General features: G+C 42.9%; 1 protein-coding gene across 1 annotated transcript; it reads left to right on the top strand.

The window, feature by feature from the left end:
- The first annotated feature begins 18,657 nt into the window (after nt 1–18,657).
- Nucleotides 18,658–60,115, top strand: LOC147437528 (pentatricopeptide repeat-containing protein At4g13650-like). Its single transcript, XM_086487047.1, has 3 exons — nt 18,658–18,815; nt 18,929–19,017; nt 56,919–60,115. Exons 1-3 carry the CDS (start codon nt 18,726–18,728, stop codon nt 58,294–58,296), a joined length of 1,557 nt encoding a protein of 518 aa, XP_086343173.1. The 5' UTR covers nt 18,658–18,725; the 3' UTR covers nt 58,297–60,115.
- The last annotated feature ends 11,974 nt before the right edge of the window (nt 60,116–72,089 follow it).

The following is a 72,089-nucleotide window of genomic DNA, read 5'->3' as shown; positions in this document are numbered from 1 at the left end:
CTCTACACATCAATGTAAATACCAAAATTTTCAAAATTATGGAAGGCAGTTTTGCAACAACATTTTTGAAGTGAACAGGTTCGGGAAGTTGACTCTAAACTTATTTTACATACAATGGCTTCCAACATTCACAAGGGTTCTTCTTCTTCAACAAGGTCCACAATTATTGTAGAAAATGATACAAAATTTCCTAAGTGTGGAGATAGCAACACAACCACTCAACCAAGAACATCGAAAACCATGATCATGGCATATTTGGTATCATTGCAAGAGATTGTAAACAAACAAGGTGAAGACTTACGGGCACTTGCGATGGAGAATGGCCAACTAAGAGTCCTTATGGTTGGGAATGAGAATCTTAAGAGGACATTTGAGATGCAAACAACACGTTTGATGCAACTTGAAGAGAAAGTCAAGGAATGTAAATGCTCTCTTGTGGACTTGAATGCTTTGAAGGAGCGCATGAGCAAGGTAGAGCATGACCATGTATTGAAACATGAGAAATTTGACACCATGAGCCGGGATATATGTGACATGGAAAATGTATGTACAAACAAGTCTTGGGCTAATGTATGTGGTAGCAATGTGATTCCTAATTCCTCCCTCATGCAAGCTATGGCTTAGACAAAGAATGTTGAGAATGTGGATGTAGAGTAGTTGAAGGAACAGGAGCGACGTTCCAAGAACATTGTTATTCGTGGAATTCCCAAAGAGAAGTTAGAGAGACCTCCTCCTCTTGCCATTGTTATGAAGATTTCTTCAAAACCGAGTTTGGCATGCTAGGAGTTATGGAACCACATAGAATGGGTACGTAAGGAGCTCTTTGCTCGGGAGAACTCCCAATTGTATGCACCATGCCAGATGAGACCAAATAAAAGATTATCCTTGATAATAGTTGGATCTATTTGAGGCATGCAAAATGTTCTGTACGTGAAGATCGCAATACTAAGCAAAAAAATATGCGTCGCAAGGCACATGAGGAGAGGAATAAGAAAACCTACGAGATCTCTCATGAAGACATTGTGCCCAAGGAGGAGGCAAATCCCTCGAGCAAATAAGAATGTGTGGCCTATGAGGCTGAGTTACAATTGAAAGTATTCTTTTGGAGTTCAATGGATACCCATGAAATGTGGGGCTTGACATTGATGAACTAACAAGCAAAGCCGATGTTGTACTTCTTCTTGAAACTTGGGAGCTTGATACACAAAGGATCAACAACTTGGTGGAGGACTACAATGTACATTCATTGATGTGGTCAAAGAATCTCGGGCAACAAAGAGGGCAAGGAGAGGTAGCATGTACGGTTAAGAAAGGAATGAAAGATTTTGTATCAATTCTGAAAGATGACAAGCACAAACATCATGTATGGCTGAAAATTATGACACCAAAAAGAGCACCCATTTTTATAGCTCGTTGCTATATTCCTCATCATAAAACCCCATTTTATGCTTTCATAGAGATCAGCCATTTTTTGATTTAGAGGAGGATATTGCTTATTTAAAAGGCGAAGGTGATGTTATTGTGTTTGAGGATATGAATGCTCGCACAAAAACATTGCAATATGATACTCAACACTTTGAAATGCCATACATTTTAAAGCGAGTTGGAGGAAGTTTACTTGTATGATCGTACTTCATTGGATGAGAAAGAGCCGGATCACTATGGAAAGTTACTTTTGCACATGTGTTATAGCATGGCTATGCTGATCGGAACCAAAGGATTCACATGTAGAAAACATAATGGGGATATTGTTATTGACTATATGCTACTCTGTGAAGCCATCATGTATCACATAAAGAGTTTTCGCTTGGCCAATGGAACCCAAAATCAGACCATTGGACCTTATATATTGACCTTGCATGTGGGGAAGCAACTAAGCATGATAATCTCAGCCAAAGGGAAGAGAAGTTATCACTATGTATGAATTTCAAATGGGCACCTATGTACATTGAAATGGTTGAGCAAAAGTTATGGATGACAAAGCATCAATATGACAAACCATTGAAACTAAATGGGAAACTTTCAAGAAAGTTATTTCTTTGCTACGAAGAATGCTTTTCCATAAACCATGTCCATGGCATCAACAAAGATAGATAACACAAAAGGTGGTTTGATAAAGAAAGTCAAGATGCTCGAAAGTCCTTGATAAAGCTTGATGCAACTATGGACAAAGAAAACTATCTAAGTCATTTACATACATACAAGGCACTGATTCAAAAGAAGAGAAGAAGAAAGCAAAAAAAAATCAAGTCCAAGAAAAGGCACGTGCATGTGGAAGATTTTGGAGAAACTTGAGGGACAAGCGGGTTGAGAGTCTTGGTAACTTGAGTCTTGTTGATATGTACACACATACCATGTAGGCAACTATATGAGCAACCAAATGTTAGAAAAATGCCATTTTATGGTTCACTCTTTTTTTACTATTGAGGAGGATGCGGTGGGCTCAAAAAGTTGGCCACTTGCAAAGCGGGCGATCTTCAAGGTATCAAGCCGGAAGGATTAAATGGATGGGAGATTTTACACATGAGTGGATGTGATATGTTCAACCTTGCACTTCAACATGGTACGGCTTATGATTGGAGTACTAATTGGGTCAAGCCTTTGCATAAAGGAGGGGATGTAAAGAATGTAAATAACTATCGGAATAAATGATTGGGTCTCTTATGGCAAAGTTGTTTGGGTGCATAATGGAGATAAAATTGAGTGATCAGGCTGAAGATAATGGCAAACATGCAATAGGACAAGTGGGTTTTTGTTGACGCCATAAGACCATTGATCATCTTGTTACTCTTTGTGTTCTCATGGAGTAAAGCTGGTTGAAAGGCAAGCGATTGTATTGTTGCTTTGTGGAATTTAAGAAAGCCTTTCATATGATTCCACGTAACAATTTGTGGAGAAGAATGGAAGAACTCAAAGTGCCAAGTGAGTTTATGCTTGTAATTTCTCGAATCAATTGCGCATGGGAAAAGGAATTTCCAAAAAATTTGCAAGCACTATTGGGGTTAAACAAGGATGTCCATTGTCACCAACTCTCTTTGGTCTATGCATCGATCAATTGGAACAAATAGTACTTGACTTTATGCAAGAAGAAGGCATTGAAGAGATCACTATTTGCAATGCGGTAATCATGCTTTTGTTGTTTGTGGATGATGTAGTGCTTCTAGCACACACTTTGCACAAAAGCTTATGGTTGTCCTTGAGAACTTTTGCTTGCATAGTGGGCTGATTGTGAATGAATCCAAAACAAATGTTATGCTTGTGAAAAACAACCATAAGGAGAATCCATGCATTGTGTACAACAAGGAGACACTTGAAGTTGTTGAGATCTTTAAGTACCTTGGCCTTGAGGTTCCGACCAAGCACAAGTGGCATGAATGTGTTGTTTGGAAGCGGGAAAGAGAGCGTACTATGCATTTGAGAACATGTGTAATGCGGGAAACATCAAGTGTTGGGTTCTCAAGAAGTACCTTTTGACACATTGGTGACACCGTTTTTCTTTATGGAGTTGAAGTGTGGGGCGGAAGCAAAAGAGTTTGAGAATGTCGAAAAGCGTTTTCTTACAAACTTTCTCCAAGTTAAGACACAAACACCATATATGCTCCTACTTCTTGAGTCGAGATCTCTTCTATTTGAGTTTATGGACATGGAAAGGGGTTGTGGAGTACATGATAAAGATGCGTCAAAACCCCTCACATCGACTTCCTACAATTGCATGGGAAGCAAGCAAAAAAGTTCAACAGACGCATAAAAGCAAGATCTTGAGCACGAGATGGAAAGTGGTTTGGGAGATGGGATGCATTACACTTGCTGCATGATGCCTCAATTGACTCCCAATGGAATGAATCTTTTCTACAACGCCAATGTATTACGGCTTGGGAGGAATCCGGTGTGTTACACTTCATACATTACACCACCCATATTGCCCCCAACTACAGAACCATGTTCTTTGATGAAAGAGGAAACCATACTCACCCTTACATGCTTGAGATTATCCCCTTGTCAGTGATATACAATATCATAGCCATTTGGCTTATCTCCCACTCCCTTAAATGGGAGACAAGGCATTGAGGCAATGGAGCAGAGTCAAATCAATCGTGCATATTATGCTCACTGCAAGTTTGAGAGTCTTACCACAAACTACTAGAGTGCTCATATTTTGGTCAAATTGGAACTTGCTTCCCTCACATTTTTAGCCATGACTTAGTCCTACACACTTTCCTCTCCCAACCACAGTGTGGGCTCTCCATTGCGACTCTCATCACCACAATTTTGGAGCATCGAGAGTCACTCATCAGCCACACACATACTACATCACATGTAACTTTGGTCCCATAGGTCATATTTGACCTCTAAGGACGAGAATAAAATCTATCCCTCTCTCTCTCTCTCTCTCTCTCTCTCTCTCTCTCTCTCTCTCTCTCTCTCTCTCTCTCTCTCTCTCTCTCTCTCTCAATGCTTGCCCTTTAGGGTGATGGGCAACCTACAAACTTTGACGCTCAAATTTTCTTACTTAAGAATTGCAAGTTATAGGGAAATCCACTTCCTTGATCAGATTTTAAGCAGTGAGCAACTTTAAAAAGAGAAAGAGAGAGAGAGAGAGAGAGAGAGAGAGAGAGAGAGAGAGAGAGAGAGAGAGAGAGAGAGAGAGAGAGAGAGAGAGGTTCAAATTGTTCAACGTAAGAGTCGTGGGAGAGGTGAATGGTAGACAATAAAAGAGTATTGCAATTATTTATAACATCCATTATACTGACTCTGCAAAGAAATAAGGTGAAGAACATTTGTCGCCCTTGGTGTTGCTAGAATTATGAAAGTGGCAACTATGTACTTTCCTTGACCTTGTGGCTATCATTTCTTGCTAAGGCCAACTAAACAAAGGCTTCACCACCCAAATCATGAATGCAAGTAGCCCCTATAAGCTCCTTAAACATCACTACATGGTCTACCCTCAACCTTAGCCCTCTCTCCCTTCCTAAGAAAGTTGAAAAATATTTTCCATTTGATAGGTGTAGCTTCTTCTTGAGATTTTGCAATTTCACCTTGTTATAGCCATGCTAGTATTATAATGACCTGCATCACCATTATAGCTGAATCAATCTCAATGCGTGTGACGACATTTTCTCAATGGTGTGTTCAAAAGGAACACTCACATCTATGGAGTCAAAAACTGAAGGTGAATCTAAGCCTACTAAGGAGCCAAACGTTTCCATAAAATCCAATATCTACCTTATTCCACTTACAATATGAGCAACTTGGTGGTGGGAGGGGTTATTCAATGAGGGCATTGGGGTGACCTAGTTATGTAGATTAGATAGCCAACAACTAGAGCATTTGGGACATCCATACATGAAGACTTGCAACGAATTGTAGTTACAATACATGGGGGCATCAAGAGGCACTCAATGCCATGCGATATGTGCAAAGCCAATTGCCATTGAAGCATATCGAGGTGCCAAAACCACAACATAGCATAGAGACGGAACCACATTGGGAGGCAGCATCAAGGTCAACAATTGAGGTAGGCACCCATACAAATGTAACCAACCTTCCCTATAGTGATCTGTAACATGTTCTAGCTATTGAGAGCCAGTCTCCCCACAACATCGCAAAGGCACTAGAGTTGATGAACTAATGAGCAAAGTTGCAACATTCAACAAGTCTTCTAAAAATTAGAGGTAGTGTGGTGATGTTAGACTACAATGGTGTTTGAGCAAAAAAGAGGATTTGAGAAAGAGCATTGAAGCAGCTTGTGCTACTATTGGTGCTCACATGTAGTTGAAGGAGAATATTTGCAAGACTTAGAAAAAAAAAGCTCTAGAAGGTAGAGCCTCGCGACATCATAACAATTTGGCAGCAAGAAGTTCAATGCTTATAAACAAATTGCTAGACAACATAAAATGAGTTTTAGAGAGAGAGAGAGAGAGAGAGAGAGAGAGAGAGAGAGAGGACAACATTTTTGTCGATCCAAGTATTTGGTATAGCCTGGAAGAGCTCTAGTAGGGAATAGAAGGAAAGAAGTTAATGTTCATAACATTGAAGTGTGCCCCAATTACCATTCTTTCCTTTAGCATATGGCCCACTAAACTTCTTCATGAATGCTCACCAACTTTCTAAGCCATAAATACCCTATTCTCTCAAGCCTCCTCAAAAGGTACTTTCCCAAGAGAAGTATGTACAATATCATTGTACGCATACTCTATAAGAGGTAGGTACTTCTATCATTGAGAACATTGATCTACTTCCATGACACAGGCTTTTAGTAGATCAAGAATTGTTAGATTAGTTATTTCACTTTGGTCATCAGTTTGTGGATGATAGGCTGAAAGAGAAATTTAATCTACTTCCTAGATTCTCAAAGAGACCCTTCTAGAAATTACTGGTCATTCTAGGATCTTTGCTCGACACTATGGGTGTTGGAAAGCCATGATGTTTGAAAATTTGAGAATTGAAGAGGGTTGCCATTTGATGTGCCTTAATAGTCTTTTTGATAGGCATAGAGTGTGTTTTCTTGTTAAGCCTGTCGTATGAAACAATCCAAGTTGCTTCCCTCGATCGAATTTCAACTTTGGATATACCACGCATTTTGAAACATACTCTTGTATGTTTACTTTTCATGGTAGACCAGCAGAAATACATTTCTACTCCTTGAAGAGTAGATTATGGATTCCCTCTTTGCCCCGCATAAGGAGAAGTATGGGATTCATACATGATTTTCCTATTGTATGGGTGAGTAACACATAGCCTATTGCCGTTTGGAAGCTAACCATCCTTCAAGGTGAATGGTTCTTTTTTCTTCCCTAATACAAAGGCTATAATTACATACTTAAAGTCTCGGTCAGTAGCATACTCATCTATCATAAAAGATAGATCATTGTGAGTTGCTATAGACACCACATTTACCCTTGGTCATTGTGAAAGTGCATCAACCACTTGATTGTGCTTGCCAACAATGTGAGCAATATGAATTTTAATTTGCAAAAGATAATTTTCCTGCCTCATTTGTTTTTCGGAGATCTTGGTTTGCGTCATTAAGTTCCTGAGGCTTTGTAATCCATTCGTAGGATGAATAGAGTCCCCAAGAGATAGTGCTTCCATGTGTTTAGGGCATATAGAATAGCTAGTAGCTCTTTTTCATATTTGCCCAATACTCACTTATTGAAGTTGAGTCTTTGACTCTTATATGCTATGGCATGCCCTTCTTGAAGCAAAATAGCTCCAAGGCAATTACCACAAGCATCACACTTTATTGCAGGGATATGGTGTTCCCCGACTCATGAGCATCTATGTACATGCTCTTTTCCCTGAAGGTGGAGTAGATTCTCCTTTTAGGGAACATGTTGGGAGCCATGCGGTTAAACCATGGTGCCCCAACGATGACATTCTCATGTTTGAGAGGGGAAATGAAGAAATCCTTTTTGTCCACATAGCTTTGGACATGAAGCCTTAATTTTCCAATTAAGGAAGTAACTGAGACGTCTTGTCCCTTGATAGCTCCATTGACTTTCAATGCATCTCCCATTTCGTGGGCTTGTATGCCTAGCTTTAGTGGTCAACTTCGTGGATATGAAGTTGTGAGTTGAGCCAGGGCAAACAAAATAAAGGCATCATTCTCTTCCATCTTCTTCAAGCATAGGAAAGGAGAAATCCTTGGCAATGAGCATCCTCTTTTGGAGCTTCAAACATAGAGGCTCTACGAGTCTCATTGTGGGAAATTCTATTGGGGCAAGGACAATAACCATGGCCTTGCTCCCCACACTTAAAACATTTCTGGTCCTTACAAAAAGCTTCTAGCTCTTTAGGAGAGAGTTCATATTTACCTTTGTAAACTCCCTTCTCCTTGGATCGATTGTTGTTGTTGTTGGAATAGCCTTGGTAAGAATTTTGGGCATTGGTTTCCCCTTGACATCACTTTTGTCTTTATTTTCCATGGGCTTGACATTCCATCTAGCCCCTTGTTGGAAATTGATGTGCGAAGCAACCATGGTGTGGTGGATTACTTTGGTGATAGAACCAGACCGTTGAGAGTTGACATACTCAGCCATCTCTTTGGGTAATCCCACACAGAATTGTTGCTGTTGCTCGGCAAAGTCTATCTTTTGAAAGATAGTAGCCTTGAGATGTAAATCCCAAAACTTGTCCACATATTTGTGGATAGACTCATGAGAGAGAAGCTTTAAACTTCGCCATTTTGGTAAGAACTTTGTCCTTTGCATCACTTGCAAGGAATTGCTTCATGATGGAAACTAGTAGAGTTTTCCATGTCTTTGGGGCTTCACCATTTCCACGAAGGCTAGTCCACCATTGACGAGCCAATTTTTGGAAGTGCATAGCTACATGGCATAACTTGGAGGACTCCGTGAAGCCCTCGTCTCCAAAGGCCCATCAAATTGTTGGATGAAGGCCAATATTTTGTCAGTAGCACCAAAGGTGCCATCATAGGTGAGAAAAGAGATACTCTTTCCTCCCTCTTTGAACTTCTTTAACTTTTGTGACCTTCACCACGCAGGGTAAGATTTGTGATGTCCTCCCCTCTTATATTCTCTAGTAGAATAGCCATAGCTTTCATCAGTAGAAGAGGAAGGAGAAGAGAGTGACCTCTTTCTTGCCCTTTTCTTCCTTGGTTTCCTCTCTTCCCTTTTGGAAATGAGGAGGAGAAGGACTACGTGTTAACCGTTTCCTCTTGGGAGGAGTTGGCGATCATTTACTCCTTCTTCGTGGAGCCACATCTTCAGAGGAATTTAGGGATTCATTGCTTTCTTGATCTTTGGATTCCTCCTCTCGTATGGGAGAGAGTCTTCTTTTGGGGGTCTCTTCAAGAGGCCTCGTAAGCTCTCTCTCCTCTTGGAGAGGAAAGGAAATCCCACAAGCAAGAAGTTGTTGAGTAACTTCGGCTTGCAAAGTGGGGTTGCCCATAGCTTGTTGCAACCTAGTGACAATATAATTAACAAACATGGGGGCATCATCATTAGCACCTTCATGTGCAAAATCAAAGTTATCAATGTTCATTCTCCTCTCTTGGTTATTGTCAGCCATGCTAATTAAACTTATGTGTTTACTTAGTGTATGCTTTGGCAATTCAAAACCTTAGTTGCTACTCCTCTTAGCCTTTGAAAATAGGCACTTAAGTATCTACACACACAGCTCGAATTGGTTAATTATAGAGAGTAGTCGAGTGAGTCTAACATAGCAAAGTTGTCGAGGGATAGCTCCTTTTGGACTTCTTATGGCTCAATAATGGTAAAGCCGTAAGCAAGTCTAAAAAGACTCCATTATTAAGACCAAAGCTCCCGAGGTGTGCACCATATCCCACATAGTGGGCTCAACAAAACCGATAATAGATCCCAGACCCACTTACCCTAATATAATTAACAAAAACAACCATTAATAGGCTACTTAAGGACCTCTCCTCTTAAGCAAGAAAAGAGAAACCAAATGTCTGATACCAATGTAATGGAAATTGCCTATGAACTTTGAGAGTAGCGGAATCAGGAAATTAGGTGAAGCACTTTTGAGAGATTCTTTGTGAGCATAGCGGTTGAACTTAATTGATGGAAGCAACATAAACATGGTACTTGGTTAACTTGGCATGAACAATACTCTTGCAAGAGAGAGAGAGAGTTTAGAGAACATGATAATAGTTGAGGACAGGATTCATATGGAGCCGGTCCCCCCTCCAATAGGCATTTGTATTATAGTTACTCCCATCAAGAGAGACTTGGTACAATACAATCTTTGTGTTCCTTGTAACTAGGTGATGCAATGAAGATGGAAAGCTTCGTGCATCACAAGCATAACATAAACTTGAAGAAAGCATTAACTATCCCAAGCCTCAGTCCCAAGACCTCAAACACCTTCGAAGGTGGAGAGAGCTAGCGGGGAATGAGGACAGAGAAGAGGAAAAAGAAACATTCCATAGGAGAAAGAAATAGTTCCTAACTTTGAAGGAGTACGAGCGGAAGTGCGACGCGAGAGAGAGTGCGAGAAGAAGAGCACGACGATATGGTGAACTCGCTCTACTGTAATGTGTAGAGCATAGTGAGTTCTTATTAGGTTTTTACAAAAGAATATGTGTACATACCTGGCGGCCCGCCCACTTACCTGGGCGACCACATTGGGCTTTATACCCCAACAACCTCCCACTTAAAGTCCAATGTGGTACTTTAAGTGTGAGAGAAGCTACTATACAAGCTAATATACAAGAGATGTAGAGAAGTGATGTACTACCCTACACCTAACTGCTTGCGAAAATGCGCAAAGCTCTCTGAGGGAAGTCCTTTTGTAAGTAGATCAGCAGGATTTTCTGTGGTGTGAACTTTGACAAGCTGAAGTTGCTTATCCTCGAGCATTTCCCTGATGAAATGATACTTCACATCCACATGCTTTGTCTTTGAGTGATAAACTGGATTGCGAGCCAATTGTATAGCACTTTGACTATCACAATATAACACAGGCATCTCTTCTTTGATTCCCAAATCTGTTACTAGTCGATTAAGCCAAATTGATTCTTTGCATGCCTCTGATGCTGCAACATATTCAGCCTCTGTAGTAGACTGAGTAACACAATCTTGTAATCTAGAACGCCATGATACTGCTCCACCAGCCAATGTAAAGACATACCCTGACGTAGACCTTCGGTTGTCTAAGTCACCTGCATAATATGAGTCTGTAAAACCCTTTACACTTAGCTCCTGACTCCCATAGCATATACGCATACTCTTTGTAGCTTTCAGGTATCTCAATATTCCTTTCACTGCCTCCCAATGTTTCTTGCCTGGGTTTGACATGTATCGACTTACTACTCCCACTGCAAATGCAATGTCTGGGCGAGTAGCAATCATTGCATACATCAAACTACCCACTGCAGACGCATATGGAATCTTATCCATTTCAGCATGTTCTTCCTCAGACACAGGACAATCTTGTTTGCTAAGTTTCACATCTGGTGGCAATGGAACACTCAATGCCTTTCCCTTCTCCATATTGAAACGTTGCAAAACCTTGTCAATATACTATGTTTGAGATAACCAAATCAACTTCTTTGATCTGTCTCTCTCAATGCGCATACCAAGTATTTGACTTGCCTCACCCATGTCTTTCATGTCAAACGATTTTGCCATCTTTGACTTCAAAGCTGAAATTTCTTCCAAGTGCTTGCCAGCAATCAACATGTCATCCACATACAAAATAAGGATCAGCCAAATGCCATCCTTAGCCTTCTTTGTATATAGACAGTGATCGAACTCACTACGTTTGTAGCCTTGAGAAAGCATAAACTTGTGGAATTTATGGTACCATGCCCTCGGTGATTGTTTTAAGCCATAAAGACTCTTTAACAACTGGCATACCCAATCTTCCTTGCCTTTCTCAACAAACCCATTTGGCTACTACATGTAAATTTCCACATCTAAATCACCATGCAAGAAAGCTGTCTTGACATCCATTTGGTGCAACACCAAATCTAATATGGCAACCAATGCAAGAAAGCATCTCAATGTAGTCATCTTGACCACCGGAGAGAAGACTTCATCAAAGTCAATGCCTTGTTCTTGCTTAAAGCCCTTGGCAACAAGCCTTGCTTTGTACTTTGGCTGACTATCATGAGCGGTGATCTTATACCTGTAAACCCATTTACAGGGTAGAGCCTTTTTGCCCCGTGGTAATTTAACTAGCTTCCATGTCTGGTTTTTATGCAGAGCTGTCATCTCTGACTGCATGTCTGGTTTTTATGCAGAGCTGTCATCTCTGACTGCATGGCCAATGCCAATTCCAGGAGTCCTTCATTTGCACTGCTTCCTTGTAACATGAAGGCTCATTGCAATCAGTCAACATGACATAATTCATAGATGGAACAAACCTATCAGGAGGTCGCGTGACACGTCCAGATCTACGCACAATAGGTGGCTCAGGCTCAGCCACAACCTGTGGTTCCACTCTATCCTGTCCTTGCTCCTCTTGAGCCCTGACATTTTGTCTTGCACGTGCAGGTCCATCTTCTTGGAAGACAACTCTTCTAATCTCCTCAACCCTCTCCGGTTTAGAATGATATTTGGATTCATTAAAGTGAACATCATTGCTACGGACAACCTTTCTGGATTCGGGATCCCAAAGTCTGTACCCCATCTCACCAGAATTACCATAGCCTAGAAAGATGCACTTTCTACTCTTTGGCTCAAGTTTGTTCCTAAATTCCTTTGGAACGTGAGTATATGCCTCACAACCAAAGACTCTGAGATGCTTGTATGAGGGCATTTTTCCTCACCATACCATCTCTGGCATTTCGGGCGATCCCACAGGATTTGGGGCCGTGTCTTCGCCTGTCGAATTTCACTCCAATCTGAGCTGGTGACTCTAGCCTCCTGCAGTGCTGCCCCGAGCCTCGATCTGGGCTCTGATACCAGTTGAAGGAGTACGAGCGGAAGTGCGACGCGAGAGAGTGTGCGAGAAGAAGAGCACGACGATATGGTGAACTCGCTCTACTGTAATGTGTAGAGCATAGTGAGTTCTTATTAGGTTTTTACAAAAGAATATGTGTACATACCTGGTGGCCCGCCCACTTACCTGGGCGACCACATTGGGCTTTATACCCCAATAAACTTATCATTACTCTTCTTGCTAGCATATATAATAGCATAGTAATGAAGATGGAGAAGATGGCAAGCTTAAGCATTGAATCATGACTCTTAGTTGGATTTGCATTCCATAGCCAAGAGTGTTGGTGTAGGATTTCACTCTCACAAGCTTGGAGAAGGAGGTGTGTGTGTGTGGAGTATATCCCCCTAGCACCCCCCCTCCTTGCTTTGGGTGAAATTTCTACATCTTGCAAGCTCATTGGACCCCTCTCCCCCTAGCCAATCACATGCAGCATGCAGTCAAGTACATGGGTAGTCTTTTGACAAGTGTCCTCCTTACCCCTTCAAGAGAGAGAGAGCTTGAAAATATCTAGATATTTGTTGGATGAAAGTAGAAGCTCATTGGACCCCTCTTTAGCCCAACCAATAGCACACCATGTGGTTAAGCTTAGTGAGAGTCTGATATGTGTCCCATGTGCTCTTTTAAAATTCCCCTAACTTTGAGAGTTTTATGCATAGGAAGTTTCTCAAACAACTTCTTCATTAAGTGTGTAGGTTCTCCTTTTGACTCAAGCATCTTACCCCCCATGCATAGGAATATTCTCAAGCAACTTCCTCATTAAATGTGACAAGTACCTCAAGTACCTTAGTCATCAAGCATGACAAGCACCCTAGGTGGAGTTCCCACCTCAAGCACAACCCTAGCTTGCTTAAGTTTAGGTCGGGTTCCCACCTCAAGCACAGCCCTAGCTTGCTTAAGTTTAGGTCGGGTTCCCACCTCAAGCACAGCCCTAGCTTGCTTAATTTTAGGTCGGTTCCCACCTCAAGCACAACCTTAGCTTGCTTAAGGTTCCCACCTCAAGCACAGCCCTAGCTTGCTTAAGTTTAGGTCAGGTCCCACCTCCCTAGTTTGCTTAAGGTCAAAGGACTTTTAACACTAACCATTGGAGGTCTTATATGAAGCTAACCCTAAGGTCTTTTAATCTTCATTAGTTAACCTTGATCTTTGAAAAACCATCTCTCATTTGGGCCCCTTTACCATTGGCCCCGTGTTGAGATAGATCTGTAAGCACATGTCTATATTCTAACCCTTGTTCCCGTTTATTATCCCATATTAAATGATCAATTTAATATGAGAAAATCATTTGGGTTGGTTAGATATTAGATATTTAATGACATCAAATACCTGAATAGTGCCTTTATTTTGGGTTTTTTTTGGTATTTTCACCTTGATATATGGTACATGGTGTTGGGCTAAACTATTTAGCTTACACTCAATACGTGACCAACCTTAAAGCCATCATACCAATCATGCACCCTTATGTGCATGTATGCATCCCACTACAAAAATTTTCCCAATCACATGCTATTCTGTAGCCACATGATATTTGACCCTTCTCGCACATATGATGGAAATCACTTTTTAGCATTAAATGCCACCTTCCATCTGAGCTTATTTAAGGCCATAATGCCTAGCTTGTAATGAACCCTCTTGAATCTTATCAATCTACTTATTCTGCCATTTTGTACTTGTGTTGCTTACATCAATTATTAGATTATTATACTAAATTAATGCTCTAATTATGAATGTGACTAACCCTTTTCCACCTTACTAAAAACCTTACACATGGGTAAACAAATAGATGATATGTCTTGTAGTTCTTGTAATTGTCGTGAAATATCTTTGAATAGATGGATATGTTTATGATAATGATTATTGAACTCATTAAGTGTGATACTTAATGTCACGGATATAATATTTTTTGCCAAATTTGAGTCCATTGTTTGAGCGACATGTATCGGTTCTAGCTAACATATGCAAGGAATGCACTTGAAAGTTGTACTACGTGCTTTGGTGGCCGCATTGCATAGTAGTCCTGAAACACCAAGGGTTATGACGGTATGGAAACCATCGAAAAATAATCCACTTATTGGATAACTAAGCATAGTCATAAATAGTAATACCTATAACTACTTGCATGCATCTGAGTTGGAGTAGTGGGGTCGATTTATATCAACCATGTCAAGGGAATTGAAGGAAACCCATCTCAGCAGGGATACGATTTTTTTGATGAGCTGGTACATCTATTAATAGAAAGCTATGGTGCTATATAAGGGTGTTGTGTAGAGCTCGATATGATGCAATAACAATCTACCCTTTGCCACTCTTCTGCAGTCGACCTGTTGGCGCGCTTCAACATATTGTCACAACGTCAACCCCTCGCATTTAGTACAAAGCCTAATATTGAGGCCGAGAGGCATCGTGATGGAGACTTCCACAAGCGCAATTAGTCCTTCTAACCAGGTAGGGGATACACCCTACTATCATATGATAGACCCTAGTAACTCATTTAAGGGAGGTGATAGAAAGTGGTCTAGGTGAGTTGGACAGTGATAATAACGAGTGGTTGATGATGCTTGGATACATGTCTACCCAAGAGTTCGGGAGCAGACTCTAATATGTTTTTGATGTTGGATGGTGGCATGTAAAGTTCTGAGCCTTGGCTTTCTATGGGTCTCCTTATGTCATCCTCCAGATTGTTGAAGGTTCGAGTGTAAATTGCTAATCAATCTATGAGAAAGCTATGGTTCTATGGTCGATTGAATCATTCTAATGTGTTTTATCTTCATTTTTCCATTCATAGTAAGTACAGTTTGTCATGAGAATTAATATGATAGGGTTTTTAAACATAAACACACACACACACACACACACACACACACACACACACACACACACACACACGTGCATGAACGAATGAACAAAAAAGCCGCTACAATGAGCAAAAGGAGATTTATAGCACATGAATCTTCTTTAGAAAGATCAACATTTTGGTTTTCTCACTGTAGTCGTACACATGTAGCACCCTCACCACATGAGCATGTATCCATGTGAGATTTCTATGTTCCTTTATCCACTTCACATAGCAGTATTTGGTTGACGTAGATATGACACACCAACTTAAACTACACATTCCAACTAAGCCAACCACATATTCCACTCCACAACCCTATGAATGCATCCATCAATTTATAACAATGAGGATTTAGTTGGCTCACAATCAACCTAATAGGCAAAAAACCAATTAATACTTGTAAGTATTAAATAGTCTGAGAAGTTAGTAAAAGATGAAAAGAATTGAAATATTCCACATTGCAATCCAATAACATAAAGAGAGGGAGAGCTTATAGTAAGTGTCTGGTTGAACCGTTGAAGAAATTGGAGCAAGAGTAGATCCCCACCTTGCCATGTCAACAATAAAGTTCATAGTAAGCTTGACTAAATTGTGAGAAGTGACCTTGTCACAAAATTTGCATCAGCTCATAGTTGGGATTTATCTAGCTCTATGATAGTATTGCAAAGCTTTACTACAAACTAACTTTGACTTGGTGTTTGTCTTGTGATCGCTTTAGCTTCAATGTATCTTCCCACTCTTAGTCAATGCGCCCTATGCCATGGATGGCTTTGAGGAGAGGAGGGCAACCCGAGACATGCTCCTCACTTTCGTCTTCCTCCCATCATCATCTTTTGTTGCCTTACCATGGTAAATCTCCATGATGAGGTTTGTATCTTGCAAGGGCTTTTGCTTGGGTGGTTGGGTCAGTTCTCTTTCAACTCCCAACCTGCTACACTATATTCTCTGACGTACTCATATGCAGATTGTAGTGAGTCTGCAATATGTGGGTGACTTTGGGCACAAAAAGACACATTCAAATGGACAAGATGAGGTACACAAAAGGAGAATCTCCTACAACCCCTCTCATGGTCAGAATTTACAAAATCCATGAGACTTGGGAACCAGGTTGCATTTAGTAAATGGAAAAGGCACAAAAGGATGGCGGATGTCCGACCAAAAAGGTTGGCAATGTATAGTAGAGTGATGCCATGAAAGCTTCTCCCTTCGAGGTGCTAAGAGAAGAGAGATTACAGATGTATGAGGTGCAAAGACGTACCTATTTTGCATAGAGAGAGTCAACTACAAAAGAGGTGCTATCGTACTCTCCTTGGGTTGAGGTGAAGGTGTGACCAAAACCCTCCTCGCTTTGAAACAACCATTTGTAAAGTCCTCCACGAATGCTGCAACCATACCTTTGAGCCCCCGCCCATTGGTTGTATTCAACAGGCTGCTGAATACTTTGCAAAGTGGGGGGAGTAAATAGAGTAGGTGTTTCATGATCTAGAGTGTTCAGCTTAGGGGGCTCGAATTGGTGCTCCATGACCTGCAGATTGGCAGCCTGGTCTATTACCTTGAGGTTTGGCCAGGGAGTGGATGATAAGGGAGGTGGCAGGTGATTAGGGATATGGTGAGAGCATGGAGCTTGGAAGCAGCATGAGATTTTTGGGCAACTACAGAGTAGAGAACCATTGAGGAGCAAGAGATGCCCATCATGCGCAAAGGAGCGATGGCTACATAAGGCCATAGGGAGCAATTGCCTAACTGAGAGAGAGAGAGAGAGAGAGAGAGAGAGAGAGAGAGAGAGAGAGAGAGAGAGAGAGAGAGAGAGAGAGAGAGAGAGAGAGGTGTGGAGAGAGAGAATTTTCCTCTCACTCGACCGGGGTTTCTCCTGCTCTAACCCTTTGTTCATACTTAAAACACAGCACCTCTACTGGGGCTTCTCCTCCTCTTCTGCACGGCCACGGCTCAAGAAGACCCCCCCAACCTCTCTCTCTCTCTCTCTCTCTCTCTCTCTCTCTCTCTCTCTCTCCACACGCCTCAAGGATACTAAAATTTGGTTTGCAGAAGATCTCACACCCGCCAAGCTCAAACAAAAAAAGGTAGAACTCTAGAAGATGCAAGAAGCACGCACAATAGGGAAATGGGCAGTCTATCGAGGAGGGAAAGCCATTATCCAGGAGTTTCGAACTCCCAAGCCGGCTCCCTCCTCACCTTCCCCTTCTTAGTTTTGTTCATTTTAGCTCTTCCTTTTGACACCTCTTTGGACCCTCAGTCCTTAACTGAAATGTATCGCATGATCCTCCCGTTTAGAAGAACACACTTGTAATGTTTTGATTTCGGTCCCATGGGTCATATATGACCACCGCGGACGATAATTCAATCTCTCTCTCTCTCTCTCTCTCTCTCTCTCTCTCTCTCCGTGTCTGCGCTAATGCACGTTGCGATCTTCATATAGCTCGATCATTGAACGCTAAGCTATAACTACCACCCTCAATCTTCACAAGGCTCGAAATTAGCATATATAATCAAAACTGCTAAGTTTGTCCCTGGATTCTTGTTCGGCAGGCCCACCAAAATTTTCGCAAGGCTTGAGAGAGAGAGAGAGAGAGAGAGAGAGAGAGAGAGAGAGAGAGGTGGGAGGAGGTGACACTTGTCCCCAAGTCCGTCAGCTGTATTAGATGTACTAGTGTGGCCGACGACCTTCGACCGTCAGGTGACACCTGTCCCCAAGTTCGTCAGCTGTATTATATGTACTAGTGTGGTCGATGGCCTTCGACCGTCTCTCTCTCTCTCTCTCTGTACGTCGTTGTGTTGCCGCAGCTTGCAAGAGACACTCTCGGAGGGAGCAGCTTTCGATGCATGGGTGGTGTGGTAGGGCCTCACCCCATTATAAATAGTATATGTTAGATTAGAATTGCATTTATCAAATTGATTCAATAATCTTCACATTTGAAGCACGAGTACGGCGAGCGGCCTCTCTCTCTCTCTCTCTCTCTCTCTCTCTCTCTCTTTTGCTCCCCCTTTTTATCCCCTGCTTGGCATTTAGCCTTCAACTCGCAGACGTTGACACGTGTAAAGGGTACTCGGACTGCTGTTATAGAATACATAGTGCGGCCGGTCGCCTTTGGCGGCTTCTCTCTCTTTTTCTCTCTCCCTCTTTATCTCATGCACAAGCGTTTCTCAAGGTTTTGAAATTTAGCCGTCATATTGCAGATTTAGACACGTGTAAAGGACTCCCCCCTTCTGCCATATTATGTTAGTTTAGATAGTTTAGATATACATCTACACTATATATTAAGGAGAATGGTTTTTCAGTGCCACGTGTCGCAAATTCCTTTATCCGGCTACAGTGAGGACAGTGCGCACGCAGTGGGGGAGAGAGAAAGAGAGAGAGGTGGCCGAAGGCGGCGCCGGCCACACTAGTATAGATTTAAAAGTGCAAATGTTTGCAAACTGGCCTGAATATTTCAAATGAGCTCATATGCAGCGCATTGCTGCAGAGGACGTCAGGCGCATTCTCTGGTCTTCTCTCCCGCGCCCGTCTCATCTCGCTCACCTCAAACGTGCCAAGGTATCCCCTCTTTGCGCGCGCGCGCGCGTGCGTGTGTGTGTGAGAGAGAGAGAGAGCAGGGGGTTGACTATGCCAGCTCGCGTGTAATGGTTAATTTTTTCTTGTCGTGGCAGGGAGAGCAGTCGTTTCCAAGCTTCCTGGTTGACCTGATCGGAAAATCTGCACGCTCAAAGCCACTTGTAGCGAAGAGCAATCGTGTCAGGTATTTCAGTGACATTACTATTCTCTGTACTTTATGAAAGGCTGGAGCATAATCATCTTTTTATCCTTCAGTATTCTGCTGGGTTCAATTGGGTAGGCCCCTTAATGCATACAAACATGTATGAAATTTTGGTCTCAATAAACAGCTAAATGACAAGTTTGTCTTTTATCCCTGTCATCAGCATGCTGTGATCTCCTTTGCTCTATTAAAGGTGACTCTTTGCTATGCTGTCACTCCACGGTGAGATGTCATCTATGCAGGCTGAAAGAACTCTGTAAAACAGGTCTAGTATCTCCTACTCCAGCCTTTAGCATATGGTCTCGATGCTGATACATCTTAAGGAAGAATGAGCCTAGCTGTCTTTGATCAGGAGTCTTCTTTAGTAACCGGAGACAATAGTCTGTCCCACCAAACGAAGATGGGGTAGTGGGCTCGTATATAATTGTAACAAGCACATAAGCATGACATCTTAAGCAAGAATCTGCCTAGTGGTCTTTGATCAGGAGTCTTCTTTAGTAAACAGAGAGGGAAACTCTGTCCCACCAAACAAAGATGGGGTAATGGGCTCAAATATCATTGTAACAAGCACATAAGCATACAAAATGAGCCTAAATCTCTACCTCCCACTTGCATAGTCTGCATATTCTATACTCTCTTGGGATGCTCGTCGCTCGACCCACTTCAATCTCTAGGAGGTGCACGGAGACCCTGAGCTATCGAATCATCACTCAAGCTATGTGGTAAAATAATAGATGCATGTAGTGTAGATGCTGAATCAAACTGACTTGTGGCAACACAAGAAACTAGTCCCTGTAATACAATGCAAGTGCCACCTCCCCTGCCCCCCCTTGCCACCTATACAATATGCCTTGTGGGCAATAGCTATAGGTTATAGGAAAAATCAGACATCGGCCATGCCTGCTACAAACTGTCTACGTGTCAAATCACTGAAGACCAACAGGGTTAGGACCCCTTGAGCCTCAGCCTACAGATCTCGGCCGAGCGGCCTAAACCCTAGCAAAAGCAAAAGAAGGAGAAGTCCTCACCAACTTATAAATTCTTGCCGAGTGGCCTAAAGATACAAGGGGGTTACGGTTTAAAAATTCTTGCGGAGTGGCCTAAACCCTGAAATACAGCAAAACTCTCTCTCTCTCTCTCTCTCTCTCTCTCTCTCTCTCTCTCACACACACACACACACACACACACACAAAGATTTCATAGAGCTGATGACGTGGCTGACCTGTACGGATTGGCCCGTGATTTGCGCAGGGATGTGCTGACGTGGCTGCTCTGTAAGACAGCCCTCCGGGCGTGTGCTTTTGGACCAGATGCTTTTCATGTTATTTCTTTTGGATGGGCCTAGGGCGTAAATAAGCCCTATGGGCTCTCTTTGGATTCTACCGCATGGAAAAGGAGAGTAGAGCCACTGAGTTGTACTTTGTCAGAGCAATATAAAGAAATACCAAAAGGAGCGCCATTGTCTGGGGCTGTCAAGTGCAGCGGAAGTGTTCAAGGATTTAGCTCGGATCTAATACTCTGCACAAACACAAGAGACACTTTACTTCACTTGAAAGAAGTGAACTGAACTGAATGAAAGAGAGAGACACATGAGAGGGAGAAAAGAGATGACACCGAATGTCGGGTCCCAAACCCTCAAGGGCCCCCTTGCTCTGTTGCAAGAGCAAGTACTTTCTTTATTCTTGCACAATGTTGATACAATGACTAAATGCTGAGATGCTGATGCTAATGGTTACTGATGCTATTTGTAAGCTGCAGCGGAAGTGAATGTTGAACTTTGCTCAAGATGAGTGCTCCGAACTGTGCTCAAGGTTCTTTTTACTTACGGAAGGGAGAGCCTTCCGTTCATTTAGTGAGAGAGTGCAATGGACACAGACAAAGTGGTAAACATTGTGAATGAAGGTGCATGAAACTGAGAGATAGAGAGAGAAGAATACGACACCAGAATGTTGTCAAACCCTCCTTCGAAGGCCCCACTCTCTATCGCGAGAGCGATCTACTATTGATTGCACAAATCTCTACAATGCTTGGACTTACCGACGATGTCGACGACGACGAGATGGGCTGAAATATGAAAATGCTAAGGGCTAAAATCTGCAAATCTTTATCTGCTGAATTCTAACTCTATGTCGGTGACGATGTGCTGAAAACGCAGATGCTGAAATCTGCGTTGTCCTGGCTGAAACTGCAAACTATGCTGGATCTGACAGTACGGCGAGGATCTATTGCGGGAAGGTGAGATTTGCGAGGTTTTGGGGTTCTATTGCGGAGTCTTGATGCTGAAAACTGAAAATGCTGGTGCTACTGTGGATCTTGTCGCGGAGAATCTGCAAAACGCTAAGGGGTCATGCTGATGCAAAAATGCTACGGTTGAAAACTGTTCTGCTGTGGAGAACTGCTAATGCTAGGGCCGATCTGCTGTTTTGCTCCTGCCGTGGCTGATCTGCAATGCAAACGCCAGGGCTGGTTTGTCATGCAAAAACGCTAGGCCTTGTTGTTGATGCAGAAAACGCTAGGGTCTCTTGTGGGGGTCCTACTGAGAAGGTGCCTATTGAACAAATTGTTCTTGCTACCTCTTCTGCCAGATTTGCTAGCGCTATATACTTCACTTGCTAATTTGCCCTACCTAGTTCCCAACAAAAGTCACTTAAAAATAACAAAAGTCACTTAAAAATAACAAGTGAAAAATGTCAAAAATAGGGAAAATAGGTCTATGATGGGTTCTGATGGAAATCTGATGACCATGCTGTGTGCAACCAAAGGATATGCATCTATTCTAAGTGCCTGGACATGCACGGTTTGCGAACAGACTCACAAAAGTGCCAGATCACTTCCTAATCTAGACTTGACTGACTGAACTGAAACCCATGTCATGAAGTAGCTTGTCCATGTACACATAGGGTTAGATGTGCACGTGATTCCCCTCCTTTTCAAAGTGAGGTATTGGTACCGAATTGCATGGCGTCGAGGGAGATCGGCAACAGCGTTTGGAATCCTGTGAAGGCCTCTTCGCCGGCCCACTCTGATGCGTGGGTCATGCGATACTTGAACTTCATAAAGGTCTACAACGCTTGCTTCTTTGGGCCGCGCCGAAAGCGACAGAGTCATCTGTGGCTCCTTCAATGCTTCAACTTTGTCTATAATCACGCGTCTACCTTCTTCAAGAATCTCCGAGGATGAAAATTCCTGAAACATTCCATGTAAAGTGACTGGAAAAATTCTAGTCTTCCTAAAAAACTGTGCATGCAATGTAAATGAACATACAGACGGAGTGCCAACGTTCATCAAACACACGCAAACAATGGAGTCGAATCTTGACTTTCTGATCTAAATCAATCAACTGTGGCAAATCACAATGGAAATGCCTATGCTTGATGGCAGATGCTCAATCCTTCTTGTGCTCTTTCGGATACTGTCATGCCAAGGAAGAGACATGGAATGTGAATTCCTTGAATGCAAACATGTCATCTTTTCATGAGTAATTTGCATACATCCGTGCTCATTCATGAGTGTCAACGTACAATATGTCATGCCTGTGAAAAGGGATCACATAAAGACGGTGACTAAAATACAGGAAAGCATCGCGAATGAAACACTCGAACAATGCGTGTTGACTAATCATTCGAACACATAATACTTCCTGTGGGGGTTCTTTGGACCTCGACTCGAGAGCCAAGATCGGTTTTTCGTGATCGATCGAATCTGCAATGAGGTTAGCTTCACTAGACAAAGTATCAACTAAACCATCATCCTTGTAAACAATCACATCATTATCCTGCAAATCATCATGCTTGGGAGAAATCACATCTGGATCATGCAAATCAGTAGACTTGTGAATAATCGCATCTTGATCATGCAAATCATCATGCTATCATGTAAATCATGTGTGTCGTGCTTTGGAAAAGAAGAGACTGAGAGAGTCTCCTTTTCCGGATCCTTTGCAATCTGTGCCTGCATAGTAAAAAAGAGTCGCAACAACTCTTGCATGTGTTGGGCTCTCCGTTTGGCCGCAAGCGCGCTTGCTCATGCTCACGCTCCAAGGCTAACCGGCTTTCTTCGCGCTCGTGATCCCGTTCTGCTTTTCTTTCTTGGTGTTTGCGATCCATTTCTGATTTTCTTTCTTTGGCCTCCAACCGTGCTTGCTCGTGCTCATTCTCCATGGCTGCCCTTCTTTCTTTGCGTTCACGTGCTATGGCTGCCATTCTTTCTTGGTACTTACTATCAATTGCAGCCTTTCTTTCTTCGCGTTCTAACTTTCTGTCCATCATCATCTTGTCGAAAGCCTTCATAGGAGTTAGTGCAATCCTTGTCGTAGATGGGGAAGGGGGAGGGTCGGAAAAACGTCCTGGTGGGGAAAATTCTTCTTCGCCACTGCCATGCTCATCACCTTCATGCGAAGTATCCATTCCACTTTAGGTAATGACCATACACTGAAGTCTTGGGTTCTTAAGTTTACGAGGAACTTGGGTTCTTGTAGGTCTTGGTTCTTGAGGTTCTTCTTGAGCTTGCAATTTGTGTTAGAGAAGGATCTTCTCTTCACCCGAGCTCTTCTCTTTTCCGCGGGCGCACCGCTTCGTGGCCTTGCGCTCACACCAAGGTTGCTTTTTCCCACCTCACGTCGATTGGCCGGCCGCTAAGTGCACGGTCTGCTCTCAATGAGTGAAAAGAGAACAAGGGGAGGCTGGACAAGCCCTTCTTTCTTGTGTTTCCTGTCACTCTTCAAAAACACGATTAGGAATCGACACGCCCAAGAGGACTTGTGTTACGTGCGATTGCAACAAGCAAAAAAAATTCTATGATTCTTTCCTTGAGTGATACAGAACACTGCCAAAGCTCTGTTACCAATGTAAGGTGCAGCAGAAGTGAATGTTGAACTTTGCTCAAGATGAGTGCTCCGAACTGTGCTCAAGGTTCCTTTTACTTACGGAAGGGAGAGCCTTCTGTTCCTTTAGTGAGAGTTCAATGGACACAGACAAAGTGGTGAACATTGTGAATGAAGGTGCATGAGACTGAGAGATAGAGAGAGAAGAATACGACACCAGAATGTTGTCAAACCCTCCTCCGAAGGCCCCACTCTCTATGGCGAGAGCGGTCTACTATTGATTGCACAAATCTTTACAATGCTTGGACTCGCCGACGATGTCAACGACGACGAGACGGGCTGAAATCTGAAAATGCTAAGGGCTGAAATCTGAAAATCTTTATTTGCTGAATTCTAACTCTATGTCGGTGACGATGTCAATGGCGACGATGCGCTGAAAACACAGATGTTGAGATCTACGTTTTCCGGGCTGAAACTGCAAACTACGCTGGATCTGACCGTGCAGCGAGGATTTGTTGCGGGAAGGTGAGATCTGCGAGGTTTGGGGATTCAACTGCGGAGTCTTGATGCTGAAAACTGAAAACGTTGGTGCTACTGTGGATCTTGTCGCGGAGAATCTGCAAAACACTAAGGGGTCATGCGGATGCAAAAACGCTAGGGTTGAAAATTGTCCTGCTGTGGAGGACTGCTAACGCTAGGGCGGATCTACTGTTCTGCTACTGCCAGGGCTGATTTGCAATGCAAACGCTAGGGCTGGTTTGTCATGCAAAAACGCTAGTCCTTGCTGCTGATGCAGAAAACGCTAGGGTCTCTTGTGGGGGTCCTGTTGAGAAGGTGCCTGTTGAACAAAGTGTTACTGCTACCTCTTCTGCCAGATTTGCTAGCGCTACTGTGGATCTTGTCGCGGAGAATCTGCAAAACGCTAAGGGGTCATGCGGATGCAAAAACGCTAGGGTTGAAAATTGTCCCGCTGTGGAGGACTGCTAACGCTAGGGCGGATCTGCTGTTCTGCTACTGCCAGGGCTGATTTGCAATGCAAACGCTAGGGCTGGTTTGTCATGCAAAAACGCTAGGCCTTGCTGCTGATGCAGAAAACGCTAGGGTCTCTTGTGGGAGTCCTGCTGAGAAGGTGCCTGTTGAACAAAGTGTTACTGTTGCCTCTTCTGCCAGATTTGCTAGCGCTAGGTTTTCTTATATACTTCACTTGCTAATTTGCCCTACCCAGTTTCCAACAAAAGTCACTTAAAAATAATAAGTGAAAAATGTCAAAAATAGGGAAAATAGGTCTATGCACTGTAAAAATGCTCCTGATGGGTTCTGATGGAAATTTGATGATCATGCTGTGTGCAACCAGAGGATATGCATTTATTCTAAGTGCTTGGACATGGACGGTCTGCGAACAGACTCACAAAAGTGCCAGATCACTTCGTAATCTAGACTTGACTGATTGAACTGAACCCATGTCATGAAGTAGCTTGTCCATGTACACATAGGGTTAGATGTACACGTGACACTATTGATGCTGGATACTATTGAGATACTGAAGGATACTACGGGTACTGATGGGTATTGCAGGTACTGATGGATACTGTGAATACTGATGGGTACTAAGGATCCCTATGCCGAGCTAGGCAAGAGCCAAGCCAGAACACAAGGGGTGCTAGATGTTGGGATACTGTATCGATGACGACGACGCTATGGATGAATGCTGAAAGGGCTAGCGATGTCGATGGCTAGAATCTGCAACCATGACAAGGCTAAGGCTGAAATCTGATGGCGATTGTCACAAACTGATGACGTGGCATGACCCCACGTCCCAGGGTGGTCTCGTACGGTCACGTACGTTTTGTCCACGTACGAAGACGTACGGTACTCATCGAACTAGAAAATTTTATGTCGTACGACATGGTTACGTACGTTCAAAAATAAAAACATGCAACTCTCAAGCCTAGATTTTACACTTCAGACAATTAGACAATTGATTATCACATTGGACAAGAAGGCAACTTGCAAGGGCCAAGTGCCGACACTCAAGAGTCGAGAATCAAGACAATGAGACACAATGGGCATGAACCGTGATTCGCATTACATATGTCATAAATCAAAAAGCTTAGTTGAGATTTCATAATCGAGATGATACAAAAAAAGTAGGCCTTTTAAGCCTCAATTGTGCAAAAAGTGGAAGTAGGGGCAAAAAAGATATGAGAGACACTAAAGTCTAAGAGCTTCCTCTGCACTATGAGAGAGAGAGAGAGAGAGAGAGAGAGAGAGAGAGAGAGAGAGAGAGAGAGAGAGAGTGTGTCACAAAAATACGGAAGCGTAAACTGACTTTTAATTGTACTTCAAACACTCAAGAGAATTAGAGAGAGAGAGAGAGAGAGAGAGAGAGAGAGAGAGAGAGAGAGAGAGAAAGCTTGACACTTCATTGGGGACCAGAAGATGGGCTGGTCCCCCCCCATAAAGAGATTATCTTTACTACTAAGGGAGAATCTTTACAAGCACAAGAACGGGGCAATAGCCCATCCTCTATTCTTTCTTTTCTGCTTCTGATTGAGAGAGTGCGAAAGCTACTCTCTGAATACTGAGAGGATTTCCCCTCTGCTATGAGATTTTGGGAAGCTCTCGAAAATGAGAGTCTATCTTCCACAAAACTCAACGGAAGCTCTCGAAAATGAGAGTCTACCTTCCGCTAACTGAGTCCCTTTATGCATAATTATTCTTGCAACAAAAACAAGGGAGAAACACGCAAAATGCACGCACACATGCTTGCTGTAATTTTTTGCACATAACCTGAAAATGTCTGTCAAAATGGGGAGAAACGGGCAATTTTTTGCAAATTTGTAGTGAACATTCGTTATTTTTTAAGGTGTGCAAGGACTCAAAATGCACCCCCTCACACCCATTCCCTTCTCAAGCAAATCCACATGCCCTCAAGTCTAAGGCTTAAGCCCGTTCCGCGAGGGTCCTCATCTCCGTTCCCGTTCCGCGTAACTATGGTGGCCTTAGTCCCGATTCCATTAGGCACCGTAGATTTTTTAGTGTACTACATCTACGCATTCACGATTCATGTTACTGCACTAATATTACTACCTAGACACCCTTTTACTGCTCGGATTCTAGTGCCAGTTGGCCCGACCATCTCATGGCGACTTGCCCTTCTCGACTGCGGGTGAAACTCTCGGCCGTCGGCCATTTCACACTGGCCATACAATGTCTGGCCATTTGCAACTCTAAAACGAGGGTCCCAAAAATTAAACAAAAATCATTGGAAAGAAACCAACAACTAAGGTTAGCAATTGCCATGTCCTCATGACAGGTGCCAGTTGATGGGGAGCCTGATGAGCAACCCGAAGTGGAAGAGAGTGAGGAGATACTCGTTCCTAAACAGATTTTGGCACATAAGGAAAGAAAGATGAAAGGTAAAGTGATTCAGTGGTTCTTGGTTAAATTCAAGAACAATCCGGCATTAGATGCGCAGTGGATGGAGGAGGAGGACCTAGCAGACACTCCTCAGAGTTTGGAACTTTACCTTGAAGCATTCGGTTTAGCATCGTCTACTCCAATAGAACCCCGAACTCAGCAAGCTTGAATCTGGTGCAGCGGGTTTGCACAAGAGGGGAGTCACTCCGCTGCATTGTCCACAGATTACCTCGATTGAATAAGGTCATTGATGTCTCCTTCGGGTTTCAGGGATACTGATGGGCTGACAGTATTCTTCTGTATGACTTTATGAAACGGAATTCCCGAAATTGAATGATTGATTTGTACTCTCTCATTTGACTTTTGAGTATAGGAATTGAAAGACGACATGACTGCAGCATTTCGGTCTTGTAAATCTTTGTAGACATGATCGCAATAAGGATTAGTTAATTTGGCATCAGTGAGGTCCGGGATGGATCTAATGCGGTTACTGAATACGTTGCTGGCAGTCATGGTCTGAGATTTTGAATGAATTTTTTTGTGATTGATTTGTCATGTGATGTCCTGTGATGTGACTGTCGTCTTTGTAGAAGTGCTAGATGTGTCGTGTCTAGTGCGTCGGTACTTAGAGTCAGTGTCTATTGAATTGGTTTATGGCCTCTGTCTGTTTTGCAGGCGTAATCGAGGGTGATTACAATTCTTTCAAGAGGGGGGTATGTCACAAATTGATGACGTGGCATGACCCTGCGGACGGCAGCCCTTGCTGACATGGACAGAACTGTATGGACAGGCTGATGTGGCAGCAGTACGGAATTTTGGAATTTGCGATGGCATGCTGATGTGGTAGAGAATACGGATTTTCGCAAATCACGTAGATTTCTTTTACTGGCAGATTTTGAGCCAGTTGCTTTTGGGGATTATTGCTTTCGAGTTTGAAGCTTTTGGGGCTCTGCTTTTGGCATCCCTTGTGATGTTTATAAGTGACCCAAGGGGGACTCACTTCTTAAGCATCTGGACGCAGAGTCTGAGAGCGAGCACCCACGGGAGTTGTACTTTGATCAAGCATTAATATAAAGGAAATACCGAAAAGGGTGCCAGTCTTTGGGGCCAATACCTCTAGGCACGGAACTACGTTGGACCGTGTCGACGCTCTCTCAAGGTGCTTAGCTAGGTCCTAAGCTAAGACTGATGCTAGACTGTAGCAGAAGCATGTTCACGTGGCGCAATTAGCAGTGCGCACGTGACACCCCCCTCTCTTTAAGGTGAGGCACAACTACCAAACTTCTATCTTTGGATGCTTTCTGTACTTTGGATGCTGAATGCTTCTGATGCTTGTGGATGCATAAACCGATGAAAACTCCTCCAAACTTGGATAGTGTGAATGTAGGTAGTGCTGCGATGTAAACACCAACGAGTTGAGTTACTAGGTAGCCTTACTACTGTCGCAGAATACCAGCCTTGGTACCGACTTTGCCTTGCGAGAAAATACTGACCACTTGAATAGTCCTGTCGTGAAAACATTGTGGGTGAAGATGAAAGGTAAGGGTGCTCGGAGGTATTTTCAATGGTTCCATGTCGACGGAAGTGGATGCACGCTAAATGCGAATGCGAATGCAGAAGAAGGTTAGGGATCCTTTCTCCAACTCCTGTTAGATTTACACCACTCAGCTGCTTCACAGGTCTAAGGCATGCATGTACAGGTAGTGTGCCTCTGGGCTGGCCACCCTTTTTGCATATGTATTTTCTCTGCATTGTTCGGCCGCCCACTCCGAGCCAGCCGCCCACCTTTGTCCGGCCGCCCATCTCATACTTCATTTATTTCTTGTTAGGTCGTCGGGGATTTTTCTAGGATTTGCCCTACCCCCCCTTGGGGCACCTATTTATGGGGCCAGGTGTCACAAGATGGGCACCACGTGCCAATAGAAAAGAACAAATTGAACAAACTTTTAGCACTTCAATAACAACTGAACTGAAAGAGAGAGACGACACGCGACACGGAGTGGCGGAATTCCATCCCAGAGAGTATTGGCCCCAAACCTTGGCATCCCTTTCGGTATTTCTTTATATTGTATGAACACAGTACAAGCCCATACTCCAGACTCTGCACCTTCTGCAGAAAGCATGCCAGAGAATGAGGTCTTAGCACATGTTTAAAGGCCCTTGGCCTATGAAAAGCAGTTTACATGAAAAGCCTTCAAACTCAAAAGCTTTTGCTCCAAAAGCAACGCCAAAAAGTTGCCAGCGTAAATCACGGAATTCCGTACAACTGCCACGTCAGCAGCCAGCGTAAAACGCAGAAATCCGTACAGCCTGCCACGTCAACACCGTCAGCGTAATTTCCAGAAATCTGCCACGTCATTTTTTTTTTTTGGCGCAAGTCTTTCTATGTGGGTCCTGCTTTATTTTAATCCTTTATGTCACTTGGGGCCCCATCGGACGAGGTCCCCATAAGTTGGTAGGACTTCTTCTTCTATTACTTGTTCTTCTTAGGGTTTAGGCCCCTCGGTCGGCATCTGTCCATTCTTCAAGGCTTTGACACGTTAGCAGTTTGAGACACTAGGGGGGTACCCACTTCCACACTATCTGGTTGTTGTATTGGGTCTTCCTGCTCATGGTAGTCATGGGGGGTTGATCACCCCCTCTTCACCATATCCAGCGTTTGTGTCTCTCTCTCTCTCTCTCTCTCTCTCTCTCTCTCCTCTCCTCTCTCACGCTTCCGCGTACACGCACTCACATGATATTAGTTGCTAGTACTTGGGAGATCCTTCGATCAAGCACCTGTTGGGGCCTAGCGCTAGCTTTCTGCAACATTCCATCGCAAAAAGTGTAGATTTTCCGCTTAGCGTTTTTCAGCTTGGTGGCGTTTTTGCACATCTTGTCAGTTCTAAGGGCGCTCCACTACCGGCATCAGGTTCTCCTCCCATAGATCAGATCAGCCAGCGTTTCTACAAATCTACCTGCAAGAGGGGGTGGCGCCATCTTCTGGACAGCTTCCATCGCGAAGGAATGCTTTGCCACATGTGTTTTTGTAAGCAACCATCAGATCTGCTGTTTCTATTGCGAGCGCTACACTTCTCGGACCAATGCGTCGCCGGAACACCCCCCCCCTTGGCGTTTTTGTCAATCAGTAGCGTTTTCAGCAGAGGGGGGCAGTGCTCAGCTTGGCCCACATGGATCTTGCTTTCCTACACGGCTCGGCATCCGGTGCGTTGCCGTCGAGAATCTTCTTCATCTGATACAGATTTCAGCCATATACACCTGCCGTTTTCTCTGTTTTCAGCCCACTTGGGGTTATGCCAGGTATTCACCATCCTCTCCAGACCCTTTGCACCGCTCCGGATCTTGCCGGGAGCGTATGAGCACGCTGAAAATCGCTGGACAGCAGCGTTTTCATCACCTCGCAGCTGCGTTTTTGGGTGGACAGCAGCCTCTTGGCTTGCGTTTTTCATAGAGGATGAAGTTACCTGCTGCCAGGACACCATCCGTTGGTGGTCCATGCGGTCTCTCAGTGACTGTTCCAGTACACGGTATCTTCGATATTGGCTTGATCATACACGGGCGTACGATCCTTTGGAGATCCATTCATTCCAGCCATCATTCGGCGGTTGCACACTCCAGAGGGGGTTGTGACAACGAGAGGGGGTGGTGACGTTGTCACAAAGTGATGACGTGGCTACGGACAGCCGAAACCCTAATTTCTGCCAAAAACCCTAAAATTCTTGCAAACCCTAATTTTTGCCAAAAACCCTAATTTCCGGAAATCGCGAAGGTGTTATTATTATTTTTTTTTTGGGGGAAATTTTGAGCGACGCAAATCTCTGCTTTTTCCTATGATTTGGGAGAAAGAGAGAGAAAAAGAGAACTTGCTTTTTTATTGGCTCTCATTGAGAGAGAGAGAATCTGCTTTTGCTTTCAAGCTATTGGGGCTCTGCTTTTGGGCATCCCTTGTAGCCTTTAAATAAGTGGTGAGGGTCTCACTTCTCAGAGCATCTGGACGCAGAGTCTGAGAGTGAATCCCGATCCACTCTCTTGTACTTTGAACTGATTAATATAAAAAGAAATACCGAAAGGGGCGCCAATCTTTGGGGCCAATATCTCTAGGCACGGAACTCCGCCGGGCCAGTGCAAATCTATTGTCATCTGTGAATTGTTTTGAAGTGGTTATTTGGTGCTGTCGCGGTTGATTCTTGACTTGGAGTGTTCAAGTCTGTTACAGTGGTATCAGAGCACGGCCGATTTCTCTTCTACGGGAAATCCGATCCCCAATTTTTTTTCCGCGGCACCTATGGTTTCACGCAAGGATCAGTCGACTCCCTCTGCATCTGGAGATGCGGGCTGGGATCACAACGAAGATTCAGATAGAGAGTATGGCCCGCCTCGGCCTACTCAGGCGGAGCAAAGAGAGATGGAGCATCGTCAATTGATTGGCGGTGCAACAAAGATGATGCTCAATTTTGCCAAGGACCCGAAGATGGCAAAATATATGAACCGGACCTCTTTGGAAGAGGTACAGATGGAGTGGCAAAGAACCACAACACCACTCCCAAAACCTGCTCTCAAGAAACCTTCTGTCTCCAAGAAATATACGGAGAAGGAACTGGAGAACGTGGTTGATGCACGGATTGCTCAGCTTTTCGACGTGCAAAAGAAAGACAAAAAGCACGGCAAAAAGCAGAAGAAAGGCACTGACTTCCCGGGATATTTGGGTCGACAGTCAACATTTGACAAGGCAAAGAAATTGAAGAAGCGCGTCAAGTTTGAAGACCTACCCAGTTCTTCTTCTTCTTCTTCTGACAGTTCTTCTAGCTCTTCAGACTCGAGCGAAGAAGATAGGAAAAGCAAAAAGCGAAGCAAGAAACAAAGCTTCGAAAAGGGCAAGAAAAAGGCAAAGAAGGCTACATCTCGCCCAGAGACTGACAGTTCTACTGAGGACTCGTCTACAGACAGCTCAGATTTCGATGACGGAAACTTTTATGCGAACAAGAAGAATTTTTTTTACAAAGCTAACCAGTATGACTTTCTTGAAGATAAAAGCAAGAAAGTCCGAGAGTTTAAGGAAGGTGGCCACTCGATCAAGTTTGATACTTTTTCAGGATACTCAGATGCTTCGAAGGCTTTGTCTTTCATACAGCAGTTTGACATCGCTTTCGCGGGAGGACTCTATTCAGAGCACTCTAAGATTCGGAGAGCTGCCTCTTAGTTTAAGGGGAATGCTCGTACTTGGTGGTCCACGCTTCTTTTAAACAAGACTGCGCCAGTTAAATGGCTGAAATTTAAGAAGCTTTTTATTTCTTCTTGGTTGACGCAAGAATATGAATGAGATGTACGAGCTGCTTGGAACCATCTTCAGATGACCAAGAAAGATACAATCAATGCCTATTGTGAAAGATTCTGGAGCTCTTTTCTACCCGCCTCTTCATTCAAGAAGATCTTGTTCAGAGAACAGATTGAGCGGTTTACCTTGGGTCTACCTACAGAGATCCGAGATCACTGCTTGGAACAGAAGTCAGCTTCTATCTAGGAGTTGATGAGTCATGCGAAGCGGGGCTTTGCCATTCACTCTGGCAGTTTGACCTACCCCACAGATGAGGCCATGACACAACGAGTCGAACAGACTTCTGGGAATGAAAGTAGAAAGAAAAAAGAGCAACCCAGAGAAAAAGGATGCACGACCCAAGCTTACTCCTGAGGGGAGAGCTCGCTTCCTCAGAGAAGGGAAGTGCTTTGGATGTGGGGAACATGGACATATCTCCGCGAAGTGCCCTAAAAAGGCACAAAAAGAACAAAATGATAAAGACGACGATAGGCCTGAGAGTTCGAGAGCAGTTGAGGAACGTGGCAGAAAAGGCAGATAGAAAAACAGAACTGGTACCACTGACGCCACAGGCGGAGGTAGTTCGACTCGCACCCGGATGGGATGTTTCCATTACACCGAGCATTGGCAAACTTCGTTTGCAATGACAGGGGTGTTCAGGGCACGCGAGTGACGTTCTACTCAGGATCCCTTGGTACCACAAGAACTACGCCGTGGTTGACTACCGGGCCGAGAAAGCGACTTTGATAAATGAAGGGCTTAGAGATTGTACTTGATGAACTTCAGTTTCTTACTCATTCTTTTGGGAGAGAACTGAACGATGGATAAAGATTGAATATGTTTTGACCTGATCAAAAGAACGCTAAGATTTTTCTCTCCACACTCATGACGATTGCTTTTCAGAGGGCTGAAGATCAGACCATTGATTTGATACCCGGAAGCACGCCACCGAATCGGCCACCTTACCGTGTGAGCCGAGTACAGAATGAAGAGATTATGAACCAAGTGAAAGACCTCTTGGAAAAGGGTCTTGTCCAGCCTAGTACTTCACCGTATTGCTCTCCAATGTTGTTGGTTTTGAAGAAAGACGGATCTTGGAGAATGTGCATCGATTATAGAGCTCTCAACAAAATCACCATCAAGAACAGATTTCCGATCCCTAGGATTGATGATATACTCGACAGGTTACAGGGATCCTCGTGCTTTAGCAGGATTGACTTGAAGAGTGGATATCATCAGCTCAGGATCGCGCTAGGAGATGTCTACAAGACAGCTTTTTGGACGACTTTTGGGTTATGAGTTTTTGGTGATGCCTTTTGGCTTAACCAATGCTTCTGCGACATTTAACCGGATAATGGACAGGATTTTTCGAGAGTACAGGCTATTTGTTGGCACTTTCTTTGACGACATCATTGTTTTCTCCAAGAATGAGGCAGAACACAGAGATCATCTGCTTCAAGTCTTTTAGGCATTACGATATCACACGTTAGTGCTTAATGCAAAGAAAAGTGAAATTTTCCTACCATAGATACACTTTTTGGGACACATTGTGTCAGCATAGCAGGAGTGCAAATGGACCCAGCCAAGATAGAGACTATCCGTGATTGGCCCTATTTGAGGAATGTCCATGAAGATAGAAGCTTCTTGGGACTGTGTTCGTACTACACGCGGTTCATATGAAAGTTTGCAGCGGTTGCTTCCCCTTTGCATATCTTGACACAAAAAGGAGTACCTTTTTCGTGGGGACCCACAGAGGTGACTGCCTTTCAGACATTGAAAGAGAAATTGACTACGGGACCTATTTTGACTTTGCCGGACTTGCAGAAGTCATTCGAAGTATCTTGTGATGCTTGTGGTCGTAGTCTGGGTGCGGTCTTGATGCAAGAAGGCCATGTCATAGCTTACGAGAGTCGTTTGTTCTCTAGGACGGAGATGACAACACAGATTTATGAGAAAGAGCTTTTGGCGGTTATTCATGCTCTTACTCAGTGGCGGCATTACCTACTCGGAGTGGATTTCACTGTCTTTACAGACCATCAAAGCTTGCGCTACTTCTTGTCACAGAAGCAGCTTTCGGAAAAGCAGATGCGGTGGGCGAACATCTTGTCAGAGTTCCACTTCCAGATTGTCCATGTGCAGGGACAGAAGAATGTGGTGGCAGATGCTTTGTCTCGGAAACCGTTGGTTTTGGCTATTTCCGCGATACATCATAGGAGCTTCGAGGATATGGTCGATCAGTATGCCATAGATACAGATTTTGCAGATATTTTCACACGGATACGGGATGGGGAGACAGTAGCTGGATACTCCCTTCGGGAAGGCTACATGATGAAAAAGACTATGTTGTGCGTTACACAGGCGTTGAGGAAAAAGGTTATGACTGAATGCCACTGTCCACCTTTTACGGGTCACCGCGGCATTGCTACCACCATGAAAGGGGTAGAGAGATATTTCTTTTGGCCGTGACTCAAAAAGGACGTGGAAGAGTTGTGCGTAGTATGCCAGAAGGTCAAGTTTGACAGGCATAAGGCACAGGGATTGTTACACCCTTTACCCATACCCACCCGCCCCTGGAAAAGTATTGAAATGGATTTCATTTTGATCTCCCGAGAACACAGAATGATCACGATGATTTTCCGATTACATGGCACGTCTGAGACGATTGTCTCCGACAGAGACCATAGATTTTTGAGTTTGTTTTGGAAGGCAATTTGGGAGAACATTGGCATGCAATTGTAGTTCTCGTCATCGTTCCACTTGCAAACTGACTGGCAATCTGAGATGGCCAATTCAGTGGTTTTAGATTTATTGAAGTCTTGTATCTCGGATCAAAAGACTCAATGGGAAAAGAACTTACCTTTGGTGGAATTTGCGTGCAATAACACGATACACTCTTTGACGGGGAAGACGCCATGTGAGATTGTTGAAAGTGCTGCGAAGGTTCCATGCTTCCTGAGCACGAAAGGTTAGATATTTGAAGCGGATGAATATTCGCGAGATTTGGATGCGGCTTTTGCCAAGGTTCGCGAGACTTTGCAGGAGTCTCAAGAATGACAGAAAAAGGCAGCGGATCGCCATCGTCGCGATTTGAAATTGAAGGAGGATGATTGGGTGCTCTTACTTTTGAGAAGGCACACCTAAGAAAGAAAAAGGGAAAGGAGAGGCTTTTTGCAAAGGTTAGTATGCGATATTACGGACCTTTCCAGATTACTGAAAAGATAATGATGTCTCCTTCCGATTGAAACTGCAAGATACTTGGAGGATTCACAATGCATTGCATGTGAGTCTCTTAAAACCTGTTAAGGGTGATGTGCTTGATGATGGGGAGCCTGATGAGCAACCCGAAGTGGAAGAAAACGAGGAGATCCTTGTTCATGAACAGATTTTGGCACATAACGATATGAAGAAAGGTAAAGTCCGAAGGCGGTTCTTGGTTAAGTTTAAGAACTTTCCTGCATTTGATGCGAAGTGGATGGAGGAGGAGGACCTAGCAGATACTCCTCGGATTGTGAAACTTCACCTCGATGTTTTGGTTTAGCATAGTCTACTCCAAACGGAACCCAGAAATTCAACTTGGCCGGAGATCTGGTGGAGTGGGATGCACAAGAGGGGAGTTAGTCCGCTCCTTTCTCAACAGATGCCTTGATTTTGATACTAAAGTCACTGATGTCTCTTTGAGCTTCAGGGATACTGATAGCTGACAGTATTCTGCTGGATGACTTTATGAAATGGAATTCCTGATAATGATACTGATTTGTTCTTGACTTCTTGTGAGTGCAGGAACTGACAGACGAAATGACTGCAGCATTTTGGTCTGATTGATCTCGAATAGACATGGTTGCAATAGGGGTTAGTCAATCGGACATCGATGAGGTCCCGATTGGATCTAGATGTGATTGCTAGCTACATTGCCGATAAATCATGGTCTAAGATTCGAATGAATGTTGAATGTCAGGTGATGTTGTGTGATGTCTGGTGATGTCCTGTGATGTCGTGTGATGTGTGTCGATTTTGTACATGTGCTAGATGTGTGTTCCTAGTACGTAGGTACTAACAGTCAGTGTCTGCTAAGACAGTTTATGGCTTTTGTCGGTTTTGCAGGCGTAATCGCGATCGATTACATTGCTTTCAAGAGGGGGGTATGTCACAAAGTGATGACGTGGCTACGGACAACAAAAACCCTAATTTTTGCTAAAAACCCTAAAATTCCTGCAAACTCTAATTTTTGCCGAAAACCCTAATTTCCGGAAATCGCAGAGGTGTTATTTTTTTTTTTTTTTTAAATTTTTGGGAAATTTTGAGCGACAGAAATCTCTACTTTTCCCTATGATTTGGGAGAAAGAGAGAGAAAAAGAGAACTTGCTGTTTTATTGGCTCTCATTGAGAGATTTTGCTTTCAAGCTTTTAGGGCTCTGCTTTTGAGCATTCCTTGTAACCTTTAAATAAGTGGTGAGGGTCTCACTTCTCAGAGCATCTGTACGCGGAGTCTGAGAGTGAATCCCGATCCACTCTCTTGTACTTTGAACCGATTAATATAAAAAGAAATACCGAAAGCTGCGCCAGTCTTTGGGGCCAATATCTCTAGGCACGGAACTCCGCCGGGCCAGTGCAAATCTATTGTGATCTGTGAATTGTTTTGAAGTGGTTATTTGGTGCTGTCGCGGTTGATTCTTGACTTGGAGTGTTCAAGTCTGTTACAGACGTGGTTTGCTTTGGACACACCTATGCACTCATCAGAGGAGTTCACACGAGATATGGCCATGCTCATGGCATATGGGATTTCGACATTCCCAGAGAAGACACCACCATCTTGGGTGGACAGACACTTACCACTTGACCTCGACACGTCAGATCACTTGCTTACACATGAGCATCTACATGGACTTAGGGAGAGGATCTTGTAACAGACTTGGACACTCCAAGTCAAGAATCAATCACGACAGCACCAAATAACCACTTCAAAACAGTTCACAGTTCACAATAGATTTGCATTGGCCTGGCGGAGTTCCGTGCCTAGAGATATTGGCCCCAAAGACTGGCGCCGCTTTCGGTATTTCTTTTTGTATTAATCAGTTCAAAGTAGAAGAGTGGTTCGGATCTCACTCTCAGACTCTGCGTCGAGATGCTCTACAGAGTGGGAGCCCAAACCACATATTTAATTTACAAGGGATGCCAAAAGCAGAGCCCCAAAAGCTTAAAAATAACGCAAGGGTTCTTTTTTTCTCTCTCAAGCTCTCTGGAGCTTATCAACCTTTAAAGTAAAGACTCTCTCTCTTTTCCAATTTGCATAGGAAAAAACACCAGCAAAAATCTCTGCGTAGCATAAAGTAGCTTTTTCCCAGTGCAATTGCCACGTCATCATGCTTGCGCTTTTTCCGGGACCTTCCCTACTGCCATTAGGGTTAGGTTTAGGGTTAGGGGTTCTGCTATTTTAGGGTTTTTGGCAGATTTTAGGGTTTGCAGGTTTTAGGGTTAGGGTTTCAGAAATTAGGGTTTCAGCAGCAGGGTAGGGTTTCAGCTCTCGGGCAGACATGTCATCACTTTGTGACATACCCCTCTCTTGAAAGCATTGTAAACGCCCTCGATTACGCCTGCAAAACAGACAGAGGCTATAAACCGTCTTAGCAGACACTGACTGTTAGTACGTACGTACTAGGAACACACATCTAGCACATGTACCAATCGACAGTCACATCACAGGACATCACTAGACATCACAGGACATCACATGACATTCAACATTCATTCGGATCTTAAACCATGATTTATCGGCAATGTAGCTAGCAATCACATCTAGATCCAATCGGGACCTTATCGATGTCCGATTGACTAACCCCTATTGCAACCATGTCTATTCGAGATCAATCAGACCAAAATGCTGCAGTCATTTCGTCTATCAGATCCTGCACTTAAAAAGAAGTCAAGAACAAATCAGTATCATATTCAGGACTTCCATTTCATAAAGTCATCCAGCAGAATACTGTCAGCTCTCAGTATCCCTGAAGCTCAAAGAGACATCAGTGACTTTAGTATCAAAATCAAGGCATCTGTTGACAAAGGAGCGGAGTAACTCCCCTCTTGTGCATCCCACTGCACCAGATCTCCGGCCAAGCTGAATTCTGGGTTCCATTTGGAGTAGACTATGCTAAACCAAAAGCCTCGAGGTAAAGTTTCACAATCTGAGGAGTATCTGCTAGGTCCTCCTCCTCCATCCACTTCGCATCCAATGCAGGATAGTTCTTGAACTTAACCAAGAATCGCCTTCGGACTTTACCTTTATTCTTTGTATCCTTATGTGCCAAAATCTGTTCAGGAACAAGGATCTCCTCGTTTTCTTCCACTTCGGGTTGCTCATTAGGCTCCCCATCATCAGGCACATCACCTTTAAAAGGTTTCAAGAGACTCACATGAAATGCATTATGAATCCTAAGTATCAGGTAGTTTTAGTCGGAAGGAGATGTCATTTATCTTTTCAGAGATCTGGAAAGGTCCGTCCGTAGTATCGTATACTAAGCTTTGGAAAAAGCCTCTCCTTTCTCTTTTTCTTTCTCAGGCGTGCCTTCTCAAAAGGTAAGAGCACCCAATTATCCTCCAATTTCAAGTCACGACGATGGCGATCCGCTGCCTTTTTCTGTTGTTCTTGAGATTTCTGCAAAGCCTCGCGAACTTTGGCAAAAGCCGTATCTAAGTCTCGCATATATTCATCCGCTTCAAAAATCTTATCTTTCGTGCTTAGGAAGGGTGGAACCTTCGCAGCACCTTCAACAATCTCAAATGGTGCCTTCCCGTCGAAGAGTGTATCGTGTTATTATAGGCAAATTCCACCAAAGCTAGGTACTTTTCCCATTGAGTCTTCTGATCCGAGATATAAGACTTCAATAAATCTAGAACCACTGAATTGGCAATCTCAGATTGCCCATCAGTCTGCGGGTGGAACGATGACGAGAACTGCAACCGCGTGCCAATGTTCTCCCAAATTGCCTTCCAAAACAAACTCGTAAATTTGGGGTCCCTGTCGGAGATAATCGTCTCAGGCATGCCATTGAATCTGAAGATCTGGGCCACAAACAGTCTCGCTAAGTGATCCGGCTTGACTGTTTTTTTCAGTGGAATGAAATGAGCCCGTTTGCTATATCTGTCAATAACAGTCCAGATACCATCGTGACCAGTTTGTGTTCTCGGGAGATCAAAAATGAAATCCATTGCAATACTTTCCCAGGGGCGGGTGGGTATGGGTAAAGGTTGTAACAATCCTTGTGCTTTATGCCTGTCAAACTTGATCTTCTGGCATACTAAGCAACTGCACACAAACTCTTCCACATCCTTCTTGAGTCTCAGCCAAAAGAAGTATCTCTCTACCCCTTTCATGGTGGTAGCAATGCCGTGGTGACCCGTAAAAGGTGGACATTGGCATTCAGTCATAACCTTTTCCCTCAACGGCTGTGTAACGCACAACATGGTTTTTCTCATCAAGTAGCCATCCCGAATGGAATATCCCGCTACTGTCTCCCCATCCCATATCTGTGTGAAAACGTCTGCAAAATCTGTATCTGTGGCATACTGGTCGACCATATCCTCGAAGCTCCTATGATGTATTGCGGAAATAGCAAGAACCAACGGCTTCCGAGACAAAGCATTTGCCACCACATTCTTCTGTCCTTGCACATGGACAATCTGGAAGTGAAACTGTGACAAGATGTTCGCCCACCGCATTTGCTTTTCCGAAAGCTGCTTCTGTGACAAGAAGTAGTGCAAACTCTAATGGTTTGTAAAGTCAGTAAAATCCGCTCCGAGTAGGTAATGCCGCCACTGAGTAAGAGCATGGATAACCGCCAAAAGCTCTTTCTCATAAATCTGTGTTGTCATTTCCGGCCTTGAGAACAATCGGCTCTCATAAGCAATCACATGGCCTTCTTGCATTAAGACCGCACCCGGACTACGATCATAAGCATCACAATATACTTCAAATGACTTCTGCAAGTCCGGCAAAGTCAAAACTGGTCCCGTAGTCAATTTCTCTTTCAATGTCAGAAAGGAAGTCACCTTTGTGGGTCTTGCCCTTAGTTTGCAAAATGGGTGGGACTTTCTTCCCTCGTTCCACTATCTCGAATGGTGCCTTGTCTGTTGATGTATGCACAATGTTATCCTAAGCATATTCGACAAATGGGAGAAGGTGTTCCCAAGTTGCCTTGTGCTCTGACACATAACATTTGAGCAGATCTAGGAAAGTAGAATTTGTCTCTTCTGACTGTCCATAAGTTTGTGGATGAAACGAAGATGAGAACTTTAGCGTAGTGCCCATGTTCTCAAACTATGCCTTTTAGAAAAGACTAGTCATACGTGGATCCCTGTCACTGACAATTGACTGAGGCATCCCGTGATGCTTAAAGATATTTCTCATGAGTATCTTGACCATGTGTTCTGGCTTTATCTGTCACAAATGTAATGACGTGGCTGCCCATGTGTACACACACACACCTTGTCTAGCAAGCTCGAGAAGATGCAGCAGTGACACGTGAGTTTTCCGAAATTTGCGCTGGACATGTTGACGTGGCAGGGTGTACGGAAAGCTGGCTGCTTTTTAGGCTACGCAATTGCAAGAGAGAGATAGAGAGAACCCTTTTGCTTTTTCTATGCAACTGAAGAGAGAGAGAGAGCTCTTCTGCTTTATTTTAGAAAGCTATTTTAAGGACAGCTTTTGGAACCTGCTTTATATTGCAAGCAAGAGAGAGAAATAGCCTTTGCTTTATTTTTGGGCTTTTGAGTTTCAGCTTTTGGGCTCTCTTTTAGCATCCCTTGTAATCTTTAAATATGTGAGCAGGCCTCTCACAACTCAGAGCATCTGGACGTAGAGTTTGAGTGTGAGCGCTTGCCCGCACTCTTGTACTTTGAACTCAATTAATACAAAAAGAAATACCGAAAGGGACGCCAGTCTTTGGGGCGAATAACTCTAGGCACGGTCCACGGAACTCCGCCGGGCCACTGTCGAATCAATTGTGAACTGTGAGCTGTTTTGAAGTGGTTATTTGTGCTGGCGCGGTAGATTCTTGACTTGGAGTGTCCAAGTTTGTTACAGTGGTATCAGAGCACGGCCGATTTCTCTTCTACGGGAAATCCAATCCCTATTTTTTTCCGCGGCACTTATGGCTTCAGGCAAAGATCAATTGACTCCCTCTGCATCCGGAGATGCGGGAAGGGATCACAACGAAGGTTCACGCGAGGAGTATGGCCCGCCTCGGCCTACTCAGGCGGAGCTCGAAGAGATGGAGCGTCAACGATTGATCGGCGACGCAACAAAGATGATGCTCAATTTTGCGAAGGATCCAAAATTTGCAAAATATATGAGCAAGACCTCTTTCGAGGAGGTGCATACGCAGTGGCAGAAAACCAAAAAACCACCCCCAAAACCCGCTCTCAAGAAACCTCCTACTCCCAAGAAGTATATAGAGAAAGAATTAGAAGAGGTGATTGATGCATGAATTCCTCAGCTTTTTGATGCGCAAAACAAAGCTAAAAAGCACGACAAAAAGCAGAAGCAAGGCACTGACTTCCCGGGTTATTTGGGTCCTCAGTTGACATTTGAAAAGACAAAGAAACAAAAGAAGCGTGTTTGATTTGAAGGAGTACCCAGTTCTTCTTCTTCTTCTGATAGTTCTTCTAGCTCTTCTGACTCGAGCGAAGAAGACCGAAAAGGCAAAAAGCGAAGCAAAAAGCAACGCTTCGGAAAGGGCAAGAAAAAGGCAAAGAAGTCTAAATCTCGCCCCGTGAGTGACAGTTCTACAGAGGACTCGTCTTCAGACAGTTCGGACTCTGATGACAACAACTTTTATGCAAAGAAGAAGAATTTTTATCAAGCCAACTAGTATGACTTTCTAGAAGATAAAAGTCATAGAGATGCTTCGAAGGCTTTGTCTTTTGTACAACAGTTTGACATCGCTTTCCTGGGAGGGCGTTACTCAGAGCACTCTTAACATTCGGATAGCTGCCTCTTACTTCAAGGGGAATGCTTACTTCAAGGGGAATGCTCGAACTTGGTGGTCCACGCTTCTATTAAGCAAGACTGCGCCAGTTAAATGGCTGAAATTCAAGAGGCTTTTTATTTCTTCTTGGTTGACTCGAGAGTATGAACGCGACATACGAACTGCTTGAAACCATCTTCGGATGACCAAGAAGGATACAGTGGACGCTTATTGCAAGAGATTTTGGAGCTCTTTTCTACCCACCTCTGCATTTAAGAAGATCTCGTTCAAGGAACAGATCGAGCGGTTTACCTTGGGTCTTCTACAGAGATCCGAAATCACTGCTTGGAACAAGAATCAGTGTCCATTCAGGAGTTGATGAGTCATGGGAAACGGGGTTTTGCCATTCACTCAGGCAGTTTGACCTACCCCACCGATGAGATCATGACACAAAGAGCCGAACAGACTTTGACAAATGAAAGTAGCCAGAGGTGCAACCCGAATTGGACGAAAACGAGCAGATACTCGTTCCAGAACAGAAATTGACACAGAAAGAAAGAAAGAAGGTAAAGCGAACTGATGGTTCTTGGTTAAATTCAAGACCTTCTTCGCAATGGATGTGAAGCGAATGGAGGAGGAAGACCTAGCAGATATTCGTCGGAATGTGAATCTATTCACTCAGGCAGTTTGACTCTTGACCAAAATGTTGCACATCATTTTCGTCTATCAGTTCCTGCTCCTTTGTCAACAGATGCCTCGATTTTTGAATAACTAGAGTCACTGATGTCTCTTTGAGCTTCAGAGAGCCGATGATATTCTGCTGGATGACTTTATAAAATGGAATTCCGGAAAATATGAAAGTGACTTGTTACTGACTTGTTTAAGTGCAGGAACTGATAGACGAAATGACTGCAGCATTTTGGTCGGAATGATCTCAAATAGACATGGTTGCAGTAGGGGTTAGTCAATCGGGCATCTATGAAGTCCTGAGTGGATCTAGATGCGATTGCTAACTGCATTGCCGATAAATGATGGTCTAAGATCCGAAGGAATGTTGAATGTGATTTGTCATGTGATGTCCTGTGATGTGTGATGTGACCGTGGATTGGTACACGTGTTAGATGTGTGTTCCTAGTGCGTCGGTACTAACAGTCAGTGTCTGCTAAGGCAATTTATGGCTTCTGTTTGTTTTGCAAGCGCAATCGAGGGCGATTACAATGCTTTCAAGAGGGGGGTAGTATGTCACAAATGTGATGACGTGGCTGCTCATGTGTACACACACACCTGGCTAGTAGGCCCGAGAAGATGCAGCAGTGACACGTGGCGGTTTTTTGAAATTTGCACTGGACATGCTGACGTGGCACACTGTACGGATTTTCATGAATTGCGGCGCTTTTTGCGCTGGGCTACTGACGTGGTAGGGTGTACGGAAAGCTGGCTGCTTTTTAGGCTACGCAATTGCAAGAGAGAGATAGAGAGAGCCCTTTTGCTTTTTCTACGTAATTGAAGAGAGAGAGAGAGAGAGCTCTTCTACTCTATTTTAAAAAGCTATTTTAAGCACAGCTTTTGGAACCTGCTTTATTTTACAAGCAAGAGAGAGAATGAGCCTTTGCTTTATTCTTGGGCATTTGATTTTCAGCTTTTGGGCTCTGCTTTTAGCAATCCTTGTAATCTTTAAATATGTGAGCAGGCCTCTCACAACTCAGAGCATCTGGACGCAGAGTCTGAGTGTGAGCGCCTGCCCGCACTCTGTACTTTGAACCCAGATTTATACAAAAAGAAATACCGAAAGGGGCGCCAGTCTTTGGGGCCAATAACTCTAGGCACGGAACTCCGCCGGGCCAGTGTCGAATCAATTGTGAATAGTGAACTGTTTTGAAGTGGTTATTTGGGCTGTCGCGGTAGATTCTCGACTTGGAGTGTCCAAGTCTGTTACATTATCTTCTTCCTAACAGGAATGAAATGGGCATGCTTACTGAACCTACAAATGATAGTCCAAATCCCATCATTGCCTGTTTGCGTTCTTGGAAGATCAAAGATAAAGTCATCGCTATGCTTTCCTATGGCCTATCAGGGATTGGCAATGGCAGCAACATTCCCAGTTGCTTTTTCCTGTCAACTTTTTGGCATAGTAAGCATGATCTTACAAATGTGTCAACATCTTGACGTAAAGCTGGCCAATAGAAGAATGCCTCAACATCTTTCACTATCGCATCAATTCCATGATGCCCAACATATGGTGGAGCATGACTTTCCATTAAAACCTTTGGCCATAACTGTTTAGTAACGCATAACTTTCAATGGATCATGAGAAAGTCATTCTTAAGCATATAGTGCTCATGTTGTCGTCCATAGACAAGCTGACCATAAATCTTTGCAAAATCTGAATCTTCAGCATATTGTGTCTTCATTTCGTCTAATTCACAATGGTACGGTATTGACACTGCTGAAATTTGGGGCTTTCGTGACAACGCATCAGCTACCACTTTCTTTTTCCCTTCCACATGCACAATCTGAAAATGGAACATTGACAAGATGTTTGCCCATCGCATGTGTTTCTCAGACAACTTTGTTTGTGTGAGAAAGTATCGTAAGGTTTGTGATCTGTTTGGACAGCAAAGCCAGCCCCTAGCAGATAGTGTTTCCAACTAGTGAGAGCATGAATTACTGCCAGCAATTCTTTCTCATAAAATTGCAAGTTCCTTTCAGTCTTCAAAAGCTCTCATATGCAACTACTCGGCCATTCTGCATTAGAACTGCACCAAGACTATGGCCACATGCATCACATTGAACCACGAAAGGTTTCGAAAGATCTGGCTAAACGATTACCGGATCTGAAGTTAGCTTTTCTTTCAAGTGTTTGAAGGCTAGAATCTCCTTGGCTATCCACTTGAAAGTAACTCCTTTCCCTTGTAGTACATGGAGTGGAGAAGCAATCTCAACAAAATTTCGGAGGAACCTCGTGTAGTAGGAACATAAGCCTAGAAAGTTTTGAATGTCATGCACGGACTTCAAATCTGGCCATGACTTAATTGCTTCCACTTTGGCGGGATCCATACATATCCCATCCTTTGAAACAATTGTCCAAGAAAGTGAACCTCTTCCAAACTCTTCGCATTAATGAGTAGCCTGTTCTTGCGTAGCTCATTGAAAACTGCGGTCAAGTGATCCCTATGCTCCTCTTGAGACTTTGAATAGACAATCATGTCATCAAAGAATGTACCCATGAAGTTTCTATGTGGTCTAAATAGTGTCCATCATTCTATTGAATGTGGCAGGAGCATTTGTGAGACCGAATGGCATGACAAGAAACTCATAGAGATCAAACGTTGTCCTGAACGTAGTCTTGTGGACATCTTCTGGCCTAATGCGTATTTGATGGTACTCACTCTTAGGTCTATCCTGGTAAACAGTGACGCTCTCTCAAGCCGATCAAGAATGCCATCTATCCTCGGTATGGGAACCTGTTCTTGATGGTATTCTTATTCAAAGCAAGGTAGTCAATGCACATGCGCCATGAACCATCCTTTTCCTCCAGCATAACCTGCATCAAACTGATGTACGAGGTCAAAGCCTTCAGTTGATCTTCAATTCCCCTGAAAGTTTCAAACTTCAGTGCTTGCCCACCTTCCTTGTAATCCTTAGGTTGACTCAAAGTGGTGCTCCAGGATTGACCATTCACCTGTTTTACCTGTCATATTTGCGTTTTGGGCATATGGTTGCGAATAACCAGCCGTACCAAACTGTGTTCTAAGCAATCTAAATTGACCATAGGCACCCTAAAAACTTGGTTGGACACCCATGTTCCCATACATAGGGTTAGCCATGCCTGTTTGCATTGTCCCAAACACATTCCTTGGCATATAACCTGTGGAAGGTCCAGCCATAGCTTGAAACATTGAACCACCTCCAAATTAATCAAGATATGAAGTAGGTAATGGAAGGGTGTGATGCATAGCTTGTTCATTACTCCCTTGACCATTCACAAACGGTTCCTGTCTAGGTAAAGCAAATTGCTTGGGATCAATGGACACCACTGGTTGCTCAATCACTTAGTCTTTCCCCTCGAGCATCACGAGAGCTCTGTGCATTGGAAATTTCCTTTTCTTGCAACGACTTAGTCATGCGCTGTGCCGGAGCCTAAAAACCCTATGCAGGAGCCTGAAATTCCTGTGTAGGAGCCTGTAAGAAGTCCTACATCCTCCGGTAGTTTCTTTGTGCCGTGTGAGGAAGATCCCTCTTCAGGTACTTGGTCTCTCTTTTCTGCCATAACAACAAGCACTGTGTTGCTTTCACTCACAACAATCCACGCTGCACAAGTGACTATCCGGTCGATGGAACTATATAATCGGCATGTACATAGTAGAGGCAGTACTAATTTAATTACTTGTTAACTTTACACAGAGCACTGAGAAGAAAAGAGAACAGAGATGCGTCCAACGACTAGATCGTCAGTGCGCATAGGAAGATCGACACCTGTAGGTCCCAAAGATTGGCGCCCCTTTCGGTATTTCTTTATTCAATTGAAAATAGACGATCCGAGCACTTAGATCAAACTCTCACAAAGCTGTCCAAACTTGGCGAGTGCTGAAATTGCAGGTTTTTGACCCAATTTCGACAGCACTACGACGCCAAAACCCTTGTAGGTCAAAAGTACATGCTAGGACGGATTCCCTCGCAATTTAGAAGCTTTTTGGTGAGCTGTAACATAATTTCTGTGTACTGTAATTCCCTGTTTTGTCACTGCCGGGTGCCCAAAATCCTGTACACGCATCCCAAGGATTTCCTGAGGCTCCCTTGGTGCTAATTTGCAGTTTAGGTGCGAAACCCTATGTCACGTGCGCACTTCATTTGCTCTATGTGGACATGCTTCTGCCACAATCTAGCACGAGTCATTAGCTTAGGACCGAGCCTGGCACCTTTGTGAGCCTCTAGCAGGACGTGCATGTCCAAGCCGGTCATAGTTGCTTACCCTCTCTTGTACATGACAATATTTCATCATGTAGGTGTTTTGCCGCATGTGAACCACCTCTTATTTTGGCATTTATTAATAACTCATTCTCAACATTTAATTGGCCTGGTCTTGGGGTCGCCTTTGTCCTTGCTCGACCCAGCCTTTGCCTGCTATAAAGGAAGCCCATTGGGCGTTTAGAGACAATATAAGACCTGGAGGGAGCAAAAGCACCAACAATGTTTTTCTCAAGCAACATGATGAGCGTTTTCAGCCCTGGATGACCAGCGTTTTTCAGCCAAAACAGCCAGCGTTTCCAATTGTGAAGCGCCAACAGATCTCAGCCTAGCCTCCTCGTGGTTGTAGACCCCTTACCATCGACACCGCTAACAGATTCCGGCATTCAGCCGTAGCTCTCTCTCTCTCTCTCTCTCTCTCTCTCTCTCTCTCTCTCTCTGTCTCTCGTGTCTCTTTCTTTCATTCAGTTCAATTCAGTTCTTTCAAGTGAAGTAAAGTGTCCCTTGTGTTTGTGCGGAGTACTAGATCCGAGGCAAATTCCTACACACTTCGGCTGCACCTGACATTGGTATCAGAGCTCTGTGTGTGCTTCAGCTTCGCGAACTCAAGGGAGGAACCAAGAACCACCAAGAACCCAAGAATTCAAGAAGAACCCAAGAACCATCAAGAACCCAAGTTAAACCAAAGAATCCAAAGAACCTCTTATTAGCTCTCATCTTCAACCCTGTCTTTGAAGGAAGATCGACATCGGATACACGACAATCCAGATTTTGAGTACCTGGATCTACTTGCCTCTTGTGCGGATATGGAAAAAGTTGGAGACAGGATCCCTAACCTCTTCCGCATTCACATGTAGCGTGCATCCACTTCCGTCGACAAGCAACCCTTGGAAATACCTTCGAGCACCCTAGGACTATTCGTGTGGTAGAACTTGCTGGCAAGGTAGAGACAGCACCAAGGCTGGTTCTGCGACAGTAGTAAGCCTACCTAGTAACGTCGGTGTTTACATCGCACTAGACCTACATCCATAGTATCCACCTGTTTGGACGAGTTTTCATCGGTTTATGCATCCACATGCATTAGAAGCAGTTAGCATCAGAAGTCCAGAAAGAATCCAAGAATAGAAGTTCGGCAATTGTGCCTCACTTTAACAAGGGGGATGTCACGTGCACACTTCACTTGTGCTACGTGGACATGCTTTTGCTACAGTCTAGCATGAGTCATTAGCTTAGGATTGAGCTTGGCACCTTTGTGAGCCTCTAGCAAGACGTGCATGTCCAGGCTGGTCATAGTTGCATACCCTCTCTTGCATATATTAGTAACTCATTCTCAGCATTTTATTGGCCTGGTCGTGGGGATGCCTTTGTCCTTGCTCGACCCAGCCCCTGCTATAAAGGAAGCCCATTGGGCGTTTAGAGACAGTAGAAGACCTGGAGGGAGCATAAGCACCAGCAAACCTGGAGTACCTCAGTCCCTCTAGTGTTTTTCTCAAGTAGCATGACCAGCGTTTTCAGCCCTGGATGACCAGCGTTTCAGCAGTGTAGACCAGCGTTTTCAGCCAAGACAGGGAGTGTTTTCAGTTGTGAAGCACTAGCAGATCTCAGCCTAGCCTCGTCGTGGTTGTAGACCCCTTACCATAGACACCACTAGTAGATTCCGGCATTCAACTGTCGTCGACACAATACCCCAACACCCAATACCCCTTGTGCATGGGCTCAGCATAAGGATCCATAGACCCATCAAGAAACTCGTCGTCATCGTCATCGTCGTCGACATAGATCCACAGAACCTCATCGTCGTCATCACCGTCGTTGACACAGACCCATCAGTACCTCATCATCGACATCACCATCGTCGACACAGACCCATCAATACCTCGTCGTCGACATCATTGTCATCGATATAGACCCATCAGTTACTCGTCGTCGTCGTCATCGTCGTCGACATAGACCCAGTAGTTCCTCGTCGTCGTCATTACCGTCGACATAGACCCATCAATACCTCAGTACCCGCAGTACCCCAGTATTAGTGCCAGTATCCAGCATCAGTACCCATTAACATCAGCATCTCAGCATTTAGTCGTTGTATCAGCATTGTGCAAGAATAAAGAAAGTACCTGCTTTGGCAACAGAGCAAGGGGGCCCTTGAGAGTTTGGGACCCGACATTCAGTCTCTCTCTCTCTCTCTCTCTCTCTCTCTCTCTCTCTCTCTCTCTCTCTCTCTCTCTCTCTCTTTGTTTCGTGTCTCTCTCTCTCTCATTCAGTTTAGTTCAGTTCTTTCAAGTGAAGTAAAGTGTTCGTTGTGCGAAGTACTAGATCCGAGCTAAATTCTTAAACACTTCCGTTGCACCTGACACCCTAAACCTACAGAAAAACACACCAGGCTGTAATTCTCTGTTTTGGATCATTTCGGGCGGAGCGAACACGTGTACGCGTGTCCCAAGAGCTCCCGCACTCAATGGGACGGTTCCCCTGTAATTTGGACGAGTTCTTACGCGAGAAAACTCTCCAAATTCACAATCTTTCGCAATGGAACTGAGCGTACTTGTGGAGGATTAGCAATTAGGTAATCTGGTACGCGTTCAAAAGGCTCTTGCCTTGGCAAATGCGCATAAAACCCCCAGAATTGTACATGATCAACTGAGAAACCCAGCTAGTGGGGCATTATGATATGTGCAAAGGGGAGAGAGAGATGCGCGAGAGCAAATCATTGCACTACATGAGACAAAGGAGAAGGCAATCTTTCCATTGGAGCTGTGAGCATGCACCCACTACACACGCACACACACACACACACACACACACACACACACACACACACACACACACACACACACACTGTAGGTCACTTATGATAAAAATCAGCTCTCATTTTTGGGCGCCCCCTCTTGGGATGAGAGTCTGGAGAGCGTGTGTTGGCTTGCAGGTTGCTCCTGTTGGTTTAATTCCTAAGACCCACCAACTTATATAAAGTTGTGACTTGCCGAGTGGCCCAAATTCCCTTATGGTGCACACATGCGTCCATACTCATCAGAATTTAGTGCTAACTGCCCGACCAGTCCCAGATTGACGGACCTAGATTGCCAATGTGAGAAACCCGTTCGGTCGCATCCGTTTCACACTGGCCATGAGTGGCCCAAATTCCCTTATGGTTCACACAGGCGTCCATACTCATCAGAATTTAGTGCTAACTGCCCGACCAGTCCCAGACTGACCGACCTAGATTGCCAATGTGAGAAACCCGTTTGGCCGCATCCGTTTCACACTGGCCATGCAATGTCCACTTGCACCTTTTCAAGGGTTTCGGGGAAAACAAGTAAAAATAAAAAAACTAAAAATGTGTAGTACATATTTAAAGAAGGCAACAAGAAAGATACACCGCGTGGTGACATGAACAACAAGCGGAGAGTCCCACCTAATGCCAGTGCTCCCTATGGAAGTAAAAAATTAAGAGATCAGTTCAATGGAACAACCCTGACGGCAATGTTGGAATTAGGGTTGCAGAGAAAAGCACACAGCTTGGAGAAGACGAAGGAAGCTCAAGGCACACAATAGAGTGTGTTACTTAGTGTGCAATGGAAAGATGGATAGCCCTAGAGTGATGGGCGTATATACAATGCACGGGGGAAAAAACCTCCTAAAGAGGGAAAAAATGCCACGGCGGTCCTAGTGTGTTCACACACATCACTACCACATGTATATGGTAACAAATCCCCCCTAGAGTGATGCGGTGAACGAGAGTTGGCACATAAGTAAAGGGAAGTGCCATGCCCTGAGGATAGGATGAGTCCACAAAGGGGAGTAAGCCCAAAGCTTTGCGGAAAGCTTCAAGCTTCTCACGAGACAATGCCTTTGTGAAAAGATCTGCAAGGTTGTTCTGTGTTGGCACATAAGCCAAGCTGATCTCTCTTGCTGAGAGCCTCTCCCTGACATAGTGGTAATGCACCTCAATGTGCTTTGTGCGAGCATGAAAAATTGGGTTCCTCACAACTGCCAAGTCGCTCTGACTGTTAGTGTAGATAGTGTGGGCAGTGTCTTGTCCAACACCCAAATCACCCATAAGGCGTCTGAGCCATACACACTCAACCGTAGCTGTGAAGGCTGTACTCAGCCTCACAACTCGAAGTGGCCACAGTAGGTTGCTTCTTGCTCAACCATGATATACATGAACTGCCAAGCATGAAACAAAAACCACTTGTGCACACTCGCGTGTCAAAACAACCAGCCTAATCTGAGTCCGAAAAAGCATGTAAGTCTGGCGGCAATAATCTCTCCTTGGGATAAAACAAGCCAAGACGTAAAGTGCCACTAAGGTAGCGGAAAATCCTCTTGACAGCCTGCCAATGCTTAGACCTTGGGCTATGCATAAATCTACTGACCTGTGAGACTGCAAATTGAATATCCGGCCTCGTGTTGCATACATAAATGAGGCAGCCAACAGCAGTTTGGTAAAGAGTGACATCAGTAGGATCGCCAGCATCATGTAGACTCAACTTCAAACCTGTTTCCATCGGAGTGGCAATAGGTTTGCAATCCTCAAGTCCAAACTTACATAGCAATGTCTCTATGTAACTTTTCTGACACAAGGCAATACCACCATCACACTGCTTAAATTGTATACCCAAGTAATGATGCAACAGCCCCAAATCTTTCATCTTGAAAGTAGCATTCAAATCAGCCTTAAATTCAGCAATATGTCTCTCATTTGGTCCAGTGGATCAGCAAATCATCGACATAAAGAACCACAATGAGAAGTACATCACCCTCTCGCTTTACATACAATGTGCTTTCTGTTGGACTGTTACGAAAGTCTCGTTTAACCAAATGAGTGTCAGCTTTCTCATACCAAGTACGAGGAGATTGCTTCAACCCATACAAAGCCTTCTTACATCTGCACACTTTGTCCTCTTGTCCTTTTATGACAAAACCGCGAGGCTGCGTTACATAAACTTCCTCAAATATGTCACCATTCAAGAAAGCAGTAACAATGTCTGATTGATGTACATCCCAACCAAAATGAGCTGCCAATGTACATAGAAAACGTACAGTAGTCATATGACAAGTGGGAGCAAAAGTCTCTTCATAATCAATGCCTTTTTGCTGTGCATAGCCCTTTGCAACAAGTCGAGCCTTATGGCGATCAATCTCACCATCCGGCTTGTGTTTCAACTTGTAAACCCACTTTGTACCAATGGTCTTTTTGCCAGGAGGCAAATCACATAAAGTCCATGTGTCATTTTCTATAAGTGCATCATATTCTGATTCCATGGCAGCCATCCAATTTTCTGAATTTTGTGCTTCATCAAAAGACAGAGGCTCCTCAACATCATGTAAGCTAGACACAGCCAAAGCATAACAATCTGACGCATAAGATGCATGGCGAGAGCCTGAACGAGTACGACTAGACAAAGGTGCATCCAATTTACTGTCACGCAAATTTTGGCATACCTCTAGCCTGCTCATTTTCAGCCCTTTCCTCATCAAGTACATCATGTACATCTGCATCAGTAATAGGCTGATCTAAAACATTTTCAGAAACCCCCATAGGCTGTACATTTGCCTCATTGGAACTTACATTCGTATTTCCACCACTGAAAAGAGGCAACAAAGTGTCATAAATGTCCTGTGAGCTTACATTACTGTCTCTAGTGCATGACAGCAAGGGCTGAACAGAATCTTCCACAAACACTACATCCCGAGAAACCAGAATACGTTTTGTTTGCGGATGATACAACCTGTAACCTTTGCTTTCAGCACTATAATCAACAAAAATACATTTGACAACCTTATGATCCAATTTTCTGCACTGCACTTGTGGCACCAAAGCATATGCCAAACATCCAAAAACACGCATGTGCTCAATAGAAGGCTTTCTATCATGCCATGCTTCATATGGAGTAATAGACTGCAAAGCTTTCGTAGGACACGTGTTAAGTACATAAGTGGCACACATGATGGCCTCAAGCCAAAAAGAATGCGGCAAAGCTTGATTTTTGACCATACATCGTGCCATTTCTGTCAGTGACCTGTTTTTCCTCTCAGCAACACCATTTTGCTGAGATGTATAAGGCATTGTACATTCGTGTTTTATCCCACGACTAGCCAGAAATGCATTAAATTCATGAGACATATACTCCCCCCCCTCGATCGGAACGGAGGGTGCCCATAGTACATTTCGAGACATTTTCAACCATAGCCAGAAATTGCTTGAAGCACATAAAAACTTCGGACTTCGCTTTAAGCGGAAATACCCATGCATGCCTGGAGTAATTATCAATGAAAGTCACGAAGTACAGGTAATTGCCTAAGGACGGAGTTTGCATGGGCCGACAAACATCACTATGCACAAGCTGCAACCTGCATGTGGCCCGAACTGAAGCATCCTTTGGAAATTTAGAACGATACATCTTACCCAAAATACAACCTTCACAAACATGTTTGACAGGTGCTTCAAGAGGCGGCAAAGAAGCAACCATATCAGATTTCTGCAAACGCAACAAACTGGCAAAATTCAGATGACCAAAACGTGCATGCCAAAGTTTTGCATCTGAAATAGCCCTTGAATCTGCAACAACATTTGCAAAATTTTGTCCACACTCGTCATACAAAGTGAGCTTATACAGCCCACGGCACAAAAGCCCAGATGCAACAATTTCATCACCAAAACTGAGATCATGAACTGTAAATCTGTCATCCACAAATTTGACTACAAGTCTAAGTCTAGCAAGTGCGGATACAGACAAGAGATTCTTCTTGATCCCAGGTACATAAAGTGCATCAACAAGTGTGAAGGAGTTGCCATTAGCAGCAGTGAGCACAATGTTTCAAACTCCCTGAACTGGATAAGAGGCGTTGTTGGCATAAGTGACTGAATTCGCATGAGGGACAGACTCGAGAGAGGTAAACAATTCACGATGTGAGGTAATGTGCTTTGTAGCACCACTGTCGAAATACCACACGTGTGAATCTGCAGCAACTGACAAGCATGCATCATGGACAGCAGGATTGTAAGTGCACTCTGCGCTAAAAGCGCATTCTACATCAACATCAGCAACACAGTCTCATTTCACAGAAGACTCAACAATGGTTGCATTTGTAGTGGAACCAGCATTTGCAGTGGAACCACCCTCTTTCTTCTTAGTCTCTTGGGCCTTCAACTTAGGACACGACTTGATCAAGTGATCATTGGCTTTACAATAATGACAACGCATCTTCTTTTTGCCCTTATCACCAAAATTTCCAGACGAATTGCTGCCAACAGAAGCATTAGCAACAGAATTTTTGCCACTCGCAGCAAAACCATAAGAAGTGGCTGCATTGCTATTACCACCCTTTCTTTGAGAAGCAATAAAAGTCTGTTCAACTGCACGCTGTCTAGTCCTGTTTTTTCTGGAAAGTGACTCTTGCAACAGCAATGTGCATAATGCATCAAACTTGACAACTTCTGGATTTCCTTGGGTCATAAGTCTCCAAGTATTAGCAAAAGTCTGGGAAGAATCTGGTAAGGCATCAAGAACAGTGTGCACAAGGGAACTGTTTGGAATGACTTCACCTACAGAAATAAGTTGCTCATTGATATCCTTGACACTAGCAAGGAAAGTGTCCATATCATCTTCCTCATGCATAATCGTCGACTCCAGCTCTTTACGCAGCAAAGCAATTTTAGCCTCATTGCGGCTTGCATAAAGACCTGCTAGAATATCCCAAGCCTGTTTTGCAGATTTTGCTGAACGGATGTGAGGAACAATGGTGCGCTTCACAGACAACGCAATCAATGCATGAGCCTGCACATCCTTAACATCCCAACGAGCTTGTTCTGCCGTAGGCAAAACAACTCTAACAGCTGCAATCCTTGCAGCAAGACCTACAGCATCCTCAACATCGTCTACATCCTCAGAACCAGGACGTACATCAATGCCCTGCACAATGTTCCAGACACCCTTTGACACAAGAACATGTTGCATCATATAAGCCCACATAGGGTAGTTGTCCCCATCCAACCTGTCCTCAGCAGCAAACATCTTGAACACATCTGTGTTGTTGTTGTCAACCATGGTAAATGCTGCACCTGATGTGAAAACTGCCCGAAAATAGGAGAAACGGAGCGGGAACAACCTGTGCTATATAGCACAAACCGTAGAAGACTATAAGGCACCTGTTATGCAGAAAACGGCACTGACAGAAATTCTGCACAAAATGACGAAATAGCCTGTGCAGTACTGCCTGTAGTGGAAACGGAGGCCGAAATGAGCCCAAATCAAAATTCTGAGCAGACCATGCTCTACGAGCTCTCCCAAAATATTTGTCGACCTGCGAACTCTTGCCAAAGCTCACTGAAATCGGAGAAAGTGAGCAGGCATGTGTTGGAGCAGCTGGCGACTAAGCCCGGGAGGACGTGACCTGCTCTGATACCAATTGTTGGAAGTAGGGTTGCAGAGAAACGCACACAGCTTGGAGAAGACGAAGGAAGCTCAAGGCACACAATAGAGTGTGTGGTACTTAGTGTGCAATGGAAAGATAGATAGCCCTAGAGTGATGGGCGTATATACAATGCACGGGGAAAAAACCTCCTAAAGAGGGAAAAAATGCCCCGGCGGTCCTAATGTGTTCACACACATCACTACCACATGTATATGGTAACAGGCAATTCCTAAGGAACTTGGAGCTTTTCCTACCACAGCCGTTTTTTTGCAAACCTCTTCCTGTTGTCTAAAGCTAGTCATCTTTTGAACATTATGTTCTCTTCCATATAAGTATTATCTATAATAGAGTAACACACACACACACACACACACACACACACACACACAAACAATGCCTAATCCCAATAAGGACCTCATGGCCCCTCTAAATAGGATCTGTGGATTATAAAAGGAATTGCTCACAACCAAACATTCTAGAGCCTGCTACCTATATTTGTGTAGGATTGCTCTAGCTCCATTTGTTGTAATCTCTCAATCATATCTCACAGTTCTTTCAAGTCATTAGTTTAGTTTCAGGTGTGTTGGACTCGCAAATATTGTACGAGTTTTATCTAGGCTCTAGTAATCGGGAAGGAAAGTTTTGTGTCAGTCTGTCTATGACTCTATGCCAATTCTCAGTGTTTCTGTAATTGCTCAGAAACATATTTATTTTGGGTGTTTATTCCAATTGAAAACTTGGATGACTTTGAGTAATTAGGGTAGTTGTTTGTGGTGGAAAGTGGTTATTATCTCATATCCTGATCAGATTAATGAGGTGTCAAACACTTGCACAAAATAGATGTAGTGAATTGCTGAGCTAACAAAGACATTTAAGAGAGAATCTATTTATTGCAGCAGGTGTACACTTTTCTTTACTTGGGTTCTAATGAATATTGCTTACTCGTTTCCACTAATCTAGAACCTCTTGATGTTTATAGGATAGTGCATGATCCGAGTGATTCTGGAACATTGAAAAACTTACAAACTTTCTGCGAGGAGGGATTGTTCTTGGAGGCTGGACATAATATAGAGTCATGCAAACCAAAGGATAAGCATCTCGAAGACGTGTTCTATACCTTACTGCAGGACTGCATGAACAAGAAGAACTTGGCAGCAGGGCGAGAAGTGCATCGCTGCATTTTGGAGAAAGGATTCCAACAAAATGCCTACGTAGCTCGCCATTTAATCAAGATGTTTGCTATGTGTGGCAGTTTGTCAGAAGCAAATCATGTATTCAGCAGCTTTTTAGCACCAGACAGTTTCACATGGAGTGCGATCATATCTGCGCATGCTTATCTCGGGCAAGCAAAACAAGCCATCAACTTATTTGAACAAATGGTGAAAGCAAATGTGCAGCCAGCTGCTCAAACATACCTAGCGGTCCTCAAGGCATGCTCCAGCATTGCAGCACTTCAAAAGGGGAGGATTATCCATGCTGCTCTTGTTGTGGAAGGGTGCAATATGAATGGGCACGTTAGCACCATGCTTATTATCATGTATGCAATGTGTGGTAGCATCGATGATGCATGGAAGGTGTTTAATGGCCTTTCAGAGCATGACTCTGTTTTGTACAATGTAATGATGTTGATATCCATGAAATGTGGGGATAATTGTTATGCTTTGGAGATTTTCAACAGACATACAGATCCAACTAATGTGATCTCACCAATATTAGGTGTAAAAGCATGCTTACATTTAAAAGACAAAGATTCTGGAAAAGTGCTGCACAGCCTCATAACAGAGCAAGGGTTTGATGTTAATTCTTACGCATGTAGTGCCCTCATGGCAATGTATGTGACATGCGGCAACCTTGATGATGCATGCAGTTTGTTTGTAAGGTTGCCGAAGAAGACGGCTGTAACTTGGACTTTTATGATTGCAGTATTTGCAGAACTTAATGATTATGGGTCTGCAGTGACGTATTTCAAGCAGATGCAGCAAGAAGGCATCAGGCCAAATGATGTGACCTATCTTTCGATCCTTTCAGCATGCAGCCATTCGGGATTGTTGTATGAAGGTTTAAGCCATTTCAGTGCGATGTGGGATGAGCATGGTGTACCTCCGATGCTTTCCCATTACAACTGTATGGTTGATCTTCTTGCACGTTTAGGACATGTGGTCGAGGCCGAGGATCTACTCCGTGTCATGCCATTCAAACCAGATGCTGTTGGTAGCACAGCCTTGCTTAGCCACCATAGAGCACATGGCAATCTGGCTGGTGGTAAAACATCCTTATCTTTATCGGATGACCTTGACCTTATAGATGTATCTGTGTCTTTGGTCATGTCAGAGATCTATGGAGATGCTGGTTGGTAAGACGCAAACAAGGTTAGTAAAAAAGGCTTTAAAAAAAGGGGTAACCAAAAAGCAGTGTCATAGTTTGCATGCATCAGAATTCCGTGGTAGTATGGAGTGCAGATTGTCCAATTAAGCATCAGATTGGCAGGCAATAATTTAGCTATTTTGCAACCTAGCAGTGCATTGCTGTTTTTGCGAATTGCAATCAATGCCTCTGTGCGCCTTGCAATGAACGAATTGAAGTGTCCATTATTGGATGATGGCAGTGTTTGGGAAAGGTTTGCCTCAGCTTAGCCTTGAGCTGGTTCAAAATCGAGATTAGCTGGCTCCAAACCATGGTAAAGGGAAGATGAACTGGTAGATTATATGAGAAAATCCTGCAATGTGGAAACTTGTACTATTTTCGGTTTGCATCTGGAAAACCGGCCGCTTGGGGAAAAAAACTTTTCCAAACACTGATGCATGGTAGACAAGTCTTCTTAGTTCTACTTTTAAGAATTTTGGGGCAAGGTAATTCCAAGACAGCTGAGAAAAGGGACTTAGAAGGGTGAGGACATCTGGAGATGTATGCGTTTGTGCAATCAATGTTGTTCTCCTGATCTAGTTCAATGCAAGTTCTTGATGAGGTACCAAGCCCTTTATCAACGGCAAAAGAAATTAAGTCCTTTTGGAGATGTCACATTATGTCCGAAGAATGAGGATCCAACTAGTTCAAGATACTGAAAGAGTGGCCTCAAACCAAGAAGATCCACGCAAACTGCTGTGGGATAAATGAGGGTTCCACAAGATGCAGCATGTTTTCTCACTTAGAACTTGTGAATGACAATCTTTTTGTGAGGCTATTCATGGAGATGGGAACATATCATAGTTTTTTACAGCTAGAGGTGGCAAGGGGGAAAAAGCCTCCAGCCGCTGGCCAGCTAGCTGGGGCAGGAATCAAGTTTCCCCTCTGAGGAGTAAAAAGTCTTTTCATGCCATGTCCCTTGAGGACATGTCATAGTTGATTGTTGCCAGATTATCATAAGATCCTCTGGTTAATCAATAAAACAGACTTTCTCAAATTGCCGTTGTGTGAAATCGCTTGGTGTGGATCAACAAAGAAGAGCGTAAGTTTCCTTGCCAGATCTTGGGAATATCTAGTTATTTCACACTTGAAGGTCTGAGATCCCGATTGAATTGACATTCTTGAAGATCAGCTAACTCCTTCACTATTGGCACCATTGAACAATAGCACATCTGAGATGCTTCAATGTGTAGGAAATTTAACTTGGTTGAAGGTACATCTCAAACTGGTGTTCACTAACAAAATCTTTATGCTAAGGAGAGCAAATGTTCTATCTTAGAACTAGCCTTGATTCTATTGGTCTTGTCACTGCTGTCCACTTCCACACTCTTATTAGTCCTCACTATATCCTGTCCTACTTAGAAGGATGAGAGGTACAGAGAAGAAGAAGGAAAGAGACATTTTTGTATCATAGGAACAATCCAGAGAGAGAGAGAGAGAGAGAGAGAGAGATTGGTTGGCCCATTCCTTTCGTGTCTACAAGGTCTTGCCTTGGTATCTCATTGATGCTTCAATTTGGTCTCTTGGGATTGTTCTCACTAGCTTCAAAATATCTTAATGTGAGTGTTTGTGTGTGCGCGTGTGCACGTGATCAAGAAGTCAATACCAAGTGTGGTAGATTCTTCTAATCATTTCTCAACAAAGTAGAAGCACTTGAGTTGAAGACAGGGATAGGAGAATGGAAAGAGAGATTTACAAATATTTGCCTAATCCAAAAGAGAGGGCAAGAGGGACAAAGGCTACACAAAAGGAATGGTTTGAAAGGTTGACCCTTTCCATGGACTACTCATGGCTACAAGTTTAATTCTACTTATTGCCTGCCATCATCTTGGACTCTGCCCCATCATAAGAACCAACAAAACCATCTATGACAGCTTTGGCTAGTGGTTTCTTACATCTCTAGTGATCCTACCATCTAACAGTATTCTTTGGATCACCATCATTTTTGCATGAATATAGTATCTTGTGGTTTCGTTGGCGTCTCTCTCTCATCAGCAACAAAGATCTTGTTATGTGTTCTCAAGATAAGAGGAACCTTAGATCTTCCTTCAATAACCAACCAAGCTACGTAACAATGAGCAGAACAAATTTCTTATACGAAATTATTATTGTATTTCTCACATTCTAACGATCATAATTAGGTAGCGCATGCTCTCTCACAATGCCCAATGACTAATATGCTTTCAATAGAATATCTTAGTGATCTTCCCAATATGGTAGATGCATAAACTACATATTCAAAACTTGTGCATGTAATATGGGTTCAAGGCTATGTGTCGTACAAGTCTTGAGAGATAAAGGTCATGCATGAAATCCATGCTCCTCTTTATGCAAGGCATCATGTGATTTAAGCTTCTTATGACCAACAAAGCAACTACGTTTATTGCTCTATCGAACGTTAGATTTTGAATTATTGGTCAAGGTAAACTAGTTAATCATGTTGAAACTCACGTTGGGCTAAAGAAGAGTCTCATGTCATATGGAATTTGAATATTGTTTGGTAAACCAAAGCTGCAAAAATCTCTGTTTATTTCCATGTTTGGTAACTCATTGGAGAATGCACAAAAGTGGTATACACTTCCATCCTTGGTTTGTGGAAAGTGAGCTCCATGTGATGACGACTAGAGAGTTGCAAGCAGACTTGGACTTGGCAAGTCCACACTTGTAACCCTAGAATTGTAGAGGTTCTTAACTTTGATTGACAAAAGGACAGACACGTAATCAGGAACATATCAAAGTCAAACCACTACAAGTACAATTCAATGCATGCTGATGTCACAGATGTGAGCTTAACCAAAGATGCTCCTACACAAGGATGAAAAGGCCATCACACAAGTGGTAGAAGCAAAGAAAATCAAACATGTATGGCAAAAGAAAAGTCTCTTGTGAGTTTTGTCCTTGACAACCCTATTTTCAAGGATTCAAGTTATCAATTTTCTAGTGACATTTTTATGGTAGGTTCAATAAATAAGTCAATGTGCCATGGTGCAAAAAAACTCATTAACATAGACAGAGGGCGGCGGCTAAGACATTCTGAATGAGCCTTGCGGCAGTAGTTCCAAATCAAGCTTTAGATTTTTATGAACTTGCTAAGAGTTGTAGTTATCAAGTATGCACTCAAGTTTGAAGCATTGAGCATAACTAAGCTCATGTTGATCAAGATGAGCAAAAGAATCAAAGTTCATCAACAGTATTCGGGGGGATTGGTGTCGTTTCCTAAACCTCTACATGGTACATAGTGAGACGAGAGCACAAAACTTCAACATAGAAAGTCCTTAAAGGCAAGTTTGAAACCCAACAAATTTTAGCTGTTGAACAATATACTAGAGGTCCAATTTTCGTGAACTTTTCCAAAGGCATCTAATAACCAGAGTTGACACATGGTCAAAATCTTCTTAGATTTTGAAAATTAGGGGGAATCTCTAAGCCTTTAAAAGACTTCATTGTTGTGCTTGTTTGCATAACAATTTGAGACTTCAGGTCCCTTAGTCAACCACGAGGTTTATAGAGGAAACAAGGGTTGCAAAAGATAAGAAAGAGAAACGAAAGGACATAAAAAATAAAGCTTTAATAGGTAATCAAAGCTTGTAAACTTTGGCGAATATCTAGACTCGAGCCATGACAATGGGATAGTCTTGACTTTGACTACTTTTGGACATCTTGTGCTAAATAGGACAATGTCTTTTGTTAACATCTCAAGCCATCCAAGACCTCCAAGGAAGGCTTAACTAGAATTCCCAGTAATCCCTATTTCCTTAAGAATGTGAAAACCACATTTGGAAGTGAGCTTGATACACTTGCTCTTATTTGAACTCAAAGAACACTATATTTTTAAGAGAAATTTGGCATGTAATGCCTAGCCCTAATGAGGCTACGACCCAACGTACTAATTGAGCATAAAAAATTCCTATAACTAGTGTTAGTTTGCAACTTGGGGTATGTGCATCAAGCATTTCAGTGACCATTCTTGAGACAACGGGTTCGAATTTGAGTACAAGCACTTCTTTGTGATCCTCATCAAATGCTAAGAGAAAATATGACTTGTGTGCACTTAGTTGCCTAGATCCTTATGCACAATCTCTAAAAAGCTATTATATAGATTTGACATCCATTTCTACATTGAAAGAATGAAGCACCACTTAGAGACAAACACCTTGATTTTTCTTGTGGAAGTGGTATTGATGATCTAAATTTCTTGTGCAAGTGGAAGTGACTACCTGAATTTCTACAAAGGCATGATTGAAACAAGATATTATAGCCTGAAGGATTGTGCAAACATTGACATTGCTAAAATACCTTGTGATGTCTATCTTAAGTGTGAGTGATCATCTATTCCAAGGGTGGTCGCAACATGCAAACCGAGGCTTGGAGTATATTGATAAAAATGCCAATTCTATCACCGAGACTTTTTAGTCGATGCCTCTTATGCAATGACTGAGGTAGCTTTTGATTAAGATGGGAGCTCATGAAAACTTTTGAGTTGGTTGCTTGATCAAGTGCTAAGTCAATTTAGATTCTGTTTATCCCCAGATTTTTGAGACAATATCTAATCACTAACTATGGCTAATTTATGATTGGAGTAATCATCGATAAAGATTTGCAGTACAAATGATTCCAAAAAGGGAGAGTATGCACTGGGCCTCAAACATCACTATGGACGAGCTTCAATTTGTGAGTAGCCCACATAGGAAACTTGGAATACTAAATTTTCAGCCCAATTAACTTCTCCATGGGGAAAACAATGTCCAAAAATGTGTTCTATTTTCATGATTACTTGGTAAGCCACGAGACTTTTGGGCAATGCTGAACATAGAGAATCATGATAATCCCACAACTAGGAATTCTATTTTTGGAGAAACAAAATAGAAATCTTTACGAGAAGTTACTTGCTTTTTGTTTCTTTGCATACCTGCCAATCACCATGTTTGTTCAATCAATTTAACGACATGATATCAAGGCATGTTGTGCTGCCATGACAGACTATGCCTAAATGTCCAACATTGTGATCCACAACACTTAAAATCTCATCCATGGAAAGGCACCATTTGGATGGAAAAACCCATGTTCTTGACAATGTCAACCTGATAGTCAAGGTTACTATAGAACATACTATGATTGATGCACTAATACAATAACTATCAACTTTGATATTTAACTTTCGAGAATAGAACCACAAGGAGCAACAACATACAATATGAGACAAGAGAAATCGTGATTGGAACCTAGATTTGAGACCTTTCTAGTAAGAATCTACCCATTCGACATCTCTCATCCATGTGTTTACTCAGAAAAGTACAGTCTAGCACAAAAGGCCACCTTAGGCTGATATAGAAAGGGAGACAATGTCCAACAATGTGACTTTGCAATGTGATGAAGATTGGGATGTAAGGACTAGAACGAAAACAATTTACACACAAGGAAGCAAAGCAACACATGGAAAGTCTACAAATACTTTTTTAATCACAAAACTTAAATGAAGGTAGTGATCCCTGCTTGGAATGGAGACAATTCTAAGTTACATCGTATTAATTAATTATCTGACCTGGATGTTGGGTATCAAAGCCAACGACTTCTTGAGGTAACCTTCTGTGATGCTGTATATTGTTTTTGCACCTCAATAGATACTTCATCTTTGCTTGAAAAGACAATGGTCTCAATGGTTGCACATGAAACCTACACTTTTGGGTTCTCCTTCAAATGACATGTTTGAACACCTAAGAACCTTTATGTTAACAGTACATATGTATTGCCAGTTTGGAACTAGACAAGGGAGAGCCCATTTGATTAACTAGTCATTTAGACATAGGAAACATTGTTTGGATACAATCATGATTTTCTTTGCCTTAGGCTTCTTAGCCTTGCATATCGTTTTGCACAAAGGAGCAAGGCCTATTGTTCGTAGCTCTTTACTTATTCCAAACAATAGATGCAAGATAGAAGCCCTTTCCTAGCTCTTATTTCAAATAACAAGTGCAAGATAGAAGCCCTTTCCCATTGCCTATGATTGCCTTAAATGAAGGTTTTGATTGCTCACAATTGAGCTACAATCCCATTCTTCCTATATCTTTACTTTTCTTAGATAATAGGTACAAGGTAGAATCATATACAAAATAAGGTTTTGCGTTACTTGCAATTTTTTGTTTGTATAAAAGTTTAAATGTTGCTTTTCTTTTGTTCATAGATTCTCTTAAAATTGGATACACTAGTCTGTGACATGTTGGCTCTGACGGAAAAAGATTGGGCATGCTCATGCACACAATACTTCCAAAACTTTTTGGGAGTATTTTCCCTATCCATAAAAGCAATTCCAAGCATAATGGAACCTCCAAGAGACTACATCTTACATGAAAAACTTGTTAATGACTTCTTGTGGTTGTAATTGCACTTGGCATACATATATGACTAGAAGAGACTAGAGATTCCGTGTCCTTGTTAACAACCACTTGAAGAGGGATCAACATTTGAAATTGCAGATTTAAGTTTCTTTTCCCATTGTATCCTCTCGTTATCTATTGATGCATTTAAGATATGATCCCTATTTTAATTCTCAAGTATAGGTGATCACATTTCACATGATACCCTGACTACACTTTGTTGAAAACATCCCTCAACTTTATAGTTGTGCTCTTGTTGGGCCTATCTTGCAATTAATGTAGTCCAAGATACACTTTCAACCACAACTTTGCCTAGCAGCACATTGTTTTCCAATAGCCATTTCTTACTTATCTCATCATGCATTTGTTTGTCCTTGTCAACTCCTTTCATATGCCACATGTATTCAAAAGGCAAGCATAATTATTGATAATTTGAAGAAAAGATTCGATTGCATAGTTGATGAAATAGCCTTTTGAATACCAATGTTTGTTTGACATCCCTGCAATATATGCAATAAAATTGATGCTCAAACATCCAAAATAGGAGCTCTTTGTACATGCCAATCAAAACATGGCCAAGGACATCATGTTTTTTAAAGAGCCCATCGACTATAAATGTCATTATGAATTTGTTTATCCTTGTCAACTTTTGCATGATGTCCTATACCTTGAAAATGCAAGCATAAGATGATCTCTTTTGGAGAGAAGCCTTGACTTATTTTTTCCCTTGTCTTTATTTAAAGCCACCCTTATTGATCTGCTCATAATTTTGGTTGCCAATGTCAATGTTTTTCATGATGCTACACGCCTTAAAAATTCAAGCATTGGTGATTGCATTGGAAGAAAATCCCTACCCTCACATTTGTTGATGCTGCACGCCTTAAAAATGCAAGCATTGGTGATTGCATTTGAAGAAAAGCCCTACCCTTACATTCTTTGGAATAGCCTGGGGATTTCTAGCACTACCCTTGTTAACCTTGAATCAATGCAATGTAAGTGACAACATCCTACTATATTGGAAGCGCATCAAAAGCTTGTGTTTTTAAAGTACATCAGAGTTGGCCTACATCCACAATGTTGTTTCCTATCAACTCCCGAGTATATAATCTCATCATGATTTTATTGCATGTATGCGGTGTGATGTACATTTCAAAGCAAAAAAGTTTCTAATGAGCTTCATGCTTGAGATGTAATCCTTTGGAAAGCATTAATTGCTGTAGGCTATGTCAAAAGCAAGGGCAAGGCTAAGAGGGAGTGAGATGTTGTCAGCCAATGTAGGGTGGGGGTGTGCCTCTAGCTCTGGTCTATTGGATCTCGCCTCTGTTATAGCCATTTGGGCTTATAGGGAGAAAAAATAGTTATAGGAGGATATGGTAAGGGTTTGATATAGGAGGTGGTTTGTTTTAAACAAATGCAAACAGAGGGTTGGCCTCTAGAAGTAGTTGCTTATGCTGTACTTATGGGAGAATATGCCTATAAGGGAAAGCAGGGGAAATAATTAATTTTCAAAAAGTGTTTAGTAGCGTAAGGATGAGGAAGCATTAGGAATTTCTCATAGAATGCAAAGCAAGAGCTTCTTCCTGGGCGCAATCATAATTGTTTCCAAATGAGCTTTAGTTCAAGGGAGCAATCTCTTCAATTACATTGATTGCAAGATATGCCCATTGATTTCAAGCATGTAGAGAAAGGGTTTTTTTTAAGGAGATGTGAAAGCATCTGGAGACAAACCCTCAATGTTAAATCCACATCTACTAAAAAAAACCCATCACTTCCTTAGCCTTGCGCTATTGCACATATCACTGGAATTCCAAGAAATCATATCATAAGAACACCACAATCAACATCCATGTCAACCATTGTAATGCCAAGTAACATATCTTTTACTAAGAGCCTTTGACTAAAAATACTTTCATCTCACGGTCTAACTTCTTGCAAAATGTTCCAAGCCTTTGAGATGCAAACATAGGTGATGGCACTTGGCGAGCACATTTACTCAAAGCAGCCAATTGCTTGCTTCTTGGCGTGGCCTTGCCCTTGTTGGGCGTGTAGACACCCTTGTTGGGCCTCTACACGCACGTAAGATTTTCAAAGCCTCTAGCTAAAAATTCCAGATTTGGCCTTGCCCTTGTTGGGCATCTACTATGTTGTGCTCTCAAATCTGTGTATTGTTGTGCTCTCAACAATACACAAATTTGACATACATGTAGATCAAAACAGTGCCAAGCACATAAGATTTTCAAAGCCTCTACATAAAAATTCCATGGTGAATGTGCTTGCAAATCTCAACTTCTTACATAGCTCCACATGGCTTAAAAATGCAAGCATAGGTATTCCTCTTGAGAGGAACCTCTTCTGCCTATGTGGGGCTTATCCTCCTATAATGTTGTCCAAGAGACTACCACTACAGACATACCCTTGCTCCACATTCATGGAGAATGTCTAGTGCACTGTAATGGGAATGGCCTATGAACTTTGAGAATAGCGGAATTAAGAGAATTAGAGTGAGCATTTTTGTGAGATTACTTTGAGAACTTGGAGGGTGAACTTAATTGATGGTAGCAACATAAATATGGTACTTAATTAACTTGTCATGAATAATACTTTTGCAAGAGAGAGAGTAATAGAGAACATGACAATAGATGAGGACTAGATTTACTTGGAGTCGGGCCCCCCTCCAAAAGGCGTTTGTATTATAGATTCTCCCATCAAGAGAGAATTTGTTACACTACAATCTTTGTGTTCCTTGTGACCTTGGTGATGCTATGAAGATGGAAAGCTTCATGCATCACGAGCTTAACATAAACTTTGCAAAAAAAAAAAACTAACTATCCCAAGCCTTAGTCCCAAGGCCTCAAACACCTTCGAAGGTGGAGAGAGCTAGTGGGGAATGAGGGTAGGGAAGAGGAAGAAGAAAGATTCTATAGAAGAAAGAAATAGTTCCTCACTTATCATCACTCTTCTTGATTAGCATATCATAATAGAATAGTAATGAAGATGAAGAAGATGACAAGCTTAAGCATTGAAGCAGGGCTCTTGGTTGGATTTGCATTCCATAGCCAAGAGTGTTGGTGTAGGCTCTCCACTTCTCAAAAACTTGGAAAGGAGATGGAGCTCTTGCATTTTGCACTCCACACAATGAGAGAATGTGTGTGTGTGTGTGTGTGTGTGTGTGGGAGAGTATACCTCCCCTCTCATGGTTGGTCCACACCTCTCTCTCTCTCTCTTGTATTATTTTATTATTTCATGTGGACATGTGTCCTCTTTTTCCTCTTTGAGAGAAAGAACTTAATTATTTATTTTTATGTATCTAAATTCTTATCGGACCCCTTTAAAACCTAACCAATAGCATTCAAGCACATCATGAGGGCCACATGTGGAGGATCATTTGAACATGTGTCTTTTATGCTTATTAAGTCATTTGGTTGAATTGAATACTTCAAGGACTTAGTCAATGAAGCAAGAATGTGTCTTTTATGCTTCTTAAGTCATTTGTTTTGCATTGAATACTTCAAGCCTTATTCAATCAAGCATGGACGTTCATGACTCTTGAGAATTTATCTTTGAATTTAAAATTTTAAAAATCTTAGTCATTTAAGCATAAAAATCACCTCAAGCTTTGGGCAAGGTTCCCACAACCACTTTAAGCGTCTTAGCACCTCACGCTTGGGTACGATTCCCACCTCGAGGTTATACTTAGCTTGCGTAAGGTCAAATGATTTTTTAACACTAACTTTTGGAGGTCTTTAATGAAGCTAACCATAAGGTCTTTTAAGCTCCGGCCATTAGATGCACGTTGCTCTTTGATGAACCCCTTTTGAGATGTAACCGTCTCTCCTCTTGGTCCCTTGCTGAGGTAAATCTAGAAGTACTTATTGCACATTGCTCTTTGGTAGACCGTCTCTTTTTGGACCCCTATTGAGATGCAACCATTTCTTCTTTCGGTCCCCCGTTGAGATAGGTCTAGAAGCACATATATATATACTAACTCTTGTTCCCCTTTTATCTTCCCATATTAAGTGATCAGTTTAATATGAGAAAATCATTTGGTAAAGTTAGACATTATATTTTATGACATGCACATTAATAGAAGTGATTTCATAAGGGAATACTGTTAACTTTGAGCGTCATTCTTATAATTATTATTTGTATTGAGTCATGGGCCGGGCTTGTCGATACCACATGTGTAGTCATGGGTGATCGTTGATGATAGGCGCACACCAAATTTAGTAGAGAGAGAGAGAGAGAGAGAGAGAGAGAGAGAGAGAGAGAGAGAGAGAGAGAGAGAGAGAGAGAGAACATGTTTGACTATCGACCGATTGTGGGTGCCCATATGTGGACGGGACGACCCACATAAGTGGTCTGTAACCTAGTTTTTGGTCATTCTCAAATGTATGGTTTTGCTCTTGCACTCCTCCTCTCCTGCATTATCTCTTGTTTGTGTGTGAGCATGAGTGTGTGCGCGCGCACGCGCACGCGCACGCGTGCAAGTGAGCGTGAGTGACGATATGACGATAGCGTGGTGGTTGAGCAGTGATGGAAAGCTCCCTCTTCACTGCGGCATGTGTTTCCTTCATTGAAAACTACATAGAGATGCGTGACACACCCAAATGCATCTCTGAGTTTACATGCATCCAAGTTGTGTGTTTGGAGCCTTTGTGGCTCACACAGGACTCACAACAAGTCCGCTATGATTTAATATTTTTGGCACCATTTTCGGAGAAGGTGATGTGCATCAAGCTTTGGGTGCAGCTATGTTGTTATTTTTGAGGTTTTTCTTTAATTTTGTAGGAATATTGGAAACGGGTTTGTTTTTGTTTTAATCTGTATAAATCTATGAACATATCTGCCATTTTGGATTACAGTTTGCATAGATGTGTAGTTGGGAGTTCACAGATGTTGGTTTTGGTTGTTGAAAACGGTTTTGCAATTCCTGCTTTGCTTGGAGTTAATTCTGTATTGCACGGTTGATTCCATCTTGCACATATTATTGTTAATTTTTGTTTTGTCTATTACCATATACATGTGGTAGTGATGTGTGTGAACACACTTAGGAATAGGAGGTTTTTTCCCCCATGCATTGTATATACTTCCATCACTCTAGAGCTATCTTATCTTTCCATTGCACACTAAGTAATACTCTCTTAGTTGTGTGCCTTGAGATTCCTTCGTCTTCTCCAAGCTATGTGTGTTTTCTTGCAACCCTAATTCCAACAATTGGCATTAGAGCAAGTTGCATCCTCCCGGGCTTAGTCGCGCCAGCAACTCTAGCACATGCCTGCTCACTTTCTCCAATTTGTGTGAGCTTTAGCAGGTTGAAAAATACTTCGGGACAACTCGTAGAGCTATGTCTGCTCAAATTTTTGACTTGAGCTCATGCTATATAGAAGTGTTGTTCTCGCTTTGTTTCTCCTCTTTTTGGGTAGTTTTCACATCAAGTCCATCATTTGCCATGGCTGAGAACAACATAGATGTGCTCAAGATGTTTGCTACTGAGGATAGATTGGATGGGGACAATTATCCTACGTGGGTTTATATGATGCAGCATGTCCTTGTGTCAAAGGGTGTTTTTGTGCAGGGCATTGATGTACATCCTGGTTCTAAGGATGTAGGCAATGTTGAGGATATTGCTGGTTTTGGTGGCAACATTGCTGCTGCCATAGCTATTTTGCCTATGACTGAGCAAGCTTGTTGGGATGTAAAAAATGCGCATGCTCATGCATCGATTGCGTTGTCTATGAAGCGCACTATTACTCCTCATATTTGTTCAACATAATTTGCAAAACAGGCTTGGGATATTCTGGTTGGTCTTTATGCAAGTCGCACAATGAGGCTAAAATTGCATTACTGTGTAAAGAGCTGGAGTCGAAGATTATGCATGAGGAAGACGAGATGGAAACTCTTGTTGCTGGTGTCAAGGATATCAATGAGAAACTTATTTCTGCAGGCGAAGTCATTTCTGACAGTTCCCGTGTGCAGACTGTTCTTGATGCTTTGCTAGATTCTACCAGACTTTTGCTAGTAATTGGAGACTTATTACCCAAGGAAATCCAAAAGTTGTCAAGTTTGATGCATTGTGCACATTGCTATTTCAAGGGTCACTTTCTAGATTAAATAGGGCTAATTGGCGTGTAGTTGAACAAGCCTTTATTGCTGCTCAAAGAAAAGACGATAACAACAATGTAGTCACTTCTCATGGTTCTGTGGTAAATCACCTGTTCCTAATGCTTCTGCTGGTAGCAATTCATATGGGAATTCTCGTGACAAGGGCAAAAAGAAGATGCGTTGCGTTATTGTAAAGCTAATGATCATTTGATCAAGCAATGTCCTAAGTTGAAGGCAAAAGAGGCTGGCTCCACTACAAATGCAGCTAGTTTTGAGTTTTCTGTGAAAGGAGATTGTGATGTTGATGTTGACGGAGAATGGGATTTTAGTGCAGAGTGCACTTATGATCCTTCTGTCCATGATGCATGTATGTCAATTGCTACAGATGCTCATGTGTGGTACTTTGATAGTGGTGCTACAAAGTACATTACTCTCATCTTGACCTTTTTACCTCTCTCGAGAATGTCTCTCATGGGAATTCAATCCCTTGTGCCAACAATGCTTTTTATTCGATCAAGGGAGTTGGAAAGATGGTGCTAATTGCTACAAATGGCATTTCTTTCACACTTGCTAATGCATTATATGTACCTAGAATCAAGAAAAATCTTATGTTTGTATCTGCGCTTGCTAAACTTGGTCTTGTAGTCAAAATTGTGGATGACATATGTACAGTACATGATCTCAGTTTTGGTGATGAAATTGTTGCATCTGGAATTTTATGCCATGAGCTGTATAAGCTCACTCTGTATGACAAGTGTGTGAAAAACTTTACAAATGTTGTTGTGGATTCAAAGGCTGTTTCAGATGAAAAACTTTCGGGCATGCACATTTTGGCATCTAAATTTTGCCAATTTGTTGCATTTGCAAAAATGTGATATGGTTGCTTCTTTGCCACCTCTTGAAGCACATGTCAAACATGTTTGTGAAGGCTGTATTTTGGGTAAGATGTAGTGTTTGAAGTTTCCAAAGGATGGTTCCGTTAGGGCTACAAGCATAATGATGTTTGTGGGCCCATGCGAACCCCATCCTTGGGCAACTCCTTTATTTTGTGACTTTGATTGACGATTACTCTAGGAATTCATGGGTGTATCCACTTTAAGTAAAGTCCAAAGTGTTTTTGTGCTTCAAGCAATTTTTGGCTATGGATAAAAATGTCTCAAAATGTATTATGGACACCCTCTGTTCCGATCGGGGGGGGGGGGGTATATGTCTCATGAATTTAATGCATTTTTGGCTAGTCATGGGATAAAACACCAAGGTATAGTGCGTAT

The sequence above is a fragment of the Adiantum capillus-veneris genome, chromosome 17 (assembly GCF_014529385.1).
Source record: "Adiantum capillus-veneris isolate H3 chromosome 17, ASM1452938v2, whole genome shotgun sequence".
NCBI lineage: Eukaryota > Viridiplantae > Streptophyta > Polypodiopsida > Polypodiales > Pteridaceae > Adiantum > Adiantum capillus-veneris.
The sequence above is the reverse complement of the archived record's forward strand: the minus strand, read 5'-3'. Positions and strand labels throughout refer to the sequence as shown.

Excerpts from the sequence above, each read along its gene's own strand:
- LOC147437528 (XM_086487047.1), top strand. The coding sequence starts at position 18,726 with ATGCAGCGCATTGCTGCAGAGGACGTCAGGCGCATTCTCTGGTCTTCT. Across the intron at positions 18,816-18,928 it reads CTCACCTCAAACGTGCCAAG|GGAGAGCAGTCGTTTCCAAG; the intron begins GTATCCCCTCTT and ends TTGTCGTGGCAG. Across the intron at positions 19,018-56,918 it reads GCGAAGAGCAATCGTGTCAG|GATAGTGCATGATCCGAGTG; the intron begins GTATTTCAGTGA and ends TGATGTTTATAG.